This window comes from Nomascus leucogenys, chromosome 9 (assembly GCF_006542625.1).
Source record: "Nomascus leucogenys isolate Asia chromosome 9, Asia_NLE_v1, whole genome shotgun sequence".
NCBI lineage: Eukaryota > Metazoa > Chordata > Mammalia > Primates > Hylobatidae > Nomascus > Nomascus leucogenys.
In genome coordinates, this window is record NC_044389.1 from 14586452 (window position 1) to 14647399 (window position 60948).

General features: G+C 53.4%; 2 protein-coding genes across 8 annotated transcripts; both read left to right on the plus strand.

Annotated features, from left to right (window-relative positions):
* The first annotated feature begins 7595 nt into the window (after nt 1-7595).
* On the plus strand, nt 7596-26395 carry LAD1 (ladinin 1). 2 transcript variants are annotated; one of them, XM_003264540.4, is made up of 10 exons: nt 7596-7929; nt 17894-18037; nt 20032-20872; nt 21399-21503; nt 22369-22412; nt 23885-23957; nt 24063-24200; nt 24538-24624; nt 24908-24982; nt 25341-26395. In XM_003264540.4, exons 1-10 carry the CDS (start codon nt 7892-7894, stop codon nt 25344-25346), a joined length of 1551 nt encoding a protein of 516 aa, XP_003264588.1. In that variant the 5' UTR covers nt 7596-7891; the 3' UTR covers nt 25347-26395. The 2 variants fall into 2 exon arrangements, with proteins under 2 accessions (XP_003264588.1, XP_003264589.1); XM_003264541.4 differs by having other exon boundaries at nt 7708-7788; nt 25341-26020.
* Nucleotides 26396-29516: 3121 nt separating this feature from the next.
* TNNT2 (troponin T2, cardiac type) lies at nt 29517-48277 on the plus strand. Of its 6 annotated transcripts, none has more exons than XM_012502016.2 (17): nt 29517-29631; nt 33982-34036; nt 35157-35167; nt 35271-35285; nt 37463-37492; nt 39080-39145; nt 39502-39537; nt 40440-40473; nt 41644-41704; nt 42008-42124; nt 42938-43015; nt 43904-44014; nt 44907-44915; nt 45278-45387; nt 45918-46008; nt 47622-47662; nt 48030-48277. In XM_012502016.2, exons 2-17 carry the CDS (start codon nt 33996-33998, stop codon nt 48073-48075), a joined length of 897 nt encoding a protein of 298 aa, XP_012357470.1. In that variant the 5' UTR covers nt 29517-29631; nt 33982-33995; the 3' UTR covers nt 48076-48277. The 6 variants fall into 6 exon arrangements, with proteins under 6 accessions (XP_012357470.1, XP_030674534.1, XP_030674533.1 ...); XM_030818674.1 differs by having other exon boundaries at nt 44910-44915; XM_030818673.1 differs by having other exon boundaries at nt 39505-39537.
* Nucleotides 48278-60948: the final 12671 nt, after the last annotated feature.

Here is a 60948-nt window from a genome sequence, read left to right on the forward strand (position 1 = left end):
CTCCTCCGGTTGGCCTGGGTCCAAAGCGGTCTCCTTGTTTCACCTCTTTCCAGCCCTTCCCTAGAGCCTGGCCCCAAGTTCCAGAGTCAAATCCCAGTTTTGCAGTCAACTATTAACCTGGGGCCCTGGCAGATTGGGGTATCCACCCAGTCATGTAAAAGCAGGAGACCTGCTCTGGGCCTGACTCAAAGCAAACACGTGGGTGCAGAAGACCCATGGGAGGAGGAGGTGGGGCCCACTCAACACACCTAAGCCCGTGGCTCTCTAGGAGGGGCAGAAGAGCCAACCAGAGGTTTCCTGGAGGTCATCGGGTTCTTCCTTCTGCTTCCAGGCAGCAACAGACCTAATTCATCTCCTGTGAGGACGGAGCAAGGGCACATACAGGCATAGACACATCTGGAGCGCAAGGATTGAGAGGCCCCGTGGACAAGAGGAAGGAGAGCTTGGGGGTGGGAGAGGGATCAATGGAAGGGGCTGTTGTAGCCAAGAAAGGGGCCTGGGGGTGAGAGGCCTGGCCTCTGGAGAGCACTGATTCTACTGCAGTCTTCTCTCACCATGGAGACAACGCCAGTAGAGCTGGGAGCTGGGGCCTGCCACTGAGTAACAGCTCACACATGTAACACACTTATGTGTCAGGCACCAGCGTGTGCACCTTAGTTCATTTAACCTTCACAACAACACTAGGAGAAAGGTACGACTAATATTCTCATGGTACAGTGGGGAAAACTGAGGCACAGAGGGGTTAGGGACTTTTCATGATCACACAGCTAATAAGTGGTGGGCCCAGGATTCAACCCAAGAAGTCTGTTAGAATCCATACTCTTATTGACTATTTTAATAACAGCATTTCAATAATAGTAATATGTGATGCTAAATGCTTTATCTGAGTTGTATCATTCCATTCTCACAAAAATGGTACATTTGTTAGCTCAAATTTACCGATGAGGAAATGGAGGCCTGGAGAGTTCAAGTAGCTCACTCTAAGTTACACGGTTTGCTAGCTGCAGACTGGAGACTGGATCCCACGTCACTCTGCCTTGGGGTTGCCCTTTTCTGAGATCAGACTGGCCTTAACAGAGCCCAATCAGACATTTTCTTGGAAGGACACAGCTGGGGGTCGAGGGTCCTGCATATGCACCCGGGGAGTCCCCACATCCCCACAGAAGGGGAAACATTAAAAGGAGATGCAAGCGACATACGGATGGGCTAAGGTGAGGCCTTCCTCCAACATGGGGCCCTGGCTGAGGGTAGAGTGATGGGGTGCTACTTGGGGGATATCTGTTACTAATCAGCACACAATAGCTGGGTAGGCACCCCCAGCTGGTGGAGATGGGCCTGGTGCTCCTCTCTGCTTGGTAGGAATGACCAGGGCAGGATGCCACCTGCTACACCCTTGCCTGTCCCAGAGCCCTTGGAAGATCAGCTGTTGCCCCCACCTTTCCCCACAAGGTGCCCAGTCCCCACGGGGCAAGGAGGCCAAGCTCAGCTGTGTGTCTGAGCCCACTCAGCAGCAGGCATGATCAGGGCAGGGCCCAGTGCTAAGGGCTGCTGGGGCTAAAGTGCCTTGCTGAAGGAGGGGCAGAGTTAAACATTAGCCACAATGGCCCCCCACGAAGTGAGTCATACTCCCCACAAGGCTCTGGGCTGGGCAGCCAGGGGCGGGGGGGTAGCTTCGTTCCAGGTGGGTGACCAAGCTGCGGAAGCCCAGGACAGTTCGCTGGGACCAGTGCTAATGGCAGCTTCTTCTCCTGACCCCCATCAGGTCTCTTTCCTCAGACATCCCCAAAGCTTGTCTGCCTGCGGGTCCTTCATTAAAGGTGAGGGGCAAGGGTTTTCTCTTCCTTCCAAGACACACTTCTAGCCTGGCTTGTGGGTCCCCTGAGACCAAGGCTGAGCAGGGTGAGCCTCAAAAACCCCATAGCACTGGCCCAGAGCACTGCAGTCAATGTCTGAAGGACCAGAGAGGGAGGGTGACTTGCTCAAGGTCACAAACCTAACTGGAGCTAGGAAGTAGGTCCCCAGACTCCCAGTCTGAGAAAATTGGATGTGGACAGGGCTTTGGTCTCCCGGCCAGAGGCAAAGGCCCAGGGGTCTGAATAGGCTGCCCATCTCTGGCCTCAACTCAGCACCCCAACTGGCTCCAGTGCCAACCATTGGCCTCTCTCACTGGTTGGCACAGGCTGGGTGAGCCTGGCCCTTTGCCCTGGGTTCAGGAGAGAGGTATGGCTTTGTCTGGCAGTCAGGGGAGGTGTTCCAACCTGGGAGTCCTTGGGGGAGGAGCGTGAGGAGCGTGTGTGTGAACGCTTGTGCCTGTTCATCAGAAGGGGTGAGCGTGGTGTGTGTGCATGGGCATGCAGAATGCAGGGTGATGACCTGTCTGCCCGCCCTGAGTGTCACAGACACCTGTGTGTCCCCTGTACTACTGCCTCCCAGATGCTCTTCTCCTGACTGGCTGTTTGTGACCCAAATTTCAACTGCTCCACCCCACAATGAGGAAACCAGGGCCACAAATGTAGTGAGATTTTCATAAAGCTAAATGTATTCAGTGGAAATGACCCTCCTCTGATCTAAAAGCATGCATGCCTTTGTTTTATTACTGGAGTATTAAATTAGCCCTTACATATGGAATAGAAGGACAGTAGGTGGCAATTGTTTTCTAATGCTCTTACTTCACAAAATAAAATGGTGGCAGCACAATGTCAGTATTTATATTAAACAATATTATAAGTTTGTAAAAACCGAAAGCCAGGGAGCTTACTGCCCTGGATTCTTTAGGGCGTGGGTCTTATCACTTCATTCATTTCTTCCCTTCCCCCAAGAGTGCCACAAGCATGGCAGTTGCTCAGCTGAGACACACGCATGGGAACAGAACTGAAATAGGATGTGACCTCGAGCCAGCTGGTTGGGACTGGGGATCCCCCTGGATCTCCACTCTGTCCTGTCCGAGAAAGGGGAAGCTGCCCTATGAGTCTTTTTTCTGGGGGATTCCAGAGATTGAACGTCTGTTCTGAGGCTCCTCAGAACCTCGAGGGAGGGGATGAGAGAGATGACCCCTTGCCCAACCACTGGCTGAAAAATCTTGAAATTCCCTGACTTTGACCAGGGAATTCCCAGTTGTGCTAAGCGCTGCCTGGTGGAATATCCCTGGAGGAAGTAACCATCACACACATATGTTTTTAATGTACGAATAAAGAATCGTGAAGTGAACACCCATCTGCCAACCACTCATTTTAAGAACTAGGATATCGCACATACTTTTGAAGCCCTTATGCGTCCCTCCCCAATCACAACCCCTTCCTCTCCACAAAGGTAAATACAGTCCTCAATTTTGTGTTTGTTATCCTCTTGGTTCTCTTCATAATGTTACTATGTATTTATGAATTCCTAATACATCATTGAGTTTTGCATCTTTTTGTAAACCTTACTTAAGTGCATGCATTTTGCTTTTTCCCCTTCAATGTTAAGGTTGTAAATTCATCCCTATTGATAATTGTAGTTCATTCATTTTCACTGCCATGAAATGATGAAATGATGAAAACACCATTCATTCCCTTTCCTGCTGATAGACATTTAGATTTCTGCCACTACCAATTGTGCTGATATGAATATTCATGAGTCTCACTTCTGATGCTCAAGTTCAAGAACTTCTCTACCCAGGAGTGCAACTGTTGGGTCGACAAGAATGACATCCCCACCTTTGCTAGTTGTACCCTTACACTCCCATCAGCAACTACGACAGTTGCTGATGCTCCACATCCTGGTTTCGGCAGATCCTGGAGACCAAAGATCCTGAATACTTAACCTCACCTGATCTCAGCTTTTTCCTGACCCAGCCTCCTAATGTTACTCTTGGCAGGGGCTCTCAGGCTATTTGGGTTTCCCTGTTCTTCCCAAATCAAGTTAGTGCAATTCTCTAAACCTTTATCAAGCACCAACTCTGCCAGGGATAGTGTTGAGGGGATACTGAGGCAAATAACACATTCTTTTTCTTCTCAAGGCACCCACAAGATGCCTGGGGAGCCAGGGCATGGGCACAGATAACTTGAACTCCAACCTCGCCGCTCACAAGGAGTCATTCCCTCCTCCTTCCTGCTCAGCCAGGGCCCTTGCGTGCTATGGAAAACACAATGGGAAGCTGTCTCTTGCGCTCCCCCGCTCCAACACCCAACCATCTATTGGGCAGCTCCATCTGGCTGTCTTCAGGGACCTTAAATTCAAATGAGTAGAGGCCAAGGATGCTGGTGACCATCTCACAATGTACAGACAGCCCCCGACAAGGAATTGTCAGGCTGAAATGGCCATAATGCTGAGGCTGAGAAACCCTCGGTGGTCTAAAGTCACCCCTCCCCAGATCTCCTGCTCTCACATCCCTGTCTCATCAATGGCACCTCATTCACCCAGTCCCTCCAGCAGGGAGATGGGAGTCACCTAGATTTCTTCTCCCTCACAAGCCATAGTCAATCAACTCAGTCCTGGCCATCCAGCTTTCCAAAACTCCTGCCAACACCTTCTCCTCCCCATCCTCCTGGTGCCCTTGCTCAGGGCCTTCATTTCTTTTGTTGACTATAAAAAATAGCCCCCTAAGCAGTCTCCCTTCCAGTGTGACCTCTTGCCACACTGCCTCCAAACTCTTCTCATTTTCTATATTCAACTTTATTCTACAGGATAAAGGCTTTTTTTTTTTTTTTTTTTTTTTTTTTGAGACAGAGTCTTGCTCTGTTGCCAAGGCTAGAGTGCAGTGCAGTTCAGTGGTGTGATCTTGGCACACTGCAATCTCTGCCTCCTGGGTTCAAGTGATTCTTTCGCCTCAGCCTCCCAAGTAGCTGGGATTACAGGTGTGTGCCACCACGCCCAGCTCATTTTTTGTATTTTTAGTAGAGATGGGGTTTTGCCATGTTGCCCAGGCTGGTCTTGAACTCCTGACCTCAAGTGATCTGCCCACCTCAGCCTCCCAAAATGCTGGGATTACAGGCTGAGTCACCATACCCGGCCAAGGCTGACTGACTCTTTAGCACAACCCACAAAGTCCTTACTACCTGTCTCCAACCTTTCCTTTCAGCCTTGGAAGGGGCTCAGTGCTTCACGCAGACTAGTTTTCTCTCTGTTCCACACACACCTTTCATATTTATGTCCCAATGTCTTTGTTTATGCTGTGTCCTATAGCTGGATGCCCTTACGCCCTTTCTGACAATTGAATTCCACTTACTCTTCAAGGCCCAACTTAGATGTTCTTTCTTGTGTGAAGACTTCCCCAATCCCTCCTAATGACACAATTTCCATTTTTAATCACAATCTGACTTGAATGAGGCTTGGGGTATATGTGTGCTTGTGTATGTGTGTGTGTTCACCAGCATGTGTGTGTCTTCACTGATAGACTGAGAATGTCCTGAGGTCAGGAACCGAGTCCTTATCATCTTTGTCTCACTGAATGTCAAAGCCACTTGTTGATTATAGTGGGTAGAATGAATTATAATGGGTAGAACACATCCCAAAAAAGATGTGTTCAATTCATAACTTCTGGTACCTGTGAATGTGACCTTATTTGGAAATAGGGTCTTTGCAGGCATAATCAAGCTAAAATGAGGTCATACTAAATTAGGGTGGAGGGATACTTGAACACAAACAAGAGACACAGGCAGAATGCTGTGTGACAAGAGAGGTAAAGCTTGGAGTAATGCAGCTGTATGCCAAGGAGCTCTAGGAAGAAGCAAGGAAGGATTCTCCTCTGGAGCCTTTGGAGAGAGCCTGGCTCTGCTCACATCTTGATGGCAGACTTCTAACCTTCAGAACTGTGAGAGAGTAAATTTCTGTTGTTTAAAGCCATCCAGTTTGTGGCACTTCGTCACGGGAGCCCCAGGAAATGGATGCACTGATCCAGCACCAAGTACAGTAGCTGGCACTTAGAAAGTATCCCACAAATGTACAATGTCTGATCTCAAGGAACTTTCTGGGCACTAACATATATGTCATTCACTTTTCCTTACTTCTAGGGTTGTCTGCATACAAACTTTCCTCGTCTTTGGGCTTTTATGTCTGTAGAAAGGCTATTAGATTTTGGGCTTTTAGAAACAGGACTGCTCCCTAGCTTCATGAAGTGTCCCTGGCATGACCAGGCTTCAGATGACTTCATAGGAGTATTTTTCTTCCTGTGTTGAGGTGTCAGCACTGACTAGCCATGGGAAGAACATTCAATAGGTCCCCAGGGAGACAGCAACTTCCCTGACAGTGTGAGGCCCCGGGTCAGAGGATCCAGGGACCTAGACTATTGGGGGTCCCCTCTTTCTCTTTTTCCGTAAACAGCAAACAGCTCCAGGGCCTGCCTTGGCCTCTGTTCAGAACTCCCTGGGGCCTTGTCGACATTCATCTGTGCACTCCAATGTCACTAGCAGGGAACTCATATGATTTCCACAACCTGGAAGGAAGCAGAGCAAGGTATCATAACATCCACTCCACAGATGAGGAAACTGAGGGAGTTTGTCCCAAGTCACATAGTTCACAAATGTCAGAATCAGAGCTCAAGTGTGCAAGTTACCAGTCCAGTTCTCATGTCCTGGACCTCGTCCTGCCCTTGCCAAGAAGGAAGGCTCCCTGGAGGAGGGGGTACTTTGGGAGGGGGAATCTCAACAGGCTGGCTGTGTCTGTGTTTCCAGGCTTCTGGCAGGCAGCTAGCTTGTCCTTTGCCGTGAGATCTCAGAGCTGGAAGGCCTGAGATGAGCACCAAAGAGAGGCTGAGGCTGGGCAGCGAGGCCCAGGAGCATGAGGGCAGTTCTGGCTCCAGCTCAGGCTCCCTTTTGATATTCTCATCCTGGTGCTGGGGCTGTACCTCCTTCCTCTCAGGGCAGGAACTGCAACTGTGCGCTGACCCTGCAGTTCAGATCCATCAGGGAAGATAAGATTCCCCATGCTCAACGCCTGACCCTCTCTTAGCCCACCTGAGGCTGGTTCCTGGATGGAAAGCACCTGGCCCCGCACCGGCCCAGATGGGCACCTAAAGGGAGCCAGGTGGTGCCGGGGGTGCCTGAGCTGTCTCACGGTGCTCCAAAATTCGAGTCCTAGATACCTGTGTTTAATCTTTCCTCGGAGAAGAAAAACTGAGCTTCCTCTGCCCTTATTATACACCCTGCCACTCTAGCCCAAAGTCCAGTATCAGGGAGCAAGGACAGTGCCTTTGACATATTTGTGCTTTCACAAATGTTTGCTGAATTGAGTCTAAGATTCTCCGTTTGGGTGGAGTTGGCTCTACCAGGGCCGTGTTTTGTGTGCAGCTCAGAAAGCAATGCGCCATTCATCTCAGCGAGGCCTACTGGGGCGGTGGGCCCGGGTGGGTTCTGAAGCCTGGGAGTGGGGAGGGCGCTCCCGGGGAGAGGGCCCAGAAGGCGCGGGCGCTCTAGACCCGAGATTACAGTACCTGAGCTAACTTTTCCCCTGGGCTTCCTGCTCTTGAGCTTCTCCGGGCTAAGTCGGGTTCCCGGCAGGGGTCCCCGCCCCCAGCCCAGCTCCCCGGCACCCCTGGCCGCGACACAGCGCGGGAGGCGGTCCAGCGCCAAGCTGGTCGGACTGGTTCTGAGCAGGAAGTCTCCCGCCCTCGCCCCAGGCAGCCGACCAGCCCCACGCCGGCCCCGGGCGTCCGTCGGTCGGTCCCGCGATCCGTCCGACGGTCCACCCAGCGCTTGCGGCCTCGCGGCCCGGCCGGCCTGGGCTGCGATCAATGCAGCTTTGTCTGGGACGCCCACGTCCCAGAGGCCGCTCCCGGGTCGACAAATCGGAGCGCGGCCGGGGCGTGCGGGGGTGAGATAAGCGGCCATGTGACCCCACCTGGGCTAGCAGGGGAGGGGCGCCAGGTGAGGCGGCGGCCGACGGGGCGCGGGCGGCCACGCGGGGCTCCTGCAGCATGGCTGTCAGCAGGAAGGACTGGTCCGCGCTGTCCAGGTGAGCGCCGGAGGGAGCCGGGAGGGGCGGGGGGTCGGCGGGGAGCCTTTGGGTCTCCTCTCCCAGGGCACCGGCCTCCTCCCCGCCTGGGACCCTGACACTGAGGCTGGACCCTGGTCTTGCTGCGACTCGCGGGAGACAGGATTGGGGCCAAACTTGGGACCCCTGAGGTTACAGGGTGGGTCTTCTCCCCTGGGGGTGCTTGGGGGAAGGCTGGTCCCCAGTCTGGACGCCCCCTGGGGTATGGCCCCCCTGTGGAAGGTGGAAGCGGAAGAAATGTTTTGGGGGATCGTGGAGGTGTTCAGGAGTAACCTCCAAGCCTCATTCCTGAGAGAAGCCTCTCTCACTGCCCCCGTGTGTCTCTGGAGGAGAGGACCCCTGGGAGGTGTCCCACAGCCCTCTTGGGAGGGAGAGCAGGGAGAGCCGTCTTGGAGGGGTCGGTGAAGAGGACTGGAGGGAAGCAGACCCATCTCCCACTAAGGACGCTCAAAATCTCAGCATGGCATTTTGGGGTGGCATCTGGGCTGGGAACTTTAAGATAGTTGTCATCCCCATCTGTGCTGCTGCAATCTTTACTTGTACACTGGTCTCCTAAAGGGTCAGGGGATGAGGCATCGTATCCCTGCTTGCTGGACATCCCATCAGGGTCCGAGAGTCCTGGGGAAGGTGGGCGTTCAGAAGGCAGCACCCCTCATGGAGATTGGTGACCTCTAGCGACTTCTCTTGGAGCGACCCTGCACCTCTCCCAAGAAGGCCCCCTGTGAGCATTTTCACCTCATTCCTCCACTGGGCGCCCCCCTCCCCCATCTTGTCCCTAAGGAAACTGAGGCTCCTGCTGTAGCCCAGAGCTGGAGCCTGCTCTTTTGATCCCTTTCTAGCCAGGTAGATATTAGCTTCTTGGCTCCTTCCAGGTGGGCATTTGGGTCTTGGCCTTTCCTGAGCCAGCGCTATCTCTGCCAGGTGCAGACCCTCCAGCCATTTGGGTCCTGTAGGCTTTCCCCATCAAGGCATCTTTCACAGGTTTTTCCAGTGCTCTAGTATGTCCTCTACCCACCTCCTGCCCTCCCTTAATAAGGGCTCCAGAACTACCTCATTGTCTCAGGGTTAGCCTCTCCATAGCAGCTCGTCGCCTGGGACTTGGGGGCTACCTCCCCAGACCCTCAAGACCTCACAGTGCTCTGAAGCACTGTGGGCAGCCCATGGGCTCTAGAGAGGGGAAAAGGTAAGCCCCGCGAATGGAGGGAACTCAGTGCTCTGGAAAAGAAACCCAGGCTGCTACAGAGGAAGGTCTGTGCTGAGGGTGCGGCTGAGGAGTCAAGGTCTTGGACTTTGCATGTAGGTCAGTGTGCCTGGGGGTTGATGTGGGAGTGTCTTTGCTTCTAGACGTGGGCCTACCTGTGCCTATGAATGTACGCTTATGTGTGTGTGTGTGTGTGTGTGTGGCATACTTGTGGACAAGTGTATTTATGGCCTATGAAGAGATGACACATCTGTGCGGGGAGTTGGTTCTTATGTTGCTGAGTCTTGAGCTTGTCAGTCTGCATATGTTCAGTTGAACTGTTTATCGAAGAGATCAGTGCTGTGCATTGGGTTAAAAATACAAACCAGACACTCCTTCAGAAATTCATAGTCTGGTGGGATATATGTGATTTTGTGTCTGAAAGCATGCCTGGATATGCATGGGGGTGTGTGTGCGGGGAGGCAGCTGGGGCACTGGAAGTTTGAAAATGGGAGCAAGGTCTGGCCTAAGCTTGTCCACTGCTCAGATGGACGTGGACTCACGTGGCTACAGCCAAGTTCCCACAAGATATCCAGGGTAAGTGCCAGGGAAGCTCTGGGGAACCAGTCCTGCCACAGGGGCCCCTGGCCTGCACTCCCTGCCGGGTCCCAGCCCTCATAGAGCCCTGTGGGCAGACGCAGCTGCTGCCAACAGTCACCCTGATGAGGCACCTGGAACAGAGGACCGCTCCCGCTCCGCTCCCTGGGTGAACAAGCCTCAGCGGGCAGGCAGGAAAGGGCTGTGAGTCACTGTCAACAGAGCCTCCTGGGCTGGGGAGGATCGTGCTAGGGTGTGACAGCGTGGTCCCAGGTGGGGAGGTGGATGGAGAGGTGGGTGGGTAGCTGGGGGCCAGCCTGCAGCCCATCCTTGGCATGGAGCAGAGATTCAAGTCCTCCAGCCCTGGGATGGCGGGCAGGGGGGAAGAGGTGGCAGTGGTGAGCTGGCTGGCTGGGTGCCCTGGTCAGAAGCCTTGTCCTTTTCTCCCTGGACTGGCCTGGTGACCAGTGAGCCTGGGCCAGGCCTGTCTGCAGGGGGTGAGGTGTGGATCTGAGAGTGCCTGGGACTGAACAGCCAGTGGTTAATCATTTCCCTGCCTGGGCCTTGAGCCGCCCTCCTACTTCCAATCACTGCCCTGGGTTCTCCAGACACCTCTCCCTAGACCTTTGGGGCTGGAAGAGACCTGAGTTACCCCCCACAGTGACCATGCAGAAGGGGAGCTTAAGGCCTGCCCTGCTCAGGTTCAGGAGACTGGCCAAGGTCATGGGCATGACCCCCCATCCCTCCTCTGTCCTCCCTCCCCTAACCCTAGCCCCCAAGATTTGCAAATTATGCTCCTTGAGCCCCAGGGTTCTACAAAATGCATCTGGGGCAGCCTTCTCACCCTCTCCCAGCTTTAAGCAGAGCAGCTGAGCCTTGATCTGTTGTATAATGGGCTTCTGTCTATGATTCAATTTGGGAAAATGGGTTCTACTGCTAAACATGACTTTTAACAACCACTTCACTTAAATCCCTGCCATTAGTTGCTGCAGAATAGTTGGAAGTTAGACTTCAGGAAGAAAATTCCCAGGGGAGAGGTCAAAACAAGCCCTCTAGTGAGTAACAGGGCAGAATGTCCTTTAGAATTATTTAAGAGAAAAAGAGGACCCCCATCCCCAAAGGAGGGAGTTGAAGTCTGGAGTGGGGAGGAGGATAGCAGCATTACGTGGAGACACCGAGAGGGATGTGTGTCCCCAAATGAAGGCCAGGAGGTGGGGGAAAGGGTTGTCAAGAGGGAAGGAGTGGTAGGCAGCTGCCTGGGGCTGTGGCCTCAGCTATTAGGAGCAGCTGAGCCTCCGCAGCTGTTCGGGCCTGCAGGTTTCACCCTGGGCCTGGCTCTGGGGCTTGAAGGTCAATGTTGCATGGGCCACGGGGTTTCCCCAAGCCTCTGCCCTCCCAAGCTTTGCCCTGGGCCCCAGCGTGTCCTGGGGTGGGGAATACCACACCTTCAGATGCCCTCTTGGGCCTCTGTTCCCTCCCTTGAAGGTTCAGCTGTTGAGCTCACTCTGGGTTAGGGCCAGCCCTCCCTGGCCATACCTTTTCTGGCACTTGGTATGATGGTTAAGGGTAGGTGCTTTTGAGAGGCTGACCTAGGTTTAAATCTTGGTTTCTTGTTTTTATTAGCTGTGTGATCATGGGAAGGTTGTTAACTCTTTTGAGCCTCAGTTTTTTTATATATGAGATGGACAGAGTCTCGCTCTATCACCCAGGCTGGAGTGCAGTGGCATGATCTCGGCTCACTGCAACCTCCGCCTCCTGGGTTCTAAGTGATTCTCATGCTTCAGTCTCCTGAGTAGCTGGGATTACAGGCATGCGCCACCACACCCAGCTATTTTTTTCTATTTTTAGTAGAGATGGGGTTTCACCATGTTGGCCAGGCTGGTCTCGAACTCCTGGCCTCAAGTGATCTGGCCGCCTTGGCCTCCCAAAGTGCTGGGATTACAAGAATGAGCCACCGCACCTAGTTGTAAAGATGAATGCCAGGGGTATTAGAACAGTGACTGGTGTTAGAGTAAGCACTTCCACGTTAGTGTGCTCACTTCCCCCCTTATTCCTTTAGTTATGGATTTATTTGTATTCACCATGTTCAACAAGTACCCAACACTGTTTCGAGCCCTCAGTTTTTCATTTATTACTGGGGTTTCAACAGCTGTACCCACTGAGTCCCCTCCTGGGCACTGGCCTTTGCCCTTCCCTCCCTTCCATTTTTATCCTCATAACTTGTGCTTGTTGGAGATAACATTTCTCCCCAGGGTGGGGTGGTGCTGCTGAAGGGACTCATGTTTTGCCAGGTGTCAGGGTCGAAGGCAGCCCCATGATTCCCAAGCAGCAGGGGTGGTGGCCGCATCACCTTGAGTGAGCTGTGGGGTCTTAGTGTAAAGCTTGGGGACACTCAAGGATCCCTGGGTTCTGAGTCCTGCAGCTGAGCCCTGGAGACCCCCAGGAGACCAGACTCTGGGTGCTCATGCACCATCCAGGGCCCCACAGGAGGATAAACAAATAGGCCACTTCCCCAAGGGCTGAGGGTGGCGTGTGGGAGCTGTGCGGCTCAAGACGCAGGAATCCTGGAGGCTCCAGCTCAGCCAGCTGTGGGTGTGGTCAGGGGAGAGGCACTCTGGGCTTTGTGGGTCACTTTCCCCAATATTTGGATCCCTCAGCTTTGGAGGGCAAGAGGTGTTTCCAGGCTGTGGACAAGGGATGGGGTGCATCCAGAGGAGGGAGCTGGAGATGTGGCCTCACATGTAAGCCAGCAGAAGTTGGCGTTTCTAAGTCTGAATAAGAAAACCGAGGAGAGGTGGGACTTCGGAGCCTGCCTCATAAGACAGCATCTGTTTGTGTGTAGTGAATGAAGGATGAATGAATGATGAATGCTCAATCTACAAATACCTAGAGCTCACAAGAGTCATGCAGAGGCCCAGGGGAATCTTCTTTAAGTTCCGTGGCCAAGGCCGCAGGGGGAAAGTTTGATTTGGGCCCCTCTCCATCTCCCCTGAGGAAGTAGAGGTATGACTGACAGGAGGGATTGAGGTTCTCACCAGGAAGAGCTGCCCTGCTGGCAGAATTGGGAGGGTCTGGAAGGTTCTCCTCCAAAGGCACCTCCTTTCCCCTTGGGGTGATGGGTAGGCACTCGCCTTCCCTGGGCAGACAGCCGGGCAGATTGCCTTTGGGGGAGGAGTGGGCTTTGTTCCCCCTTTGTACGCCTCGGCATCGAGGCAGAAGTTTTGTAATTTCTAGGGAGGAGGAGAGCCCAGCACCCCTGAAATTGACACTTACTTGCTCTTCCACATTTGTCAGCACCTGCTGGGTGCCAGGCGCCGTGCTGGGCACTAGAGATGAGACACCCTATCCTGCGGTTTTTTCTCTCACTGCAGGACAACTCAATCACTCTTTGCTTATATAGAGATGGGGGTCTCACTTTGTTGCCCAAGCTGGTCTCAAACTCCTGGGCTCAAGTAATTCTCCCACCTTGGCCTCCCAAAGTGCTGGGATTACAGGCATGAGCCACCGTGCCCAGCCAGTCACACTCTTTTCAACCCTCTCAGACCTTCTCCACTCTCTTCTTTGTTTGCTCATCAAAAAAAAAAAAAAAAAAAAAGCAAAACTTAAGATCTGTACATTTATGTAAATTATACCTTAACTTAAAGCATTCTTTGAGCCCACATCCTCCTCTAGCTACTGTCCCACTTTTTTTTTTTCTTTTTTTTTTTTGAGATGGTGTCTCACTCTGTCGTCCAGGCTGGAGTGCAGCGGTGTGATCTTGGCTCACTGCAACCTCTGCCTCCTGGGTTCTAGCCAGTTTCCTGCCTCAGCCTCCCGAGTAGCTGGGATTATAGGAGACTGCCACCATGCCCGGCTAATTTTTGTATTTTTAGGAGAGACAGGGTTTCACCATATTGGCCAGGCTGGTCTTGAACTCCTGACCTCAGGTGATCCACCTGCCTCAGCCTCTCAAAGTGCTAGGATTACAGGCATGAGCCACTGCACCCAGCCACTACTGTCCCATGCTATTTGCTTCTCAAAAGAGTTGTTGATACTCACTAATTCCTTTTTTGGTTTCCATTTACCCCTGCCAGCCTGCTCAGGCTCTGGCACAGCCCTGGCATCTGCTTTTCCTGTGGTACCTGGTGCCTCTGTGCTCACAATTCCGTCTTGGTCTCATTCGCCTCGCAGCAGCATCAAACTGGGGCATTTACTCCCCTGTTCATGCCAACACCCTCCTCTGGTTTCCTTCCAGCTCCCTGGCTGCAGCTTCTTGATCTTTGCTTTTCACTGGTTTCTTCTCCTTTGGAACAAGCCAGAAGCACAGCTCTTCATCTCCTTCTTGTCCCTCCCCACTACCACCCAACAGCCCACCACACTTCTTCCTCCCCTGGTCTTCCCCATGTTACTAATGGCAGCTCCAGAAACAGCTCAGGCCCAAAATCTAGCAGTTCTTGATTTTTCTCTTTTCCTCCCGCTCCTCCCACCCAACATCCAATTCAACAGCCAACCCTGGTGGCTGTATCTTCAGAACATGTCCCGAATCTATCACTTTTCCCCATATTTTCTGTCCCCACCCCAGTTCAAGCCACCATAGTTCTAGCTTTCGCCTGTGGGATTGCAGGTGCCTTCTGACGGGTCCTCTGTTTCCCCTCTCCCCTGGCCCTTTCAATTTTTTTTTTTTTTTCATACAGCAGCCAGAGAGATTAAAAATAGAGCGATCCCATCATGTTGTTTCTCTGTGTACCACTCTCCAGGGCTCTCCAGCACACCTGGAATAAAACCCAAGTCCCTTCCCTGGTCTCCAAGGCCCTCTGCTCTGGCCTTGCCTCCCTCTCCAACTTCCCTGTGGGCCACTCTGGCCCTGGCTTCCCGTCTTCCCCTGAATACCCAGCTCCTCACGTGCAGGCTCTGCACTGGCTGGATCCTCCTCCTGGAACACTGGCTGCCGGATCTGGCTCTGCTGCCTCCTCCTCATGAACGAGGGCTTTCCGAGGGGGCTTCCCCACCCAGCCACCTTCTCTCATATCACTTACTTTGTTCCCTTGTCCTAGTGACACTTAGCCGGTGTCATTTTGTTCATGGGCTCATTTCCTTGCTTATGGTCTGACTCCCCCACGCTGGATGTGTGCTCTGTGAAGGGGAAGACTCTGTTGGTCTCATTCCCAGCTGTTCCCAGCCCCTGGAATCATGCCTGGCACATAGTAGGTCCTCAAAAGTAATTTTTTAGTGAATATTGGCTCAATCCAGGGGATGCTGGACCTAGAAAAAAAATCAGAGAGGTTCATGTGGTTCATCCTTCTCATTTTAGGAGGGAAAACTGAGGAAGAGAAAAGGAAGTAACTTGCCAAAGGGCAGGAGGACTTAGAAACCAGATCACCTGACCTTGCCTTACCAAAGACTCCCTGCGGAGGAGACAGGCTCAGTGGGAACTAGGGCTGGGCAGCAGGAGAGGCTGAGACAGCAAAGGGTAGAGAGTTTGGCGTCTGGCAGTGGCAAGGGGAGGCCTTGCAGTCGTTGCTATAACTCTGGGAGGGAAGACAGAGGCCTTTTCAAGAACCTTTTAACCTGATTTGCAGACAATGCAGGGGGAACCACAGAGAAGGGCTCCCCCAGCTGACTTTCACAACCTGGTACTCGCCTGCTCACACCCCCTCCTGTCTCCCGGGGTGAAGCTCAGCCTCCCGTCCCCAGCAAACCCTGAACCTCGGTACCTTCCCTCTGCCTGGACTGCCAGCCCCACCCCATCGAAAGCCTGTTTGTTCACTGAGATGCAGCCCAGTTCATCTATTCCATGAGGCTTTTCTGATAATCTTGGCCTATAGCATTTGTTCTCTCACACTGCAGAACAACTTCTGCACTTTGGTTGGGGGAGTTATTGGTGGACACACTTCTTTTTCACTGGATTGTCAATATCTCCAGGGCAGAGACCCTGCCATGTTCTGTGACCCACACAGTTCCTGACATGGTGCTGGCTTGTCATAGTCATTCAGTTTTCATTTGCTCTTTGGTTGGACTGGAAGGGGTGGGGTGGATGGAGGATGGGCTGGTGGGAGGTGGTAGGTAGAGCAGGTGGATAAAGATGGTGGGAACAGGTGGGAGGCTGAGTACATGGGTGTGTGGGCGAGTAGTAAATGGGTAGACTGGTGAGGTTGGCTGGCTGGCTATAGAATGCCTGCTTGGCCCCATGAATGAAGGGTGACTGGGGCAGGAACCAAAAGTAGGGTGTGGGGTCCCCTTGCTCCCCAGAAAAGTGAAAGTTGTCTGGATTTTCATCCAGATCTGTGGAGCTCCATGGCTCAACTCTTTCCATGAAGCTCTTTCCATCTGAAAGGTGAGGGAGGCTCCAAGAGCCCCTGGGAAGTGAAGGGAAGGCAATATTGGAGTTTTTTCCATGTGTAAATGGTTTTGTTTGTAAGTCTTCCCTTCCCAAAAGCTAAGAAATTCCATGGAGAATTGAGTGAGGAACTATCTCCATGACTGTCCGCTGATGGATATTACCTAAGAATCCCAGGACCAAAAAGAGAAAGGCACTTGGCAAGTTCATTTGTTTCCTTCAGGCAGGACCAGGCCCGCCCTTCCACGTTCCTGGTCACCCCCAGGAAGGGAGGCCCCCCCATTCCCATCCTGGGGTCTAGAGTACAGTTCAACCCAGTGGTTCCTATCTGGGGTGACTTTGCCCCCCCGGAGACATTTGGCAGTGTCAGGAAACATTTTGGTTGTCCCAGCTGGGGAATGTACTACTGGCACCCAGCAGGTAGAGGCTAGGGATGCTGCTAAACATCCTGTGATCCAGGACAGCCCTGGACACAGAATTGTCTGGCCAAAGTGTCAATAGTGCTGAGCTGGAGAAACCACAGTCTAATCCAAAGCCTTGCAGCTTTACTAGGAATTTAATAGACATATAATTTGAACTACATTTAAAATGTTGTTTTTTTTTGAGATGGAGTTTCACTCTTGCCCAGGCTGGAGTGCAATGGCACTATCTCGGCTCACTGCAACCTCTGCCTCCCAGGTTCAAGTGATTCTCCGGCCTCAGCCTCCTGAGTAGCCGGGATTACAGGCATGTGCCACCACGCCCAGCTAATTTTTTTTTTTTTGTATTTTTAGTAGAGACAGGGTTTCACCAAGTCTTGATCTCTGGTGATCCACTCTCCTCAGCCTCCCAAAGTGCTGGGATTACAGGTGTGAGCCACTGCGCCCGGCCTAAAATGTTAAGTTTTTGAGTAGTCACATAAAAAAAAAGTAAAAAGCAGCCCAGCGCAGTGGCTCACGCCTGTAATCCCAGCACTTTGGGGGGCCAAGGTGGGAGGATTGCTTGAGCCCAGGAGTCTAGGACCAGCCTGAGCAACATTGTGAGACCTCATATCTACAAAAAATTTAAAAATTAACCAGGTGTAATGGTGCACACCTGTAGTCCTAGCTACTCGGGAGGCTGAGGTGGGAGGATCACTTGAGCCTGGGAGGCTGGGGCTGCAGTGAGCTGTGATTGTGCCACTGCACTCCAATCTGAGCAATAGAGCAAGACCCTGTTTCAATAAAAAGGAAAAAACAAAATTAATTTTAATATTTTAGCTCATTTACCCCAATATATCCACAATATTGCCATTTTAACACACAATCAATATACACAATTTTTTTCTTTCTTTTTTGAGACAGTCTTGTGTCACCCAGGTTGGAGTGCAGTGACACAATCTCGGCTCACTGCAATGCAACCTCTGCCTCCTGGGTTCAAGGATTCTCATGCCTCAACCTCCTCAGTAGCTAGGACTACAGGTGTGTGCCACCATGCCCAGCTAATATATATATATATATTGTATTTTTAGTAGAGATGGAGTTTGCCATGTTGCCCAAGCTGGTCTCAACTCCTGAGCTCAGGCAATCCACCTGTCTCAGCCTCTTAAAGTGCTAGGATCACAGGCATGAGCCACCGCGCCTGGCCAATGTACACAGTTCTTAATGAGATCTTTCACTGGTCTTCAAGATCCAGTGTGTATTTCACACAGCATGCCTTGGTTCACACCAGCCACGTTTCAAGCACTTCTGAGCTGCCTGTAGCCAGTGCAGGCCTAGAGGGCATTTGGTCTCTTCTCCCAGCCCTAGAGGAGCCTGCCTCGGGAGGGTCCTGGGTTTCCCCAGCTGTGCTGACCCTCTCCTCCCCTCCCCCAGCCTTGCCCGGCAGAGGACTCTGGAGGATGAGGAGGAGCAGGAGCGTGAGCGCAGGCGGCGGCACCGCAACCTGAGCTTCACCACGGATGATGAGGCTCCCAGGCTCAGCCAGAATGGAGACCGGCAGGCCTCTGCTTCTGAGAGGTAGGTGCTCAGGTTTCTATCCTGATTGATGGGGATGGACTGGTTGCCTCAGACTAAGTGCAGCATATTCAGTCTGCTCAGGGAGTTGGGGCCCAGGAAATGAGGCTGAAGGGTGTGATGATGAACTTCAATTTCCCCACCTTCCCCAGACTCAGTCCTGCCAGCTTCCATCCTCTTCATAACAATGCTTGCTACTTTTTGTTGACCATCCACGAGCCAATACTGTGCTGGACATTTTATGGCCATAGCTCACGTAATCCACACAATGTCCCTGAGAGAGAGGTATTGTTAACCCATTTTACAGGTGGAGAAACAGGGTTGAAAAGTACTTAGGTGACTTACTGAGATCACGTACCTCAAGAGTGGCAGGGCCAGAATGTGCATCCAGATATGTCAAGCTCCCACCTCCTTCCATTATCCAGGCTGCCTCCCTCTAACCCCAACCCTCTATAATGTACTTCTTTTTTTTTTTTTTTTTTTTTAAGATGAAGTCTCGCTGTGTCACTAGGCTGGAGAGCAGTGGCGCGATCTCAGCACACTGCAAGCTCCGCCTCCCAGGTTCAAGCAATTCTTCTGCCTCAGCCTCCCGAGTAGCTGCAACTACAGTTGCCTGCCACCACACCCAGCTAGTTTTTGTATTTTTAGTAGAAATGGGGTTTTACCATGTTGGCCAGGATGGTCTCGATCTCTTGACCTCATGATCCACCTGCCTTGGCCTCCCAAAGTGCTGGGAATACAGGCGTGAGCCACCGTGCCTGGCTGCCTTTTTTTTTTTTTTTTTTTTTTGAGTTGGAGTCTCACTCTGTCACCCAGGCTGGAGTGCAGTGGCGCAATCTTGGCTCACTGCAACCTCTGCCTCCCAGGTTCAAGCTATTCTGCCTCAGCCTCCCGAGTAGCTGAGATTAAAGGCAGCTGTCACCACGCCTGGATAATTTTTGTATTTTTAGTAGACACAGGGTTTCACCATGTTGGGCAGGCTGGTCTTGAACTCCTGACCTCAGGTGATCCACCTGCCTCAACTTCCCAGTGCTGGGATTACAGGTGTGAGCCGCTGCACTGGCCTATAATTTACTTCTGAGGAGAAGAAGCTTGGGGCTAGTTTTGCCATCTAGATTTTGGGATTATGAGGTGGGGAAGAGTCTGGGGTTTACTGAATGCCACCTACATGCCAGGACTGTGCTGGGCACCCTCATGAGTCTCATTTTGCTTCCTAACAAGCCCAGTTTGCAGATTTGAAAACTGAGGCTCCAACAGTAAGTTAACTTGCCTGATAGCACATGGAGAGCAGAGTGGTGAGGAAGGAAAATAATCTCCTTTTGCTGGAGGCCAGGTGCTGTGGGTTATGGACAATCCTCTCATGTTGCTTTTGTTTCTTTGGGTCCCCCGAGAAGGGAGAACAGGGCTGTGATGACCCTCTCCTCTCCTGTTCTCCCCTCCCTCAGCCTTGCACGGCAGCAGACTCTGGAGGATGTCCAGAGCTGGGCTGCACCAGTACCTGTGGCTGTCACCTAGTCTTGGCTGCACCCACAAGACTGACAGGAGTGTGGAATGGTGCATCGGAAGCCTTAGGTTCTGCTCCCAGCTCCCCCACCAATTAGCTGTGTGACCTTGACAAAATCCCTGGACATCTCTAGTCTTGATCTGAGATCTAAGGGGCAGAGACTGTGCTTATTCCTTTTGATCCCCAATGCCCCATGAAGGCTCTGGCACATATTAAAGCAGTTATTCGGGGTCTGTTGACTGTGTCTGAACATGGAGTCATTGGACTTCGTAGGAATTTATAAGCTTTTTAAAAAGCATAGAGTGCTTTGTTCAAATGATACCTTGGAAGTGCAATATATCAAGTGGATAAAGGTGGTGGTGAGCTGGGGAGGCCAGGGCCTGACATCCTCACCTCCTCCTTGGTGGTCCTGGCAGCATCTCCATTGGGTTAGGTATACTTAGGGTCTCTTCCACCTCTATCCTCTGATTCTGTCTCCCATCTTCTGACTCAGACTACCGAGCGTGGAAGAAGCAGAGGTGCCCAAGCCACTGCCCCCAGCCTCCAAAGATGAGGACGAGGACATCCAGAGCATCCTCAGAACACGGCAGGAGCGGAGGCAGAGGCGGCAGGTGGTGGAGGCTGCACAGGCCCCCATCCAGGAGAGGCTGGAGGCAGAGGAGGGGAGGGACAGCTTGAGCCCTGTGCAGGCCACACAGAAACCCCTAGTCCCTAAGAAGGAAGTGGAAATCCCACCTCGCCGGAGACTGAGTCGGGAACAGCGGGGCCCCTGGGCCCTGGAGGAGGAGAGCTTGATGGGCAGGGAGCCAGAAGGGAGGAAGAAAGGGGTTCCAGAGAAGTCCCCAGTCTTGGAGAAATCCTCCATGCCACAGAAGACGGCACCTGAAAAGAGTCCGGTCTCCGAGAAAACCTCCATCTCCGAGAAGGTGCTGGCCTCAGAGAAGATATCTCTATCGGAGAAGATAGCAGTGTCAGAGAAAAGAAACAGCTCAGAGAAGTCTGTTCTAGAAAAAACCAGTGTCTCTGAGAAGTCGCCGGCCCCAGGGATGGCACTGGGCTCAGGAAGGAGGCTGGTGTCTGAGAAAGCATCCATCTTTGAGAAGGCACTAGCCTCAGAGAAGAGCTCAACTGCAGACGCCAAGCCGGCTCCAAAGAGGGCCACAGCCTCAGAGCAGCCCCTGGCGCAGGAGCTGCCAGCCTCTGGGGGAAGCCCAGCCACCACCAAGGAGCAGAGAGGAAGGGCCCTCCCTGGGAAGAACCTGCCCTCCTTGGCAGAGCAGGGGGCTCCAGACCCTCCGACTGTGGCCTCCCGCCTCCCACCCGTCACACTCCAGGTTGGCAGTGTCCTGTCCCTCCCACCCTTCTACTCTGCCACCTGGCTGGCCCTGCCGGCCGGTCCCACCTAGGTAGTCCCTGGTTCCCTGGCTGCCTCCATCCTCCCACCTGCAGGCTGGCCTTGGAAGTCTCTTTCCTTGACTGCTTCTAGCCATGGTCAGAGCAGGGAGGCTGAGATGGGGCAGGCTGCTGGAGCTTAAAGGGGCACCAGCTGTGGGGCAGGGAGCATCTGGTGCCCCCCGCCATATCTTCATCTAAGGCCTGGGCTCCTGGACCCCGGCAGACTAGTGGGGAGCCTCAGATCCTTCTAGAAGCTCCCCTGGAAAGCTCTGCCTGGTGCCCTGGCCCCAAGGGACTTTGTCCGTGAGCCACTCCCACAGCAGATGAGGGAGGCAGGAGAGAAGGCACAGGGCTGTCTCATTCTCCCCTCTTCCTGCAGCTCCTGGGGTGAGCCATGGGGTCTATGGCTGCCACGGCCTGATGGGTCCTAGACCTCTTATGTGACACTCCCCCTGGCCCATCCAGGTGAAAATCCCCAGCAAGGAGGAAGAGGCAGATACGTCCTCACCCACACAGCGAACCTACAGCAGCTCCCTCAAACGCTCCAGCCCCAGGACCATCTCCTTTCGGGTGAGAGCCCTGGGCACCCTGGTCTGCGAGCCACTGGAGGGCAAGTGGAGGAAGCCTGCATCCATTACAACATAGAAGCCGTAGGTTAGGTAGGAAGGTCCCCTGGATAGAGAGGAGCTTTGGATTCCCATGGGTGGCCCTGAACAGACAAGGTTGTATTCAGCAGAGGAGAGCAGGTTAGTGACCTGGGAGGTAGGTTCCAATAAACATGAGCAGCCCCACCTAGTGGGCAAGGCCAGGGCTGCATGAAGACTGGACAGGCAGGGCTGGCCCTGGGCTGCAGGGAGGTCCACACCTGCCTTCATCAGTTCCTGGCCTCACCTAGGAGACTTGTCTAGGAGGGGAGGGGAGGAACAGAGAGCAGCAAGGCTCTCCTACTGCTGCCTGCTCTGCCACTGTCCCAATAGTACAAACTATGTGGATTGGGGAAATCTCATCTTGCTTTGTCCTGGTGTTTATTCTTGGTTCTTCTGTTCACTGGGTCATTCACTCAATCATTGGGTATCATGCCTCTAATGTGTGCCAGGCCCTGGAGAGGTGGCCTGATAGTGACTGGTGCCCCCACAGAGCTCATGGGCAGTGGGAGGCAGATAGGAAACAGGTGGTTACAGGTGCCCTGCGAAGGAAGTCTGAAGAAAGGCTTCTGACCCCTATTAGTGGGTGGGAACCTGTGTCTTCCAGATACAAACAAGGATCTTTAACGAAGGCTTGTCTACATATTTCTTTGGTGGGGTTGACCCCTGGTAGAAGGGGTGGGAGGTCTGAAGAGGAGGAGGACATGTCTTGAGAGCTGGGCTCTTCACTCGAGGGGGCCACTGATTTCCCAGGGACTCCCAAACAACAACGCCTTTCCTTCTCGTTTCAGATGAATCCCAAGAAAGAAAACTCGGAAACAACCCTAACTCGCAGGTGGGAGGCCTGGAGGCTCTCGTTCTTTCCTATTTGGCCATGTTCAGGCTATTTTCTCAGAACCTGCACCCGCCCTCCTTGTGCCAGGCTGTGCAGTAGGGCACATGAGGGGAAGGTGCAGTCCTTGCCCAGGCCTCCAGATCTGGCAGGGGGATGGGATTAACAGAATGGACTCAGGCGGGATGAGATGGAACAAGGACGGGGACGGATCAGGGAGAGCTGCTCGGAGGAGGCAGGGCTTGGGTGGGGCCCCAAAGGGGGATGAGGGTTTAGCCTTGAGGTTAGGACAGGGAAAGGGGGCTTTCTGGGAGGGAGACCACGAACACTGTAAGGGAGGGGAAGCCCCTGCTCCATCAGGCCTGGTGGGGGGGCTGTGGGTCTGCAGGTTTAACAAAGATTCCTGGGCTTGGTGGTGTTGATGCAAGTAGCCTGAGGACTATGCTTTGAAAAAAAAGCAAAACTGAGACAGGATCTGAGAAGCAGATGTGCTTATGTGTTAGGAATGTCATCCACTCATGCTGTATTCATGTGCTCCGTGAACATTTACTGGAGCCTACTACATTAGGCTAGGCCTGGGGGCTGGGGTGGGGGTGGAGGAGGAGGAGTACAAAGACAAATGACACAGCTGCTGTCCTCAAGCAACTCACACCCACCCAGCAAACCTATAGCAGCTCTCTCAAACATGAGACCATTACATACTTGCCAACCAGGGAGGGACAGGGACACAGACACAGGAATGTGAACCCAGGGCTAGGAGCTCAGGAGTAGCTGCACCTGCTCGGCCTGTGAGAGCTGGGGAAGGTGTCATGGAGCAATTGATTTTCCATGAACTAGTAGGAAGTTTGCTCATGTAAAACTGGAGGAATAGCATTTTAAATAGAGGGATCAGCATGTGAAAAGGCAGAGTGAAGAGCATGGTGTCCAGCTGGCTGGCACACAGGCATACTGTGGCGGAGGGAAGGGGAGGGCCCAGATTACTAGAGTCTTGGGTGCTGTGCCAAGGCCTGCGGGGTCTGAGCTGGAAGGACAGGATCAGATTTGAGGTAGGAGCAGCCATGTGGAGAGCTCACGGTGGCAGGCCAGGAGAGCAGGTAGGTGGCGATCGATTGCTGTGATGGGGAAGATGGAAAGGAAGGGCCTGCTTCGGGAGGTGTTTTGCAGTGGAAATGACAAGGTATGGAGGAGAAGGGATGTCCTATTGAATGGGACATTTCTCGGAAGTGGAGGGAAATCCCTGGAGTCTCTAAGTTCCTCACCTTGGGCGAGTCAACACAGCCTGCTGTGTGATGGAGGGCCACAATGAGAACGCGGTCTCGGTGGAAACTGGCCTCAATGGAACATGGCCAAATAGGAAACTGTGGCTCTTGGCCACAATGAGAACGTGTGATGGGGCTGCTCCTCAGGCCCTGGGGGCAGGCCTGGTCTCCCTGGGTGTCTCACTTGGCTCGCCTGTTCCATCTTCCATCCTCCAGTGCCAGCATGAAGCTCCCAGACAACACAGTGAAGTTGGGAGAGAAGCTGGAGAGATACCACACGGCCATACGGGTGGGTGGGGGCTTCTCCCAAGGGGCGGAGGGTGCAGGATGAGTAGTGGGCATGGCCCTTGCCCCTCCCCAGCATGGGTCAGCTGTTGGTGTTCTTGGTTCCCAGAGATCAGAATCTGTCAAGTCTCGGGGTCTGCCTTGCACTGAGTTATTCGTGGCTCCTGTGGGTGTAGCCAGCAAGCGCCACCTCTTTGAGAAGGAACTGGCGGGCCAGAGCCGAGCAGAACCAGCCTCCAGCAGGAAGGTGAGGGGCTCAGGCCCCACCAGGGTCCTTAGGGTGATTAGCCCCGACGTCTCCAAAACCCAAATCTTGGCTGTGTCAATGCTAGAAAACTGTGTTTTCATGTGTCAATTAATGTTGGCAGAACCTTCACTTGAGTTCCCATTCACGTTCCTGAGCCCATCTCCTTAGCTGGGCACACAGCTCCCTGGGGGAAGGGGAGGGGGCTGTCCCAGGTATCTGTGGCACGTGCTGGATGCATAGGGGAGTGAGGGAGAGTCCTATCCCATTCCAGGGCCTCTGAACATGCCTCGCTGCTGCCAAGGGCCCTAAACCCTGAGATGGAAGGTTCTCTTTTTAGGAGAACTTGAGGCTCTCAGGGGTTGTGACATCAAGGCTCAACCTGTGGATCAGCAGGACCCAGGAGTCTGGAGATCAGGACCCCCAGGTATCCTCACCCTCCCTGATGTCTCTTACTGTGGAGCCTTTGCAGTGGGATGATTGGGGACAGAGGAGGGACAGCTGGGAGAGGAGTCATTTCAGGAGTGGAAGCAGTGGGGAATAGATGGGCGTGTGGGTCAGACTCTGGCAGAGAGGAGGGGTGGGTCTGGATTCCTTTTCTCTTTTGGGAAGAGAAAGGACATCCTGGGTTGGGGGCTGGGCCTGGGGGATCCCGAGCCCTTTGGAGCGTGGTCTTAGTCCCTGGTCTCCACCCTGATACCCTCGATCAGGAGGCACAGAAAGCGTCATCTGCTACCGAGAGGACTCAGTGGGGACAGAAATCTGACTCCTCGCTGGACGCTGAGGTGAATGGTGGGGAGGAGCCTGGCCCTACGGCGGAGGGCCACAGTGTACTGTGGGAGACCTCATCGCCCCCGTGTGCACACACGAATCGGCCTGCAACGGCACAGTCCACCCAGAACGTCCCCATCCCTGCTCATGCAGATTGGTCTGAGCCAACCGTGAGAACAAGGTTGAGCCCTTAGCTGGTTGTGCTGCCTGCAGCTCTGCAGAGCCCCTGCCCCTTCAGCTGGCAGATTGCAGGGCTCTGACTCATTGTGGGTGTGGGGCTCCGGCAAAGGGATGCCTTCCTATCCAGGGGCCCCCTTCCCCTTCCATCCCTGATACCCCATTGCCTTGTGCTAACAGCTCTTTGCCCCACAGGTGTGACAAGCCCTGCCAAGACAGACCTGCAAGTCTTTGTCTCAAGGAATCTCCCTCATGCCAGGCCCCTGCCTCTCACAGCAGCACCCTTTCCTCTCATTGCCCCTGTTCCCTTTTTGCCTGTGGATCTGTTTGGCCAGGGCCCCTGGGGTCAGGAATATTTGCAAGACTCAGCCAGCTCCTTCCCAGCCCAGCCTGTTGGGGCTGGGACTTTCTCACCCCGCAGCAGGCACAACAGATGTTGGGACCCAGCCTCTGCCCAGGGCACAGCACAAGTGCACATCAGCACTATGGGGCCTATGTCTTGCCCAGAGACCTCTGCTCCTTCCTGCTCACATCCAAGATCAGGGCACAGCGTCCCTCAAGAACTCCAGAGTCACCTGTCTCATGGGCTCCCAGCAAGTACCTCTGTGTCTACGATGTCCCCCTTCACTGAGGCCTGGACCCATCCATCTTGGTCCCTGGGGCCTGCTCCCAGCCACTGAGGCCCACTCTGGCCAGATGGAGAAGCAGCTGCCGTGCGTCTTCCCTGTGCCCCATCTCCCTGCTAGGTTCGCCCCTCCCTTCCCTGGCCTGCTGCCGTGGCCAGGATCTAAGTGCCTTTTTGTGTGCAACCATTACCCATTCTCTGAAAAACCTGTTCTCAGGAAGGATCTGATAAACTCATTTACTCTCAGGTGTAAGTGACTGATGAGACCTTAAAAGCGAATTCCTCTCTAGAGGCCTTGCTTTCTGGCAGAGGTCATCTGAAGTGTGTGAGGAGAATCATCATTTTCCTCATCCCCACCTCTTCTCACATTCAGGTGGTGGCTTGCCACTCAGCAGTCCTAGCTTGGTGACTGGGGAACTGCCACACACAGGGCCAGGCCTATCCTCCTCCCCCACAAGCCCCCTCCAACCCCCACCCCCATGCTCCAGACATCATGGCCCCTATGAGCTTGGAGAATGATGAACCATCAGAGAATCTAGAACCAACCAAGCTAGGAACATCAGCCTGGTGCCCTGTTAACCCCTTAAAGCTGTGGTTTACAACTTTTCAAAAATTTAAATCATTAAAACTCTCCATCTTGATTGACTGCCCTAGTTTTACCCAGAATCAGCTGGGGATGCGGCCAGGTGCAGAGCCCCCTGCCCACTCCCCCTTTGCATGCCTGGGGACGCTCCAGGTCTTTTTGGAACACGACCCTTAACACGGCTCCTAAGGGGGTATCACCAGTCCAGTTCCCCAAGTGTGTGGGGGATGAGCCCTAGCCCTACTCTAACTCTGGGTGAGGGTTCCTCAGATCTGTGCCCCAGGGGACAGGCCCTCAAAGTGCCATCTGTGCAGAGGTCCCAGTGCCCCAGGCTGACCCACCTCTGGCCAGTGAGTCCCCTGTGCCTAAGTGAGGGATATCGGGACCTGGGGGCCCTGCCCCAGGCACCTCCCACCCACTGCTAGTGCTGGGGCTTTGTGAGTGTTCCAACTTCACAGCTGAGAGTTGGAGGACAAGGCTAGGGCAGGGCCGAGGAATGGATTGAGTCCTGCCTAAGCCTCGGGACATCTAAACAGCTCTGGCTCTGCCCAGACCTCAGGTGTGACCCTGAGCCATTTTCCTTTTCTGAACCTCAAGCAGATGACCTCAGAGGACTTTCACATGTTCATGCCATGATAGGTGAACTTTTCCAGTAAACAAAACTGTCCCCACACAGAGGAGAGGCTCCTGGAGGCCTTCACCTGGCAGAGCCTGACCCCGGAGTAAGAGCCTAGGAAGACACTGAGCGGCCTGTTCCTGCAGCTGCAGCCTCAGCAGGGCCCTTCATGCCTGCACCCCCCTCCCCTGGGGTGCCCAGTGAGGGCTGGCTGCTAGAGGAAATGTCAGGGGGTGCCACAGCACAGCCCCCTCCCCTGTGAATCCAGCACGTGAGGGCCCTGCCCTCGTTCCTACTGGGGACGCAGCCAGTAAACAAGGAGACCAGGGTGTGCCCAAGATGACCTCAGCTGGGGATAGATGAGTGGTAGCGACTGGGTGTCCAGGCGGGTGGGGAGGCCTCTGGATGGGTGACATTGGGCACCTTCTGGAGACAGAACAGGGCTCCCACACACCACTCCTGGCTGCACTCTCCTGCTCTCTTTCCACAGGGGCGCTGTGCCCCACAAGTGGCTCGTCCTATTGTGGATCCTCAAATTTACGTGCACTGTTTCAGCATAAGCTTCTCATTCCACTCTAGCTTTGTTTTCTCTTTACATCCCTTTGCAAGGACAGGGATATAAAAAAAAAAAATGGGCTAAGAGTAAACCCTACTATGCCCAGGAGTGGCTGCTGCATGGGAGCTGGATTTCCTTATCTGAGTGGCTGTCTCACAGTGCTCTGAACGAAGCTCCTGCCTTAGAACAATTCGAAGCCGTACACGTGTGGCCTATGACACCAAGGATCTACGGGGCTCTTCCCATGGGGCTCTGTAGTGATCTAGGTGCCCAGATTCCTCTTCTAGGCATCCATGCAAATAAACTGTGGCCTGTTTGAAAGGTTATTGGGCTTACAAGGAACAGTAACCCACCCTCAAGTTAAAAAAGGGTTTGGGAAAAGTAATTCCGAAATCTACGTTATTCCAGGCCAGGACCCAAGGCAAGGCTGGGCCCTGCTTCGTGTGCTAGAATGGGAGAGAGAGATGATGGGGCTCCCCCCACTTTCTTGACAGCCTGGCTCTTTCCTCACTATCCCTCAGGAATCTGTCCCCTCCATCTGCCTGTCTCTCTACAAAGTGCCCCTGCTTCCCTGTGGTCCTCCTCAGTTCCACGATGCTGGCCAGCAGGCGGTTGGCTTCAGCTTGCCCTGCCACAGATCTGCTGGCAGTGTGGAGGCCCACGTGGCAGGGGATAAGCCTGGAGCTGGGCAATCAAGGCCACTGGACTCAGAGACCACAGGGAACTATGGAGGGGATGGAGTCAGCTGAGTGATGGGACAAGAGTCTGACAGCAGCATGGGTGTGGAGCAAATGGAAGTCACCTGTGCAGAGGACCCTTTCAAGGACATTAGTGGTGGAGGCAGCATAGTAGCTCCCAAGGCAGAGGGATTGAGAGAAGAGTTTGAGGACTGGGAGGGCGGGACACATGATTGGGTGATGGGAGAAGGGGGCAGAGAATAGCAAGATTGCTTTCCTTGCCCATGGAGAAACAGAGGAGTGTGGATCATGAATGGGCAAGATCTTTAAGTGCCAGGGGGGTCATGGGGGAGGGGAGGGCCTGCTCCAGAGGAGGACCATTCCTGCTTCAGAGCCAAGGAGGACCTAGGCTGTGAAGATTCAGAGAGAGAGATGGAGGGGAGAGTCAGCTCAGCTGCCAACTGGCTTGCTTTCCTCCTGTCTCTTTCATTTTCATGATCTACCGAACCCTGCAATGGGCCAGCCCTGAACGTACAAGTGCATGTGCATGGTCACACACAGGCAAGCAAGCAAAACCCCTGGGCCTGACCTATGCATCTGCAGTCTAGTAGGTTTAGCAGATCCTAGTCCTGTACTGCTTGATTTTGAAGCTGTTAGGGGATGAACTTCGACAGTCTGCATCAGCCCTCTCACACAATGAGCGCCTGTTCAAGGTTCTTGACTGGAAGTTCTACCTTGTATCTGGCCTCCTGCAGCAGTTTAAGTCCATTCCCTGTGAGGAGGGTGTGCCACATGGCTTTGGGGGTCATGGAGAAGACCCACCTTGCAGATGTCCTCACTGAGGCTGGCAGAGCCGGCAACCTGCCCAAGGCTGCTCAGCCCATTAGGAGCCAGTAGCCTGGAAGATGTCTTTACCCCCAGCATCAGTTCAAGTGGAGCAGCACATATCTCTTGCCCTCTGCCTTCCAAGATTCTGGTGCTGAGACTTACGGAGTGTCTTGGAGGTTGCCTTCTGCCCCCCAACCCTGCTCTCAGCCGGCCCTCCAAGGCCTGGGTTGCTGGCCTCTGCTTTATCAGGATTCTCAAGAGGGACAGCTGGTTTATGTTGCATGACTGTTCCCTGCATATCTGCTCTGGTTTTAAATAGCTTATCTGAGCAGCTGGAAGACCACATGGGCTTATATGGCGTGGTACATGTTCCTGTAGCCTTGTCCCTGGCACCTGCCAAAATAGCAGCCAACACCCCCCACCCCCACCGCCATCCCCCTGCCCCACCCGTCCCCTGTCTCGCATTCCTCCCTCTGCAGGGCTGGCTCACCAGGCCCCAGCCCACATGCCTGCTTAAAGCCGTCTCCATCCTCTGCCTCACCCAGTCCCTGCCGAGGCTGAGCAGACGCCTCCAGGATCTGTCGGCAGCTGCTGTTCTGAGGTAAGGCTCGGGCAGGGCTCTGGGGAAGAGGAGAGCAGAGAATGGATGGGGAGATGTGAGGGTCTTGGGCCCTGGCATATTTACCCAGAGTCCACCTGTGTCTGCAGAAGTCCATGGCCCCTCCTGGTGGAGGCCACACTTCAGAGGATGGGTTGCTAGGACTGGGCTCCAAGATTGGTACAATAGAGCAGAGAGAAAGACAGAATCCCATGGTAGCCATTGGAGACTAGGGTTGGAGACTAGGGTTGGCGTCTTGGACCTGCCGCTAAAGATGTAGAGTTGTAAACTCTTGGATGAGTCACTTTCCCTCCCCAGGCCTCAGTTTTCTCATCTGTAGAGTGGGATAAATATTTGCTAGGCCTCTGCCTGCTCTAAATACAGTGAGGCTCTAACCAACAGAGATTCCCCTAAATTGCTTGTTCCAGGCCAAAGGTCACCTATACCTCTCCAGGCAGGTCCTTCTTGAGCCCCAGAGAGCAGAGTGAGACTGCAGCCCTGTCAGTCAGGTGAGTCTCCTGGTCATATTCTCAAGGCCAGGAACTCAGAAACTGTCCTGGAAGCACTGAGAACGACCAGATGTGCAAGGTCCTCTGCAGCGCCTCTCCAGGCCGACGCAGGAATTCCATTTGATGCCGCTGACTCAGTGCCATTCCCTCCCAGAGAGGACCCTGAGCTGAGCTGCACTTGGGGGGCAGATGGGGAGAGGCCCCACTGGGAGAACCTGTCCTTGGGTGTGAGCCCAGCTGGTTGGCATTAAAGAGTTTAACCTGGGTCCTCGTAAGTGTAACCCTTGTCCCATCCCACCCCAACACCCCATCTTGGGACAGGCCTTGCTCTGTGCCCAGGAGTGGTGGAGAAAGATTCCCTTGGTTTCTAGTTTCTCCTGGGCAGGCTGAGGACTATTCAGGGAGGGGGTTGCCTGGTGTGTAAGGAATTTCAGAGCACATTCCAGGCCTGCTGTAGCCGGGAAGCTACCTGCCCTCCCAAATTCCTTTTCTGACCCATGTCTTAGAGGGTGAATCTTCCTTCTCTCTGCAAAAGTGGAATCTAAGAGGATCAGGTTGCCTGCTGCCTCCTACTTTCTGCCCCCCACTTCCACTCCTCCTGCCCTCTCCCCTTCCCCTTACCCCCACTCTCCTGGTGGGCTAACAGCTGTTGGCTTAGGAAAATCCCAGCCGAATGCTGGGGACAAGGACTGAGGGGTGGGGCCTGTGTTTCTCAGAAACTCAGAGACTGTTTCTACAAGGACAGAACTCAAGGCTCTTCTGTTTTATAGTTGGTTAACTGAAGTCAGAGAGGCTAGGTGACTTAAATAAGGCCACACAGCAAAATCTGGATTTTAAGCCCAGATTTTTTGACCCTAAGGTCAGTATGCTTTATGCCTTCTATTGTCTTTGCTTTACTCCGCAAGAAAGGTGACCCTGTGAACGTGTTAGGCTTCCAACATGTGTTAGCTGTGAACGTATTAGGCTAGAAAGCTGCCTGTGGAAGTGGGTGGGACTTGGGTGTGAGGACACAGGTGTTTCAGGACATTCTGGTCCCTTGCCCTGCCAGGTTCTTGACTCTCTCCCATTCTGCAACCCCCAGTCTCAGCCCACCTCTTTCCCCTGCATCAGATCCTGCCTTTGAGCCACTGGCATGGTGGTGTCCTCTGGGCTGGCTGAAAGCCCTCCTCCATCCTCCATGTCTGCATGCTATTTTTGGGAGCTGGATGGTGCTCCCAGGAACAGGGAGAGGAGTCCAAGCTGCTCTGTCCTCCTGTGAGCCCCCAGAACCATGCCCAGTGGCTCTGAACTGGTGGAAGGGCAGGGTAGGAGAGGAGAGAGAAAGCTAGAAGCTATGCGCCCAGGCTGGCCATGCACGGTTCCTCTGAGAATGTTCTCCCTCCCACTGAGGGACAAGCTTCTCCTGGGGCTCAGGTAGGAGCTCCTCAAATTCTCAAGTCACTAGTTCTGGCCGCTCCCCTGGGGCTTTGGGTAACACTTGTCACCCCCACCCATCCTAGGGTTAGGAAGGCTATTCCGTTTGGCCACGCTCATCCTAAGACCTATTTGGAGACCCTCTGGGTTTGAGTCTTTTTTTCAGCAGAATGAGGCTTGATTCCCCATTATAGCACCTCGCACATTTGATGTCTCTTCTCACCCACCCACCCTACCCTGGGGGTTGGGGCAAAAAAGTGGCTCAGAGCTGCGCTCCAGAGCTCCTTGCAAACAAGGCTCCTCCCTCACTGTCCTCATCCTGCTCCAGCAGAGGGAGCAGGGGAGGGACCACGCTGCTGCAGCCATGCTCGTTTCTAACCCAGCAGGACTGGACATAACAGGAACAGGGTCTGAAGACAGTCAATCCGGGGCTGCAGTGGGTGCTGAGTCTGGGGAAGTCTCCACCTAGAGGGGCAGCTGGGCAGTGGCAGCTCCCTTGGAATGGCTCAGCCTCAGGACATCACCCCACCTAACCAGAGCCCTGGCTCTTGCTGGATGTCTACAGATGAGTGCCTGGAGTTGGTCTCAGCTACTACAGGGGGATGTGCAGGGAGAGGTGATGAGGGAGTGAGCAAGACTGTCTATGTGCCTCTGTCCTCATCCTGAGGCTTGGGTCTGAAGTTGGTGCTGCAGCACTGGCAGGTGTGAGTGGGGCAGGAGGTGGGCAGCAGAGGAGGAGCATTGGAGAGTGGTCCTGAGCATCATTCAGATTCTTCTCCTGCCTCACTTTAGCCTCACTCTCACATCACCCTGTCCATTCTCTCCCTTGGAAGCCAACATCAGGAAGGCTGTGGGGCTGGCATAGTGCACTACAGCAGAGGCTGCTGTTCACGTTTCAAACAATGTGATGGTGTCCCTGGAGCAGTGCACTGTCATGGCCCAGGAGGGTTGGGTCATAGTAGTTATTAGCTGAATGCCTACACTTCACACCAGCTCTGTTCCTCACACCTACCTGAGAAGAGCAGCAATTTCACAGCAAAGGGAGCTGAGATGTAGGGAGGTTAAGTGACCTTGCCAAGGTCGCAGGCAAACGCATGCTGGAGCCAGCATTCAAAACGAGATTAGTCTCACACTCAAGTGCTTGCTGTCTGCCGCCTCCCTGTGATTACACGCGCACTGTAACACCTGACATTGCCTAATGCCTTCCCCTTTTGTTAATGTCAACTGGAGCCTCGTAAAGACCCTGAGTAGCCAGGATGTGTACACTTTATCTCCATGAGACAGAGAAAGGACTGAGGTTTAGAGATGTTAAAAAGACTCGCCTAAACACCCTCAGCAAGCTAATGGAAGAGGATCTGAATCTAGATTATCTGTTCCCAGTGCAGTGAGAAGATGATCTCAGAATGAGTTCCCCGGGGGAACATTTTTTTAATCGGAATTTTCACTGAGATAATTAAAGACTAATAGACAGTCATCTTTAATAGCGAGCCCTTACACACTGTGCCCAGTTTCTCCCAAGGGCAACATTTGCAAAATTAGTACAATATCAAAACCAAGATTGGACATCCATACAATCAATCTATGATCTTATTCAGATTTGCCCACAATTGCACCATGTGTATGTGAAACTCTAAACAACTTTAACCTATGTAGGTTCATGTATCCATCATCACAGTCAACATACTGAAAAGATCCCAAACCACAAGCATCCCTCCTGTATGCTTTTATTTATTTATTTGGAGACAAGGTCTCACTCTTTTGTCCAGGCCGGTCTCTTGGGGTGCCCAAAGACCTTTTGTCCAGGTCTCACTTTTGTCCAGCACACATGGAATGGGTGCGGTGGCTCACGCCTGTAATCTCAGGACTTCGAGAGGCTGAGGCAGGAGGATCCCTTGAGCCTGGGAGTTCGAAACAGCCTGGGCAATGTGGCAAAATCCCAGCTCTACTAAAAATACAAAAATTAGCCAGGCATGGTGGTGCACAACTATAGTCCCAGCAACTCAGGAGGCTGAGGTGGGAGAATTGCTTGAGCCCAGAAGGTTGAGGCTGCAGTGAGCCTTTGTGCAGTGAAGATTTGTGCAGTGCTAAACAGATCCTGTGGAGTGGGGGTGGGCAGAGTGGACGGAAAGGTTGAGAAACTGCAGACATTGTCTTGAGTGTCACAAATGAAAATGCAGCATCCCAGGCAGTATTGCCAGTTCAGGGGCAAGGAATGAAGTGGACATCAGCAGGTGGTCTTGCTGCCATGTGGGTGTCACTATCTCCCTGGCAGGGGAGGAAACAGGCTTTTTGTTGCAGGTCACACAGCTCATGAGGGGTGGAACTAGATTCACCCCAGGCCTCTCTGATCTCTGTACAACGGGGGCCAGAGCTCTTCTGAGGAAGGCATGCTTCCTTTTGTACCTGCACTGACTTTTTTCTCTTTTTGGAGGGAGAGCAGAGACCATGTCTGACACGGAAGAGGTGGTGGAAGAGTACGAGGAGGAGTGAGTATCTGGAGCACCCTGCCTGAGTGGGGTCCTCTCCCCCCGCTGCCCTGCTGACACCTGGTCCAGGAGCCTCCTAGCTGTCCTAGGATTCTGGGTAGAAGTAGCTGTGTGTGTTTTGGGCACCCCAAGGAGAGATATAGCCATTTCCTTTCCACTCCTATACCCCTGGGTGGTAGATCCCAGGCAGAGCACAGGCCGAGGGACTTTGGGAAGCACAGAGGTTCAGCTCCAGGGTCATCAGGGTCCTTGGCCAGTCTTGGCTAGGGGCCATGAATAGAGAAGCTGAGATGTTGGGTCTCCTGAAACTGACTGAGGAAGGTTCAATGACTCTCCAGAGGCACAGAGCTGATTATGCCCCCCAAACCCCAGCTCAGAACCCAGTGTTATCACCCCATCTTGTATCCCTACTCTCTCCTGACAGTGCCCTGCCCACAGTCCTGTCCCAGAGGGAAACCAGGGGGTGGGACACAGCCAATCCGATAACTATGGAGGATAGTTGTCACCAGGGAGGAGACAGAGGTATAGGCACGGCTACTGCCCTCACAGAACTTACTCTCTTGTTGAGATGTTAAGACATAAACTGGGGGAAGAAATTAGCAAATGGGGCCCGGTGTGGAGGGCGGGCTGTTGGTAGTGCAGGAGTTCTGAGGAGAGGGAGATCAGGGGCTGGAATAGTCAGGGGGCTGTGTGGAGAAGGCAGGTCCTACCTGTGCAGAATTTGGAGAGATAAGAGATTTGGGAGAGGGCAGGACTTTCTAGAAAGGGGTACAGCTTGGGCAAAGATGGAAAGAGTAAGTGAGCAGAACGCTGGTGAGACCAAGCTGGCTGCGGCGCAGGCTTGCGGAGGATGGTAGGAGGCAGCCCTGCATGAGAAGGGCAGGCCAGGCTAGTGGGTGTCACTGCAAGGTGGGCAGGGTAGCATGGACTCCACTAGGCAACAAGGGAGAAAAAGGGGGGGATTATCTTTGGGGAAAGGCCAGTGTGTGCAAGCCTGTGTGTGCATGTGTGTGCATGCATGCATGTGTGTGCATGCATGCATGTGTGCATGTGTGTGCAGGCATGTGTGTTTGCATGGGCATGTGTGCGAGCTACTGACAGTGTTTCCTGTTGCTCTCAGGGAGCAGGAAGGTAAGCGTAAACGTGTGTACTCATTTGGATCAAAGACAGCCTGGTTCGAAACTGACCCACCTCTTCTCTCTTCTCTTGCCACCTGGACTTCTCTTCTGGGCAGAAGCAGCTGTTGAAGGTATGTACCTTAGGCAGGTGGAGAGCCAGAGGGCAGCCTCAGCAATGTGGAAATCCTGGGAGCCCTGGGAAAGCAGCTCATCTCTCCCTGCTCCTCACTCTCAGCTGAGCAAGATCGTCCAACAACAGTGCCTTCTAAAATGGGAATCAGTCCTACCTGGGTTGCTCGGGTCTTAAGGCAAACGATTTAAACCTGTCTCTTCTGTCCGCCATTTGCTTCAAACATAATGACCACTTTTCCCAATTATTTTTGCTTCTTTTCCCTTTTATCATGGGAAATTTTAAATGCATATAAAGGTAGCAATAATAATAATAATGCTGCCCCTGCCCAATGTACCCATTACCAGCTTCAACAATCATCGTCTTAGGGCCAATCTTCTTTCCTCTATACTCCGCCTTCCACCAGTTATTTTGGAGCAGACATCCAAAATTGTTCCCAGGCACCATGTCATTTCATGCTTCAAGATTTCACTACACTGTATCTCTAAGAGAGAAGCACCTACTTAAAAACCATAACCACAATGCCATGATACGCCCCAAAAGATTCCATTTAGTAATTCCTCAAATGCAATTAGGAGTATGAAATTGCTCAGTGATCTGAGACGTCTTATCTCGGCATGAAGCTTTGTCATGATTCTGAGCTTGCAGAGGCCCCTCTTGCTGCTCCTATTCTGATCGGTTAACCCATTGCCCTCCTCAGCTGTGGGTCCCACATCTCCCTGAAAGAATGCCCTCACTTTCCCTTCTTCCTGAGAGTTTGGCACATGGGAATGATTCAGAGGCTTCGCTCCAGTCCTCCCCCTGCACCCCAGGCAGGTGGACCCTGCCTTTTAGTGGCTCAGGTATCACTTCAGCATGTGGCGTGTAGATATTAGGAGAACGGTCTCTATGAAGGTCCGGTGGGGAGCCCAGGTGGCCCCACTCTTGCTCCCCATGGCTTCTAGGGAAAATGGGGACCCTCCTGCACATTTAAGGCTGTTCCAGGGGTGTCTGGCCAAAGAGGAGACAGAAGAGAAATTCATGGGAGAAACTGAAAGAGGCCACAGGCGTCTTTTTTGGTTTTTAAGGAACACCAGATACTTCGGAAGCTATCAGAAATATATTTTTGAATCAAAAATCTAGCCGGCTCCAAATTCTGCTGTGTTCCCTGAACAGACTCTTGATATGATAGCCCTTCCTTTGCTTTGGAGGATTTTCCACTTCCTTATAACAGGTTTGGGGTGGTGGAGTTTGAGACATAGATCTCTGGATTTGGGACCAATCCGCCTGCCACACACAGTAGAATTTGGCTGTGAGTTAGCAGAGTCATTCTCCACTGTGCCGGGGCCTGAGCCATGTAGCATCTGCCTTGCTTGCCATGAATAGATGAGACCCGCCTCCCACACAGTTGAGGATCTGGCTGCAAATGATCAAGAGAGAGCAACGTCTAGATGGGTGTCCACTAAGCCTGCAGGATAGATAATGCCAGGTGTCCTTCTTCCAAGAGAGGAATGGTTCCACTTGCTGGAACTGTTTTTTTGGGCAGATATTTGTACATAGAACAACTGTTGTAGTTGCAGCCTCTTTCCTTAGGTTTATAATGCTGGACCCTTCTTAGATGGGGCAGCATCCTCCCAACAGGCCGGGCAAATCTCCCCTGGGGCCCGGCTCTCCAGTGAGGCTTTCTAAAGTGTGACTCCTGGAAACTGGGCATGGTTTGCAGGATACCCAAGAGCCTCGTTCAGAGCAGGAACATGGGCAAGCTTGTTGAGGGCAGGAAATTTGATGGGAGTGAATTGTCCCCCACTCTCTGCTCTTTAGGGACCTCTGTCTTAGTAAGAAGGAAGCCGAGGCTCTGTCATCTAGAGGCAGTGCAGTTACCACAGATCGCATGCTCCTCTTGTGCCAGGCACCTGCTGGGTGCTCTATGCACGCTAGGTCATTCAGTCCTCACCACGGCTGAGAAGCGAGTAGAATGATTCCCATTTTACTGATGAGGGACCTGAAGCTCAGGGAAGTAACTGAGAGTTGCCCCTGTTGCTGGAAAGTAGTGGCTCAGGAACTGGAACGCCGGCCTAACTCCAAAGCCCACACTCTTAAAACCACTGCGCTGGGCGGCTGCTCCTGCCCTGGGCTCTCTGCTCCCAGACTAACCTGTCTCGCTTTTCCCCTCCGCTGCGGCCACTCCCTGAACCTCAGAAGAGGAGGACTGGAGAGAGGACGAAGACGGTAGTACAGCCTTTCCTTCTGTGGTGCTTTCTGCTGCCTGCTGTCCCGAGTGCAGCCTCCTTGTCCAGGGGCCCTGCTCTGGGGGCTGGGGGGTGTGAGTAGGGGGCAGGGATGGAGTGGGTCAGTTGTTTCCTCCCCTGCCTCCCAGGGGCCAGGATCACAGTTCCAAGCTGCTCATCATGCCTGAACTTCAGGGCCACTGGCTCCTCTTCCTGGTTCCTGGATCCTTCCCCTGGGTTGGGCGGTGGGAGGGACCCAGGCTAGCTGGTCTCCCAAGCTGCTCCAAATGTGGCCATAGAGGGGACCCGGCATCTAGAAGACAGCAGCGCCACCCTGCCCCCGTGCACATCCTAGTGTTCCGTGCTGGGACCTCTTTAGCAGCTGGACAGCGCCAGGCAGGGCGGCCAGGTGTTGGTTGGGGGGTCTGGGGACAGAGTCCTCTGGAGAGCAGCCAGGGAGACTGGAAATAGCCAGAGCAGGAAGGACATGACATCAGCCTTCAGATGCGTCCTGCTGATGGGGAGCACAGGACCAAGGCAAGGGAGTGAGATCAGGGCTTAATTTTAGAAAGCGCATTCTGACAGCTATATCTCAAGATGCAGTAGATGGGTTGGGGAGGCAGTAAGCTTCCCATCCTTGGGATGTTGCATGGCCACTGGGTGGGGTGGGGTATATTGTACAGAGAAATGACACGTCAGATGAGGTGGCAGAGGTGTGAACAAGATGGCCTAAAGGTGGGCCCCACAATTGCATGTCCTTCCTCGCTAGCCCTCTGCTTTCACACCTTCTAGAAGGATTATTTTGAGGTAAGACTCTTGCAGGGATCAAATAAAAGGCATCTCCAGGCTTCAGAGAGGACTCAGACCTGGGAAGGGAGGACAGAGGGAATGAAGGCCAACCCTTCTCCCACGATGGTGTCTTCCTCCTGCCCGAGGCTTTTTCTTCTCCCTCTGCCAAGAGGCACCCACTTCCCAGTGCATTGGTGAACAGGCATCACAGAACACTTCCTATAGGCACAGCCCAGGCCAGGCGGCATCCTGTCTCCCTTATCTGTTTGTCTGTCTGTCTACTCCAAGTGCCTGATAGAGATGGGGGCCACATCCTGCCAAACAAATGGATGACAACAGAAAAATCCTGCCCACTTTCTGGATAGTATGAAGATCCAGATGTTGGGTGTGCCATCCAGCCACACAGTCGTACTCTTTTGGTTTCTTTGAGATGTGGATTGAGGGTGTCTAGAGTCACTATGTTCAGGACAGGAGCTTCCAGACACCTCAGCTTAAGCAGGGCATGTTCTGTGGTGCCAGACACGGGGTGGAACTTCTGGGCTGGAAAGTTGGGGAATGAGGTGGAGTCCCATCATCAGGGAGGTCGCCGGGATGAATGGGGCTAGGCTGAGTGGCGGGAGGTAGCCGACAGTCAAAACCAAGAATGGCAGCCCCCAGCACGTTGGCTGCCCCCAAATTCATCTGCACCTAGACGTCTTGACCCCCATCCCCACTCCCCGCTGCCCATTCTCTGCTCTGGGTTCTGCCTGATAGCATGAGTGGGGCCTGCTTCTTCACTGTGTCTGCTTCACTTCTCCAGAGCAGGAGGAGGCAGCGGAAGAGGATCCTGAAGCAGAGGCTGAGACCGAGGAGACCAGGGCAGAAGGTAAGTCTCTGGATGAGGGTGCAGGGGCCTCAGGGGGTGCTGAGAGCTCCTGGAGCCATTCCTGAGGCAGTAAGAAACCCCCCGGAACAGGCTTTCCCATGTGCACCTGATTCTCCTATCGGCTAAGAGTCAACCATTGATTGCCCAATCAACAAACGTTGACCCAGCGCTTCTCTTGTGTCAGTCAGAGTCCTGGGTCCAGGGGAATGCGTGTGTGAGAGACAGCTCTATGACCCCAAAAACCAACAGAGTGCATCTAGGCTAGGACTTATCTGTGGGGGAGGCTCTTGGTGGCGGGGTTGGGGGGACTTGAGCTCAGAACAAGGACCTTGATTGATTTCTCGTGTTTCATTTAGAAGATGGAGAAGAAGAGGAAGTGAAGGAGGCTGAAGGTAAGGATGTCAGGAGAGAGGTACAAGGGAGGAGGCAAAGGAACCCCTCACAGCAGCTTTGGAGAATGCCCAAAGTACTCTTTCCAGGGAAGTGGATGTGCACTGAGAGGGTTTGGGAGAGGAGAGGACAGAACTTGGTGGCACTTCCAAAGTTTTAGATGTTGAGCTTTTAACTTTGCCCCTTCTCCTCCCAGAGAAGCTGCATTGGTGGCACCCAGTGGGAGAGGGGACCATTGTCCAGCCCCCTGGTCTGAACAGAGAAATGGGACCCAGAAGTCATATCCACACATGAAGCTCCTAGAGCTTAGGTGAAATCACTCGTAGAATGTGGTGTCCACAGGATGAAATCCCAATGCATAGATGGTCATGGTGGGTCATTGCTGCAGTCATCGTCATGCTGCAGCCTTCACCAGGGTTATAGGTGGTCCCAGTCACTTCTCCAAAGGGGAGGGGACAACGAGCTGGGGCTTGGAATCATATCGTCAGCTTCTGCCCTGTGGCCACCAGGAAGTCCAGGGGGTAACAAAGGAGGCAAAGACCTGGGAGGGGATTCTAGGGCCAGGACCCCTGGGGACCTTTCCAAAGCCCTCCTCACTGTGAAGCCCAAGAGAAGCAAAATTGCTTTGCCCAGAACTGGTGAGTGAGAGAAGGCTTTGTGTGAAGTTCCACACTGCGCGAGTGTGTGCCCTGCAGAACTCTATGGGAGAGGGAGTGTGGTATCTGCAGCCCCTACTGCCTTCATTCTCCTGGATGCTCCTGGAATCAGGGCTCCCCAGTGCCGGGAGGCACTCACTATGCAGATGGGGAAATGGAAATCCACAGGGGTCTAGCTCATCGAGGGTGGAGTTGGGACCACATCTGGGGCCCCCTGACCCATGGCTGTGTGCTTCTGTCTCCTCCAGATGGCCCAATGGAAGAGTCCAAACCAAAGCCCAGGTGAGTGGTGATGCACCTGGGTAGAGCCGGGAACAGAGGCTCAGGGAGAGAGGATGATGATGGAACAGGGGTGCAGTATGGGGAGTGGACACGGGCTGGGGGTTTGGTGGGCACAGACCACCACAGTACAGTTGTACAAGTTGTGTACTGCACAAACGTCTCTTCCTAAAGGAGTGAGTGAGGGCTGAATTCCACCCAACACTCCATCACCAATCATGCACCCTGTCAGAGACAGGGCTATGTTATTCTAGAGGAAGGGCCCTGAACAGACACTCTCCTCTCTCACAGTACAGCCAGAACACCCTCCTCCATGGCCAAGGTGGGACCTTGGGATAAAGGGAATCAAATTGTGGGGAGCCAAATAATGAAACCATGCCAGCATAGGCATGGCGGCTTCAGAGAGCTGAGAGAGGGCAGGGCGGCTTGGTGCCACACACGTGAAGCCCACCTGGAGGTGGTGTGTGCTGGGGGTGCTGGGGGATAGGGAGCATTTCCCTTTTTATGATGCCAACCCTGCCAGCAGAGGTTGACCCATGGTGCCTTTGCTCACTCACAGGCTCTTCCCATTTCAGTGGGGCCTTCTGAAACCAGCCCAAGACATCCCAGATCCATTTATTTGCCCAGTGCCTTTCCCCTTCCTGGCCTCTTGTGCACTGCAGTATCTCATTTCAGCTCCACACACCTGAGGGCAGATGGGGACACGAAGAATCAGAGAACCCCCTGAGTTTCAGTATGTGTTGGGACCAGGACCAAACTGCAAGACTCCCAGGTTCATGTCGAGTTTCTGCGGGGTCCACCAGAGGATTTGGAGTCCAACAAGCATGCCATCTTGTCACAACTTCTTTGATTCCAAGTTGTGTGGCTTTGAGCAAGTCATTCTACCTCCCTGAGCCTCAGTTCTCCTAAGTGAGATTAACGGTACCTACTTCATGAGCATATCATGAGCATGAAGTGAAATAGCATACGTGAAAGAGCTTTGTGTATTCCCAGGTGCTGAGCAAGGCTGAGGACTGCCATTGTTGACGTCAGTGTTACTACCATTGCTGTGGTTGGTCAGGGCAGTGCTGGAAGATTCTCTAGGAAGGAGCAGGGCCCTGCCGGTCCTGGACACCCTCAGTCCCTGGGTCCAGAATGGGGCTGATGCTCACTGACTATTCCTCTCTCCAACAGGTCATTCATGCCCAACTTGGTGCCTCCCAAGATCCCCGATGGAGAGAGAGTGGACTTTGATGTAAGCGGTGGCTGTGGGTTGAGCAGGCCTGGGCTGGGGATAGTCCTAAAGGCCCTCAGTGACAGAGATTTTGTGACCTTGGGCTGGGGTAGAGCGCAGGTGGGATGGGGTGAAGCAACAGCCAGGCTGGGTGCCCATCCATGAGCGTGATCCTGGGTTCAGGCCATAGTTACCCCTTCCATGGCCAGGCGCCAGGCCCTGCCAGAGGTCTTTTGCACTGCGTTGGGGGGGTGTCTAGCCCGCCCATCTCTCCCCTGGACTCTTTGGAGTGGCAGCCTCTGAGCCGCAGTGGTCCACCCACAGGACATCCACCGGAAGCGCATGGAGAAGGACCTGAATGAGTTGCAGGCGCTGATCGAGGCTCACTTTGAGAACAGGAAGAAGGAGGAGGAGGAGCTCGTTTCTCTCAAAGACAGGATCGTAGGTGTCCAGTCTGCCCACCTAACGTTCTCTGATGGCCCAGTCTGTCCTCCATCCCTTTTGTCAGGCCCAACCTCCTCCAGACAGCCTTCCCCGGCACCTCAAACCCAGCTAGGTGTGAGCTCTCCTTCAGAGGCCCTCCAGCACTCTGCACAGCTCCTGCAGCCCTGACTGGTTTCTTGGGTCCCTGCCTTCCCTCCCCATTCGACTGGATGCTCCTTGACTGCCAGAGCTGAGTCTGATCTGTTTCAGGCCTCCCCCAGGGCCTAATTCAGGCCTGGGCTGTGGACTGATTTTTCACAGGCCTGCTGCACCACCCCTGCCCTTGATTTCTCTTCCCCCACAGATGAAGGGGAGTGTGACCTGCAATATCCCACATCCTTCTCCTGCAGAGCGTGGAGGCTGCTTTGATTGCTTTTGTTTCTCCCCATCAAACTTGCCTTCCCACAGACATGCTGCTCTGGCTAGAGCAATGACTTGGCCATCTATCCAAGCATATGGCACAGAGCAGCTGCCAGGGTAGGGTGGGATGGAGGTGGGGCAGAGCTCAGGAGGAGCCTGCTTGATGTTTCCCAATTGTGGAGGGCAGTCTCACCATGAGGAATGTTGGAGGTGGGTCACTGCAGGTACCCTGGTGTGCACGTCCATGGAGCTGGTTGAAAGTGGAGGCCCTTGGAGGCCGGGCACCACTGCTTCAAGACTCTGGAAGGAACCCCCCCTAGGAATTCCCTTGCCACCCCATGCAGGTTTCTGTACCTGCAATGCCACCTTCTCCCTATGCACACCTGGGTGGGCTTTGCCTCTTCTCCTTAGGAGAGACGTCGGGCAGAGCGGGCCGAGCAGCAGCGCATCCGGAATGAGCGGGAGAAGGAGCGGCAGAACCGCCTAGCTGTGAGTGACCCCCAGCCCAGGCCCATGGAGTCCCCCCACGCTCCCAGCTCCTGCTGGGCCCCTAGGCCCCTCTCTATTCATCAACATGAATGAAATCAGTCAAGAGACAATATTGGCCGGGTGCGGTGGCTCACGCCTGTAATCCCAGCACTTTGGGAGGCCAAGGCAGGCAGATCACTTGAGGTTGGGAGTTCGAGACTGGCCTGACCAACATGGAGAAACCCTGTCTCTACGAAAAATACAAAATTAGCCGGGCGTGGTGGTGCATGCCAGTAATCCCAGCTACTCAGGAGGCTGAGGCAGGAGAATCGCTTGAACACGGGAGGCGGAGGTTGCGGTGAGCCGAGGTCACGCCATTGCACTCTAGCCTGGGCAACAAGAGTGAAACTCCATCTCAAAAAAAAAAAAAAAAAAAGAGACAATATCAATATCAACCTAGGAAGTGCTGGGCATTGTCTTGGCTCTGATAATACATCAGCAAGCAAGAGAGAAACGCCTGCATCCTTATGAACATATTATTTTATAAGACTCTCCAGCCCTCATCCCTTCCCCAGTGCAGACTTCGCGAGAACTGAAGGCCCCGTAGCTCTCTTCCTGTGCAGCTGCTGAAGGCATTTCCAGAGCAACAGGTCTTCCAGGGGCACTCCTAGCTTGAGGGGATGACGAGATCTCACATTTGGGAATCAGGACCTCATTCATTCACGCAGTCATTTCTCAGTCAGTGGACTCCTGTGGGCCAGCTCTGTGCTGGGAGCTACCCTCTCAGAAAGCTCCTTGCCCAGCGGAGAGAAAACTGAACTCACCCATAAAGACCACAAGCTTCAGCCCAGAATCAGGGTTTCCAATCCTTTCCCCTAATTTGCTCTCTTCCTCCTTGCTGTAAATCAGGAAGAGAGGGCTCGACGAGAGGAGGAGGAGAACAGGAGGAAGGCTGAGGATGAGGCCCGGAAGAAGAAGGCTTTGTCCAACATGATGCATTTTGGGGGTTACATCCAGAAGGTAGGTGGGGAGCAGCAGGGGTCGCCAGGAGATCCTGGTATAGCCGTGAGGAATGAGGTGTCCACTGCAGCAGGTAGACTTTAGGTCAGATCCCAGGAAGAGATTCCCAGCTGCTGTGGGTGGAAGACTGAGGTCTCCTCATGCCCAGCCCCTGAGCTGGTTTTCAGCCTGACCATGGCTTGCACTAGGAGGGGCTTGCTGGGGTAGGGGGCTACAGGCAGAGCCTGGGGCACCAAAGGTGCTCCCCGTGCCTGGCCCCAGGAGTGCTCCCCCAAGGAGGCTGGGTGCAGCTGGAAGAGCCTTGTGCCTAGCGTCAGAGCTCTAGTTGGAGACCTAGCTCTGCCACATACAGTTGTGTGACCTTTTGCAACCTCTGAGCCTCGGTTTCCTCAACTGGCACTCATATTGCCTGCCTTGATGCTTTGAGAAGCTCAAATGAACTACCATGGAAAGTGTCTATGTGCCACACAGATGTGAGATCGTTTGTTCCTGGAAACTCACTCTCGATCCCTAACTTTTGTGCCCCATTCCTCCTAGATCCTCCATTCTCAAGGGAGGAGAGATATGTGAAATTGATTTTCTCTAGGTAGTGAAGGAATCAAAACATTTTCTTAGATTTCCAGCTTAGTCCCTAGCTCAGAACTAGGCCACCCCCTGCCTCTGCCCCCATGGTGACCACACCAGCCAAGACTTTGGCATCAAAGTCTTCATGCTATCAAACAGCCCCTGCTGTAACCCCCAGACCCACGTCCTAGTAAACCCAGCTGACTACAGCGAGTGTCTGAATCTTCTCTTCCATGTCTCTCCTTGCCTTTGTCTTCCCGCCTTCTCTGTCTCTGTTGCGGTATTGGTCTTTTTCTCTGGGCCTCTCTCTCATGGTTTCCCGGTTTAGCAGGCCCAGGTGGGTACCAAAAACCTCAAGCCTTCTTCCTCCCCCTAGTTTTGGGGAGCTCCCTGGGAGGGGAAGGCACCTTGCTAGAGGGGAGGAGTGAAGAGATTGGGCTGGCTGGGGAGGGGGGAAGCTGGCGAGAGGTGGAAGAGATTAGTTAGGCAAAGAAGGAAGAGACTGACGTGATCCTCCTTGCCCCTGCCTCAGTTTCCCCAGGGAATACATGTAGTTGGTAGTGTGGGGTGTGGCAGGAAGAAGAGCATAAGAACCTGGCCCTCCTGCAGGCCTTGCTCCACCTCCAGAGGGTTTGGGGAGGGTTAGGGGACAGGCAGGGGGCAATCTGGCCAGTTGTCTCTGCTTCCCACACCCTTCAGACAGAGCGGAAAAGTGGGAAGAGGCAGACCGAGCGGGAAAAGAAGAAGAAGATTCTGGCCGAAAGGAGGAAGGTGCTGGCCATCGACCACCTGAATGAAGATCAGCTGAGGTGGGGGCTGGGAGGAGTGGTCCTGGGGCACTGCCCAGGGAGGGGTCGGGCCGAGGGCACTTCTTTCTGCGAGCCACCAGAGGGCGTGACTGCCTCACATATTTTCCCATGGCAAGTTTGGTGGGACCAGAGCTGGGCACCAGCAGGTCAGGCCAACTCCTTTCTGGGCTTTGCTGATGGGGAAAGAGAACTGAGCAGGTGCCCCACCCCTCTGAGCTCCATCTACCCACCTGCACACGGGAGTCAGGACAGGGGATTGAACTAGATGCTCTCCTGCGCCAGAAGGGCCTCTCCTGCTCCCCGCTTGTTCTTGGAACTTTGCTCTGGCAGCCCCTGGTGTCCGTTCCTGAGCACTGGGTGCTGCCGTCTGGTCCCCAGGCTGGGTCAGGCCCACGGGGTGGGCTGGGGTACCCTTGGCAGGCCTCGAGGTGGGAAGGAGGGCTGGGACCCTGGAGGCTGGGCCAGGACCAGGACGGAGGCCCAGGAGGGCCCTTCCCTGGACCTCCCCATTCCCACCCTTGCCCGTGCAGGGAGAAGGCCAAGGAGCTGTGGCAGAGCATCTATAACTTGGAGGCAGAGAAGTTCGACCTGCAGGAGAAGTTCAAGCAGCAGAAATATGAGGTGGGCCGCCATGCTGTCCCCACCCAGCATCTCATCTCACGCTCCTCCTGGTTCACTGGGTCCTGTAATACTGCTGCAGGTCCCTGGGTCCCTGTCCCTATTCCCCACCAGCCCCCTTCAGCTCCTGCATCTGCCCCTGCTGCCTGGCCTTCAGCAGTGTTCCATGTCCACCGCATTGACGACCGCTTGCTGGAAGTGTCTGAGAGCTCGCTGGGGCTGAGCAGAGACGCTTTCCTGGGGTTCCAACCCTGGGGGTCTCCAACACCTCGAGGCAGCAGCTCAGTGATCTGAGCTGGATACAAGGACCAGGATGCACCAAGCCAGGACACCCAGTGGAAGGGGAGGGCTGCCAACAGAGAGAGGCTTCTCCCCACATACACCCAAGGCCCTGGTGTGGGCACAGTTAGGCTGAGCCTCAAGCCCACAGTCTTTCGGGGTCCTATGTGCACTAATGAGGGTCTTAGGCAAACAGACACCAGGCAAGCATGTGCCTTAGAGGACACTGATGCTGCATACCTGAGCTCAGACCTGGGCGCCAGTCCTTCCCTACCCACCACCCCCCAGCCCCGGTCCCAGGGCCTCTTTGCTCACTAAGGGGAGAATTCAGCTTCCCCTGGAGGGTCTCCTCTGCTGCTCCTGCCAAACTACTCCTCCCTGGGCAAGAAGCCCCTCCCTGGGCAGGCTCAGGCCGCAGTGGCTACAGGGCACTCCCACCTCCCAATACGGAGAGGGGCTATATTTCCTGGTGACAATGGCATGGACTTTGGAGCCATAATGTCTGGGTTGAATTTCTACCTGTGCCCCTCACTGGCTGTGTGACGTTGGGTGAGTTAGTCCACTGTTCCTTGCCTCCATTTCCACAGGTAACACTACAATCTACTTCAGAGGGTGATTGGGAGGGTTACAGAGATAATACTAATTGTTATTATTGCTGTAGTGTTCCAACCACTGTTCCAAGAATGTCCCATGTATTAACTTACTATGGCCTCATAGCAGCCCTATGGGTTCACATCTGGGAAGGGGCTCAGGACAGAGCCTGGCACCCACTAAATGCTCAGCAGGTGTCAGCCGTTGTTATGGCCTCTCTAGTCCTGTGCCTTCCACTTTTTTCTTTTTTTTTTTTTTTTTGGTTCCACACTGAACTCTGCACTGGCCAACAGGACACAGATTTGCCAAACTTTGGGGCAGCGCCCTGCAGGGGTGGTGCATGGGGATGCTACTCCTCAAAGGGCACAGCTTCCGGGATGGTGGGCAGCTGGGCAGGGGTGCCCCAGAGGGGTCTGGGGCTAGGAGGGCTCCATGACACAGCCTCCAGCTTTGTGCCCAGCTCTCAGAGGCCCTCCTTATGGACTTTCATATCCTGAACCTACTATGGCCCTGGTACCCCACAGTGAGAGGCCCATGAGGCATCCCGGAAGCTTCTCCTTGGCTTCTGCCTGTGGCACACAGGCCCCTCCTGACCCTTAACTATCCTAACCCCTCCTACTCTTCGATGCTCCTCCTTGTCCTCCTGCACCGCTGCACTCAGCCCCCTTCTCCCCATCCCCAGGCCACCTGGGACCTGAGCCAATCAGCTCCAGTGTTGCTCTTTGTCCTTCCCACTTTTCTTGCAGATCAATGTTCTCCGAAACAGGATCAATGATAACCAGAAAGTGTAAGTGTCTGAGGTCATTCTCGCCTAGCCCACCCCCTGCCCCCTCCGTCCCTCCCTTCCAGCTATCCCATTCCTCCTTGGAGGGCCCCAGGCTCCCAGCCTTTCCTCCTCCGCTTCAGCCCACAGGTTTCCTTCTCTGGCTCCTCCGGGGCCTCGTGCTTCTCTCCCTGTGGCCTCTGCTTGCTGATGGGGGTGAAATGTGGGGTGGAGAAGCTTCCCTCCAGCCTCAGGCTGCTGCCCTATTCTGCCCCTGGAGGCAGCTCCAGCCTGCTGCTCTCACCTTTGGCACGCCAGTCCTACCCCAGCCCCATGGTGACCTACTACCCTGCCTGTGTCTCCATGTCACTGCGTCCTGCTTCCCCTGCAGCTCCAAGACCCGCGGGAAGGCCAAAGTCACCGGGCGCTGGAAATAGAGCCCAGCCTCCTTCACCAAAGATCTGCTCCTCGTTCGCACCTGTCTCCGGCCTGCACTCCCCCAGTTCCTGGGCCCTCCTGGGCACCCCAGGCAGCTCCTGTTTGGAAATAGGGAGCTGGCCTAGGTGGGAGCCACCACTCCTGCCTGCCCCCACACCCACTCCACACCAGTAATAAAAAGCCACCACACACTGACTGGCATTTCTGTCATGTCCCCTTCAGAGAGAGAGAAACTGAGACGAGACCCTGGTCTCACAGGCCCCCGGTGTCTGCCAAGCTCCGAGGAGCTTTCCCCTGTCTGGTCTCCCTGCTTGCCTGTAGCTGGGGAGAGGGTGGAGGGCCCAGGGTGCGGCCCTGGAGGCAGGAGCAGTGGAAAGGGCTTCTGATCATAGCTCCTTGGAGTCACCAAAACAGCACATGGGAAAAGTGCTGTTGAGGGGGACAGAGTGTTCCCTGCGTGAGTCACTCACTGGAGAACAATGCAGGCCTCTTTGGATGGTTCCCGTTCTCTTTCTCCTCCTAGCCAGGGCCCTAGGAACCAGGCGTCTGAGGGACAGGGAGCTCTTGAGGAAGGAAGAAAGGCCAGTTTTATTGGGCAGCTATTCAGGCCTGAGTTGTTGAGAGGTGTGGATTAGTCTGGGTGCCTCAGTTTCCCCCTCCCATGATCTGCACATCCTCAAGGGCTTAAACCACAGGGTCCTGAGCCGAAGAGGACAGCTTGGTGGCATGGATTTCAGTTGGCAGAAAGACAAGGAAACGATGAGAGGGCACCATCCTCCTCTCCAGAGGAAAGCCTGAGACGACACATTCTCTTGACCCTCCATTCCTTTATCAGGTGTGCAATTCCCAATTCCTTCCCTTGGCTCCCCACTCGCCACCCATCAGCAAGTGCCTGATGAGTTGTGTCTGGAAAGGCTTCCTGTGGTCTCCCAGCCAGAGTGAATCCATTTCTGCTTGCTAGAGCATGTGCTGTCACAGCTATGCCATCCAATGCCACACTTGGTTAGACGCATCTCTTCCTTCAGGCATGGCTCTCATGCTCCCAGGAGACAATGCAGACATGTTATCCTGTGCTGTGTGCCAAGCACTGGGATCTATGTAGTGAGAGATGAAGAGGAAATGGTCCTTGGGCCACAGGGAGGGGCTTAGCCTGGGGTCTTGGCCTCATTTCTTATTCATTCATTCATTCATTCATTCAGTCATTCAAATACCTCCTGAGCACCAACTGTGTGCTAGACACTGTGTGGTTGTGGGGGGCTGTGATTTAAGCCAGCACATCGCTCACGGAGCTCACAGAGCTCACATCCAACAGCAGGGAGACAGCAAGCAGAGGTCCCAGCCCCGGGTGACAGGGGAGGGTGGGGGGGGCCATGCTGGGGAGAGGCATAGCCACGCAGCACACCTGGCCCTGGCAGGTGGGAAGGCTTTCTGGAGGAAAGGGTGTCTAGGCCGAGTACCAGAGGGTGAGGAGGGGAAGTCAAGGGGAAGAGGTCGGAGGTGGGGCTGGGAGCGGCACATAGTTTGAGAAGCAAGAGCCAGCATGGTGTGTTTGAAGAGACATAGTTATTAGCAGAATCCAAGCATCTTCTGGTGGGGACAAGAAGGCTCCCTCATAAATGCCCCCAAAATGGACAGGGAGGCAGGATGCGGGCCTCAGGCCCAAGGAGGGCTCTCACCATGGGCTCTGGGAGACCCACTGGCAGCTCCTGGCACGCTCCAGCCCTACTCTCCCAGTTTGCCAGATAGGACAGCTGGGGCAGTGCCCTAGCCCCTCCCCCCATAAAGGGGCACTGCACCCCCACCCCCACCTGCCACCTTGGCTCCACCTCCTATGCCTCAGTGTCTCCTTGGTGCAACAAGAGGTCATGATGGGCCGTATGTCTGGGGCCCTGTCTCCTGCTCCCCCTCTCCCAGCAGGGTCCTTGTGATCATTTCTCTAGTACAGCGCTCCCCAACCTTTTTGGCACCAAGGACCATTTTCTTGGAAGACTATTTTTCCATGGACAGGGGGTGGGGTGGGGAAGAAAAGTAAGGGTGGGTGGGTGGGTGGGGGTGGTTTCAGGATGAAACTGTTCCACATCAGATCGTCAGGCAATAGATTCTCATAAAGAGTATGCACCCTAGATCCCTTGCATGCACAGTTCACAATAGGGTTCACACTCCTATGAGAATCTAATGCTGCTGCTGATCTGACGGGAGGTGGAGCTCAGGCCATCATGCTCGCCCACCCATAGCTCACCTCCTGCTGTGTGCAGCCTGGTTCGTAACAGGCTATAGACTGGTAGAGTCTGGTCCGCGGTGCAGAGGTTGGGGACCCCTGCTCTAGTAGTGTGGTCTCTCTTTTAAAAATTGTGCCCAGGCCGGGCGAGGTGGCTCATGCCTGTAATCCCAGCACTTTGCGAAGCCGAGGCAGGCAGATCATGAGGTCAGGAGATCAAGACCATCCTGGGCAACATGGTGAAACCCTGTCTCTACTGCACTCCAGCCTGGTGACAGAACGAGACTCCGTCTCAAAAAAAAAATTAGCTGGGCATGGTGGCACGCGCCTGTAGTAGGGCTCGGGAGGCTGAGGCAGCGGAATCGCTCAAAAAAAAAAAAATTGTGCCCAGAGGTGGGCACAGGAGACACCCTTGCCCTCCGACTCTGAACAGCCCCTAAGGCCAGGTCCCACTTAATCTCTTTTCTCCTAAGGTCACCTGGTGTTCAGGAAAGAACTTTGGAGTGTCCCAGACACTGCCCCCATGGGGGTCTCACCCAGTTGAGGTCCCCATCCCATCATCTTAAGAGGAACACCACAGGTTAACCCAAGCACTGCCTCTAGGCAAAAGATCTGCAGACATCTGGTCTGCATGGAACCTGGAGCACTAGTCCATAAGTGGAGCCTGGGAAGGGGACCTTGTCCTATCCCAGGACAGAGGAGAAAGCAAGTGAGTGTCAGGGTGCAGGGGCACACCTGGTCCATCAGCCCAGTGCAGGGAGTCCTGCCAATTTCAAAAGGCAAGGGTAGGGGCTTCAGACCAAGTGGTCCTGTGCTCTCCCCATAATATTCCTAGGGAACAGAAAGATCACGGATGTGTGCACAGAACACACTGAGATAGCTTCACAGACAAGGCCTCCACACACCCTCCTCAGTTCACCCACCACTTCCATCATTCTTGTGCTTATGATGGTCCTGAACCAAACACTGAAGGTGCAGCAGTGGCCAAGAGCCGGCCTGGGCCTCCTGACCACTGAGGAGCTGGATGCAGCGGGGTGAGTTGATGCCCACCCAGACACTCTAACCCCCACTGTCCCCACTGTCCCCACTTTCCCCTGCAGGGACCTCCCTCTATGCCTCTCAGATCCCATCTCACTCTACTTTCGACCCATGACCCATTGCCTCATTGGCCTCTCAGCACCCTGTGTACACCAAACGTTCAGGGAAAATTACTTGCAGGCTCTTCTCAGCCCTGAGTCAGAGGTGAAGACTCTTCCGCCATCCTGTCATCAGATTCATTCTCCAAACAAGCTCGCATCCTGGGCAGAGCTCATTCATGTGGTGCCCACTTTAAAGGTAGAGCTGGGAGAGAACAAGGTGTTCCCTCAGGGCTCCTTTGCCTGGGAATCCAGCTCCTTCAGCTGGAGCCCCCGTGCTCTGAAGCTAGAGCCTCACTTTCTCCCATCAAACTCTGGCTCTGCCCCTTCCCAGCTCTGGGATTTTGGTCAAATTCCTTACCTTCTCTGTGCTCAAGTTCCCCTATCTAAACAATGGGGATTGTTATGAAGGCTAAATGAAATAAACATGCAGTAACTAGCACAGTGCTTAGTGCTTAGTGCATAGTGTGTAATCAGTGTGAGCCACTGCTACTGCCTTTTGGATGAGAACACGTTATTAGCCTTTCTCAAGGGCTCAAGGTCTGCAGAAGAAGAGTTCACCCATGCTGGGTCTGGGCTGGCTCCTCCTTGCCCGTGCGGTTTTAGGGAACCCTTCAATGGCTCCTCTTTCCTCCTGGATTCCACGGCCTGGCCTTCTCCCTGACCAGATAGACCACCAGGGGTTGGGGGGGGGGGGGAGTTGCTGCTACGGACTGTCCCTCCTGGCAGGTGGTTCAGCCTGTGCCACTGTCTGGATGGAGGCACCAGAACTTGTTCCCAGGCCAGGCTCCACTCCCAACTCTGCAGCTTGATTTCTGGGAAAGGTGGGACAGGGCCTGAGCTTCCAGGGAACCCGCCTTGGTTGGGGGAAATAGCTGGGCTCAGTGATAGGTCCCAAGGCCAGGCTCACCAATAGGCTCCTGTTGGGTATGGGGCAGGCCGGGGGTGCAGGGGAGACCAGGCTGGACCCCATGTTCCCACAGTGTAACGACAGACACTCACTTGCCTCTCTGGGCTTGGCTTCTCCTCTGAAAGTCCAGTCTGCCCTGTCATCCCTACCAGGAGGAAGACTAAGTGTGAATTTGGGGAAAATGCTGCTGATCTGGGTCAGCTCATCTTCTCCCCCTGCACACATACCCTTCATATGTTTCTCACTCTGCTCCCCCCATGCAGGCACCGGGCCAGCTACCTTACATATGTTCTCTCCAGCCAACCATCCACAGTCCCCAGATCACACTGCATGCTGCAGATGAGGAAACCGAGGTACAGAGAGTTTAGGCGACATGCCAAGGGCCATTCAGTTAGTAAGTGGCAAAGCTGGGATTTGAATCCAGGTCTATGTGACATCAGAGCCAGGATTCTTCCCAACATGTGGATCTTGTAGATTGAGGAGCATCCCAAATCTCCCCAGACTGCAGTGCTTGGGCCAGAATCAGAGCCTCCTGTTAGCTGACTGGGGCTGAGGGCACAGGGCAGGAGTCCAGGAGCTTGACCCTCTCTGCTCCCCTCCAGCTGCCCACCTGGGACCTGACAGGAGGAGATGTGCTATGTCTAGCACATGGAGGCGGCTTCTGGAGGGAACAGTAGAGGTGGGGTTGAGTGGGGCTTTACCCAGGGTGCAAGAGAATCATCAGCCAGCCTCCTCATTCTTGGGAGTAATTATACCCCGTACCTGTGTCCCAGAGTAGTTGGGGGGATCTGTGGGTCATGGAAGCACCTGTCATTACCTTGTCTGTGGGTTACCCCTCGACTCTGCAAAGATAGTGAGTAAACCTCAGGGTGGGCAGAGTCCTGGGTCTAGATGCCAGCAGGGCCTATCTGGCTGTTGTTGGAGGTGGCAGAGGTGCTTTAGGGACCCTCTGCAGTCTACCTCCAGCCTTACTTTTCAGCCAAATGGAGCTAGTTACTTTTGTTTCTCCAGCATGTCCTATGCTCTCCCACCTCTGCATGGCTTTTTCTTGCCCTTCTTTCTCTCTCTGCCTATCCAACTGCCCTCCCCCTTCCTCAAGGCCTTGGTGAAGTCCCTGTTTCTTCAAGAAGACTTTGGGACTCCCTCCTGAGCACCTGTGGCTTCCTGAGCACCAGCGATGCCTCTGATGCTGCCTTAAGAGCCACACATTGAAGGCTCATTCACTCTGGGCCTCCTGTGATTCACAGAAACCAGGACTGGGTGCCCAGCCCAGGTCTCCCTGCCTGGCACTGTTCCCAGGGCTTCAGCCCCACCCTGCTCATCCCAGGTTCTCAGCTCCCACCCCAGCATCTACAGGAATTTAAATTGCTCTCAAATGAAAACTCAGGAGAAAAATATTTCCATACTTGTGCAGAGCGCCCTGACCTGGGGCAGGGGTTGGGGGCAGTAGCCCCAGCTCCGCCCTGTGGCCCTGCCCTCAGTGCTTGCCTTGGCCACACTGGCCACACCTGCAGCACGCCCCAATCCCAAAGCAGTTTTCCCTGTAAAGTCAGGCCTGAGCAATGCAAACCTGAAGAAGTCTGGGGCTAGGCTGGGGCTGCTCTTCAGGAAAGCAGTGGGCGGGGTGGGAGAGGTGGTGTGATTCCCAGGCTGAGAGGTGCTGAGATTGTGCTGGGCTTGCTAAATGTAGGACAGGGAGACCTGTTTAGGATGAGCTGCCTCACCCCGTCCTCTCCCCACCCATCTGTACCCTGCCAATTCCCAGAAGATGATGCCAGCTAGGAATGCAGGTTGATGAAGATAAAGGCAGAAGGTCACTTTACTTCTACTTGGGGGCAATGGACAAAGCAGTTTTTCCTTCTGAACTCACACAGAGACCCCTCTGGCCCCACATCTCCCACCTGTTCAGGCCCAGGCGATGTGGTGAGCAGTGGTTTCTGCTGGGAGACACTTGGCATAATTTATAAGCTAGCTACATGATAATACTAACAAATGATATTAGATTCCATATATTAGGCACCTATCGTGTGCCATATACTGTTATGTAATTTACGTCCACTCTCTAATTACAGTAACATGCAAAATTAGGTCCTATAAAGTAACTCCATTTTATACACAAGGAAACTGAGGCTCAGAGAAGTTAGGTGACTCATCCAAGGTCATACAGGGCAGGATCCTGATTACTATATTTTTATTACAATGTTAAAATTATTTGAATGGTACACTTCCTACCAAATTAAGTCAGGCATCTGATAGAAACAAAGAAAAGCATATTTTCAAGAAGTCCCTTCTGTATTTTAGCCAACAAATATTTGAATAATTTCTGATTATATAATGCAAAGTACGAGTGCATCAATCCTTATCATAGAAAAACTTGTGTGAAATAATCTTCAAATTTGTCTATTGCAAAAATTTGATCACTCACCTGGGAAATCTGGAATTAGGAATGTAAGATCTTACCACTGCCTCTTGCTCATATAAAGTGGCTTGTGAATTCACCTAGCCCTCATCCCACTCGGCTGCAGTTGGTGGTTTCCTCATCTCTCCCCTACATCTAGCCTGGGCACTTCTTGGGACCTGGGGCCCTGGGTTGTTCGTCCAGAGATCCCAGTGGCCTCCATGCATGGGAATGAATACAGGAGAAAAATTGTTCTCAAATTAGATGATCTTGTTTAAGGTTTGATCTTTTAACTATCAAATATTGTCAGAGAGGGAAAATATGGCAAACTAATCACATTAGAGTTGCATTGTCTTTCACAGTTGTCAAAGCACTGTAACAAGTCCATAGGATGGCAACTTCAGAAAAAGAATAACTTTGATCTTGGAAGGGTCGTATGTTTACCTCGCTCACATCATATCGATGCAAGCATTAAATCTGCTTGATTACCAATGTTTCTGTTAGAAAATAGGGGTCACTGACACATTGGTTCAGTCATTGTGTAAATCCAACACATATTTATTGAGCACATACTCTATTCCAGGTACTGGCTAGTTATCAGAGTTATACCGGAGGACAGACCAAGACCGTTTCCTACCTTAATAAACAAAAGGAGAAAAGTATTAAACAGACATTAGATCATTGGATAGATAGATAGATGATAGATAGATAGATGATAGATAGATAGATAGATAGGAGTTAGAGATAGATGACAGATGGATAGATGGATAGATAGATGATAGATAGATAGATAGATAGATAGATGATAGATAGGAGATAGAGATAGATGACAGATGGATAGATGGATAGATAGGTAGCAGATACATAGATAGAAAAGAGATAGGTAGATAGGTGGGAGGAAGGTAAATAGATAGAGATAGGTGGATACATACATGCATATATGCATAGACACAGACACATGTATATACAGATATAGATATACATATGCAGTGCCTGAGTCTCAAATTGTAAAGACAAACCCAGAGGAAAACAGCAGTGTGCTGTGAAAGAGAACAGGTTGGACATAACTCAAACAGAGGTGTTGGATGAGGGAAAGCATCCTTGTGGAAGCTATCACTGAGTTGAAAACTAAAGGATTCATAGGCATTGGCCAGAGGAAGTGAGTGAGAAGATGCTGGGAGCAGAAGGAACAGCAGGTGCAAAAAACTTAGTGTGATGGATGGACTGAAAGGAGGAGGGAGGGCTGCATCATGGCTTTGGGGGCCATGTTAAGGCGACTGGATTTTACGCTGAGTGTGATGGGAAGTGTTTGATAATTTTAAGCAAGGGGGGATGCACTGACATGTTTTTAGAAGATCACTCTGGCTGTGGAGTGACCTGTTGGTTGGAGCACAGGTGGGGAAACAGGGAGACTAGTTAGGAGGCTGTTCTCATGGGGATGGTGGGGTCATGCTGGCGACCTGGGCTGGTAGTGTGGGAGAAGGAGAGAGGAGGACTGAAGATCTGAGGTGATGCCAGCAGAAGGCAGTTTTGGAAAGTAGGGGTAGAATGTGGGGGCTTGGAGAGAGTGCACTGTAGGTGGGGTTCGTTTACATGAGTCCCCTCCCTCCCCCAGGTTCTGATCCACTCCCCACCCCCACCCCACGCCGTTCTCTCCAGCACCAGCCTTAGACCCTGGCAACTGGGAGTCAGGCGTTGGGCCCTACACTTTAAAAGGCCCCACTGTGGCTCTCCTCTGGCTGCCCTCCTTCCAATGGGACAAGGAGTCTTCAAGTCCCAGGGACACGCCCACCTAGACCCAGCCTTTGCTAAACCAGAGCCACTCAGGAAGACAAGCCACATAAGACCTGGAGTTTGCACCAGAATAGAGGTCAATTCACTGCCTCCTTCATTAGGAAAGTCTTGCAACCAATGACATAATAAAATAAAATAAAATAATAAAATAAAATAAAAATCAGCTGGAGGAGCAGGGACACCTACCCAAGGCAGACAGCAGGACAGCCTTGGGTACTGAGGAAGGAGTCAGCTCCTTCCCTGGCCCCGTGCCCACCCCAGCAAGAGAAGGGCCCATGGAACAGGGACCCATGAGATGGCAGAGCACAGCCCTGCTCCTTGTTTGTCCCCAAGTCTAGTCCATGCTGAGCAGGAGAAGGAGGGGAAGGGAGCTTTGAGTTGAATAGGAGATTGGAGTTTGAAATGGATGAGGGCAGAGATTTAATAACCAAAATGTGACCTTGTAGGAATCAGCAGTGGCTGTACAGTTTGGAAACCTTTAATAGCACTCACTGTCCACAGGGCAGGGGCTTTCCCAGTTGGTAGCAGTAACAGAAAAAATTAAAGCTCTTTGTAGTCAAACCTCACTTAAGGCGATACACTCCTCACTTAAGGTTTGACTCCTTGGGTGAGGTTTGACTACAAACCCTTCTTTCAGGCCTGGCGCGGTGGCTCATGCCTGTAATCCCAGCACTTTGGGAGGCCGAGGCGGGTGGATCATGAGGTGAGGAGATCGAGACCATCCTGGCTAACACAGTGAAACCCCATCTCTATTAAAAATACAAAAAATTAGCCAAGCGTGGTGGTGGGCGCCTGTAATCCCAGCTACTGAGGCTGAGGCAGGAGAATCGCTTGAACCTGGGAGGCAGAGGTTGCAGTGAGCTGAGATCGCATCACTGCACTCCAGCCTGGGCAACAGAAAGAGACTCTGTCTCAAAAAACAAACAAACAAACAAACAAAACCTCCTTTCAGTCCCCACTCAGCCTTCCCTGGAAGGCCAGCCCCAGCCACAGTAGCTCACTTTGCAGCCCCCACCCTTCCACACTGAGCTCCCAGTCTCCTCTCCTGTCTGACTTTTCTCTCTGAGCTTTTTGTCTTTTACATACGATATGTTTTCACTGTTTACCTTGTTTTTTTGTTCATCTCTCTCCACTTGATTGTAAGATCCAAGAGTTCAGGGATGTCTGTTCTGCTCACTGGGCACACGGTAGCCCTCGGTAACTACTTGCTGAATGAATGAACGATGTTTGCCCAGAAAGTTGAGGGCTCTTAGTGAATAGATTGCACACACACAGTGTTCCACAAAGGGCAGAGGGAGAATCTTGCCGAACAGAAGATTTGGGGGCTCCAGAATAGGCGTAGTTGGGTATTTGACAATCTGAAGAGTTCAGGAAACACCATTTTTGGCTAGTGGAGCTATCGAGGCCAGGGCTGCTGCACTCTGAATGAATGAGTAGGGAACCAGTCAGAAGGGAGACTTTCATGAGAAAGAGACTGGGCTGCCTTGCCACATGGGACAGAAGGATGCTATTGTCCTCACCAGCAGCAACCCATTTTGCATCCTGCTCAGGTAGGGGTTGAGAGTGGCAGGGAGTGGGAGGAAGTCACATGTGCCCCAGAATCTGCTTGGATTCTAGAAAGTGTTGAAGGGCATGGATTCAGAAGCCAGACTCCCTGGGTCCAATCCCAGTTCCACTAGGTATTTATTGAGTGACCTCGGTCAAGTTACTGTGCCTCAGTTTCTTCATCTATAAAACAGGCATGATATTAGCAACTACCTCATTGGGTTATGGTGAGGATTAAATAAGCTCCTATAGGGCTGGGCACGGTGGCTCACGCCTGTAATCCCAGCACTTTGGGAGGCTGAGGCAGGTGGATCATCTGAGGTCAGGAGTTCAAGACCAGCCTGACCAACATGGTGAAACCCCATTTCTACTTAGAATACAAAAAATTAGCCAGGTGTGGTGGTGGGCACCTGTAATCCCAGCTACTTGGGAGGCCGAGGCACGAGAATTGCTTGAACCTGGGAGGCGGAGGTTGCAGTGAGCCAAGATCACACCATTGCACTCCAACCTGGGCCACAACAGTGAAACTGCATTTTAAAAAAAAAAAAAGCTCCTATAAATATAAGTGCTTGGAACAGTGCCTGGCGCATGGAACAAGCAGATAAACGTTTGCTGTCATCTTTGGCGTATTGTGGAGATAGGAAGGGTCCCCGGCTCCCTGTCCTTTTCCCTTAAGTGTGATGCCCATCCCCTCCTTCCTGCCTGCCCTTAGTTTCTTTCCCCCAACTTAGGTTCCCCTTTCCTCCCATGCCCCAGGCCTAGGGTGGGCCTTGGCTGGCTTCCTCCTTCCCACCCTCTCCTTCCTCAGGAGTCAGCCCAGCCGGCCTTGCCCTGCTGTGTGCAGCCAGACAGTGATGGAAGATGAGTCGCCAGTGCTGATGACACCCCCACCTCCTGCCCACCTCCCACCATGACGGCAGAGGTCTATTCCAACGAGTGGGTGGACAAGGAGCCCGTCTTCATCGCTCTCTCTTGAGGGATTAGAGCTCCCCCTGGGTGTGGTTTGGGAGCCCTGCACCTGAATTATTGTCGCCCTGCTGATGTGGACCAGAGATAGCCCTGCCCACCTCCAGCAACCACCTCCCACCCCATGTCTCCCACCCCATTCCTAACTGTAAAATCCGTGCCCCCAGACTACCCTGGGCTCCTTGTTCTCCCTATCTCTCTAAACAATCCTCGCTTCCACACTCTCTCCCCGCTTCCACATTATTCTGCAGCCTCAGCTCTGCTTCCTTGTGTTTTTTTCCCTCCAAGTTGCCCTTCTTTTATAGGTCTGCCCTTCCAGGAAGTCTTCCTGGAATGGCCAGGACCTTGCTGCTCAAAGTGTGGCCCGCAGACCGGCATCAATGGTACCACCTGGGATCTTGTAGAAATGCAGAATCTCAGAATTTGCATTTTAATAAGATCCCCAGGGATCCACGTGCACATTCCAGTTTGAGAATTATTGAACTACGTCACCCTGCGGTCCCAAAGATCCTCCATTCCTTGAAAAGACAGAGATTCTGGGAGCCTGTCTCAGATGGTGACAGGAGGGAGACAGGAGAGAGCATTTCAAAGAATGCAGCGAGCTCTGCTCCTGTCTTATATCTTGACTCCTACTTTCACGGCAGCCCGTCCACCAGCCTGTCCAGGTTTCGAGGCTGAGCGTGCTGCAATTCCCCTTCAGCGCTCATCAGTTGCACTTGGTCTGCGGACACACTCTCCCAGTCCATGCCCATCTGCTTTGCCATTTCATCTCTTCCAGGGGATCCTTTGCCTGGGATTCCAGAATTTCCCTTTGGAAGTAAGCTTAAACAATCTCAGTGTGGCTGCCCAAACTGGCTCTCTGAAACTGGTGTTCTGTTAAAGTTTTCTGCACTGAAGTAAGTTGGGAGGGGCTTCATGCCACCTTTGTCTTTTTCTCTTTCTTTCTCTGCTATGATACACATGAGCACGTTAAAACTTCTGAGAATCACGAGTAAAAAAAAAAACTGATTCACTCACTTAGCCCAGAGTTTCCAAAACTTAGACCTCCTTTGTCACTTAGCATTGTGAACATCCTCTGGAACTCATTTTGGGAAATGCTAATCTAATTCCCTAACACACACACACACACACACACACACACAGACACACACACACACATAGCAACTACTAAGATTTTATGCAAGGCTCTTTGGATGCTACAGGACCCCTTGAGCTCATTTTCTAAGTGAGAAGCTGAGTGCTGAGTCTTGTGTTGGAGAGAATCTGCTGGGGCTTCTCTTCCAAGTCCTTTCTGGGCGGGGCAGGGCTGGTACAGGCATCGTCAACTCACCAGGGTCTATGGGGAGGCTGTTCTTACCAACCTTGATTTCTCCTGTATACTGGGTGGCTCGACTTTTATTTTGAGTCTCAAATGCTATTTGTTCTCTCAAATCTGCCAATCTAGTCCTGTAGTTGAAGTTCCTGCCAGCAGGGAGAAGTTCCTGCCAGTTCCCATGGGCCTGATGGTCATTGTAAAAGTGTCCTCCCCAGCTGAGGGAAGGTGGAAAAGACTTCTACAAATCCAGTGCTTGGGCTCAGTTTATGCAGGGAAGTTCTGTTTGCCTTGCCCACCTGGAGAATGGTGACAGCAGAGTTTTCTAGCCAAATCTCGACTTGCCTTTTGCTGACACTGTGGTTAGATGGAAGGTGGAACCGGCAGGGCCAGTTCTGACAGCCTGACTCACGGCTTCTCTAGCTCCCTGCCACTGGTACAGGGAGGTTGAGGCTGGGTGGGGGGAGGGTGTGGGAATCTGTGCAGGAATGCCAAACTGGAGGCTTCTCAGTTCTAGCCAGGGAGCTGGGGCAGGCTGGGGGCAGTGTGTGGGGCTTGCTGAGAACCTAGGGGAGCTGATGGCCATGGGAGAA

Excerpts from the sequence above, each read along its gene's own strand:
- TNNT2 (XM_012502016.2), top strand. The coding sequence starts at position 33,996 with ATGTCTGACACGGAAGAGGTGGTGGAAGAGTACGAGGAGGA. Across the intron at positions 39,146-39,501 it reads CGAGGAGACCAGGGCAGAAG|AAGATGGAGAAGAAGAGGAA; the intron begins GTAAGTCTCTGG and ends TGTTTCATTTAG. Across the intron at positions 39,538-40,439 it reads GGAAGTGAAGGAGGCTGAAG|ATGGCCCAATGGAAGAGTCC; the intron begins GTAAGGATGTCA and ends TGTCTCCTCCAG.
- LAD1 (XM_003264541.4), top strand. The coding sequence starts at position 7,709 with ATGCAGCTTTGTCTGGGACGCCCACGTCCCAGAGGCCGCTCCCGGGTC. Across the intron at positions 18,038-20,031 it reads CAGGCCTCTGCTTCTGAGAG|ACTACCGAGCGTGGAAGAAG; the intron begins GTAGGTGCTCAG and ends CTTCTGACTCAG. Across the intron at positions 21,504-22,368 it reads CCAGGACCATCTCCTTTCGG|ATGAATCCCAAGAAAGAAAA; the intron begins GTGAGAGCCCTG and ends TTCTCGTTTCAG.